This window comes from Microchirus variegatus, assembly GCF_963457635.1.
Source record: "Microchirus variegatus genome assembly, chromosome: 8".
NCBI classification, from domain to species: Eukaryota; Metazoa; Chordata; class Actinopteri; order Pleuronectiformes; family Soleidae; genus Microchirus; species Microchirus variegatus.
Window position 1 is genome coordinate 7,786,239 of NC_139809.1, and position 72,089 is coordinate 7,858,327.

A 72,089-nucleotide genomic window follows, 5' to 3' on the forward strand; every position below is an offset into this window, starting at 1 on the left:
GTGTGTGTGTGTGTGTGTGTGTGTGTGTGTGTGTGTGTGTGTGTGTGTGTCAGAGGTACTGGTTAAATTAAGGGCGAGGAGGTGAATTGTGGTTAGGTTAAGGTTTGTTTAGGCTGCCCAAATTAATGGAGGTCCTGAGAAGAACAGCTGAACAAACCTGTGTGTGTGTATGTTTATTTACATAATAATGATGATAATAATGTTGACTTTATTTACATAGCACCTTTTAAAAACATGGTAATATGAAGCCAAACAAGATAACAGACAAGGAACAATGAGCAGTAACAACAACGTATAAAAGTACAATACTGCTAAGGGTTTAAAACAACCAGAACAATGAATAAATAAAGGTTTAAAAGTATACAATAATAAAAACTATCAAACATAAAGGGCCAAGATTAAGATTGACAAATTCTATAAAAAATAGGGCCTCGACTTTGGAGCAGCCATTTTCGGGGAGGAAAAGCTCTTGGCACACTGCAATGAGAAACAAGTTATGTTAATCCCTGACGTCACCACAAATATTCATTATTATATTAGTTACAGTACTGTGCAAATGCCTCTCTTTATATACACTCTCATGTCTTTGTAAATGCTCAATCATGTCTTGAATAAACGTGGCATAATAGATATTTTGTCGACATGAAACAGTAAAACAAACACGAATGACATTAATTATGGCTCCACTCCAGGTGTAAGAGAGTCAGGGTTGTTTGTGAAAGTCACACTAAATACTTGACACTATTTCCCTGAAAGAGTTATTTGAATACACGTTTCCTGTATTTTCTGGATGTGTTCCAATGAAATGATTGAGAAATAATGATACTGTACGGTCATTATCGCGCCACTAAAACAGCAAATCTAAAGGTGGCCTCAGGCTTTTGCACAGTTCTGTACGATTAGTTTTCTTTCGCCGTGCAACGCGTGTCGGTTTGACACACAATAAGATAAAAAACTATCAAGTTTATTGTTTGCAAAAGACATTTGCTGTGGTGTTTTGGTGCATAACTAGAAATAAATGGAGAAAGGCAGCTGCAAAAATAAAGGACAAGAATGTGAATATATGTTTAGCATATTAAACTTACTGTACATATTAACAACTGCATGAAAAAAAGTTTAAGTATAATTCAGAGTATGATCAGTGCAATATCTGTATCCAACGTTATTGATGAGCTGCAGTTGTAAAGAAATGGTTCTTATGGATTTCTCTTTATGCTTCTGTTGACTCATGACTCAGCAGACTGATGATAAAATAAAATGGCATGTTACTCTGTATACACTGTAGTGAATGTTGACTGGCGTAAAGATCAATTCTCCACTGATCAGGAATTTGAGTTGTTGGAGTCAAACAGGAGTGACCAGGGCCTCTAACAGGCTAACATCGCCCCCTGCTGGTGACTGTGGTCAATGCATGAAGATGTCGACATTGTTAGAATAAACTTGTTTTCTACAGTCTGAGGAAACATTAGAGAGAATAAAAGAAAACATGTGCTCAAATACATTAACATTTAAAAGATTCAAAGGACAAAATCAATTAGAAAGTCATTTTCTTACAACCTTCGATATTAATGATCACTTACATATCAATTCATTGACATTATTGCAAGAAATATCTCAATATTTTTTTAGAGCCATACTATAAAGAAACCTCAAAAAAGGAAGTCTATTTTCAGAAATCAAACCAAAAGGATTTGGACCTGATAATCTGAGACTCAACAAAGCTGCTTTATTCGAAAATAATCTCACTAAAACAACAACAATGCGACATTATTACATACATATATAAATATTGGGGCACACAAATAATCCTGACAGAATAAATCTATAATCAAACATAAGAAATGTGCTGATAATAATCTGTCCGCTCTGTTCCAAAGACGCTGCAACTTAAATAGTGTTTCTATTTTCACATGGCTGAGAGAGAACACACACAGACTTCTAATCTAATACGCACAGTCAAACACTCAGTGTGGAAGTTTCCCGCGGGGCTGGGGGTTCTGATAAAAAAGAAGTCTGTATTTGATAACAAACACAAAGTGACAGAGATGTCGCCAAACACTGAGATTAAGCAGGAATTGACAGGGAAGAGCTGACACCTGACACACAGAAGTAGAGGTGGTAGGTGCAGGTGGTGGTGGTGGGAGGTGTTAGCAGTGTGGCAATGAGAATAAAGGGGTGAGATGTGAGTTGTTTGCGTTTGGTTCAATCTACATTCATTTTGGGGATTAAAAAAAACTAACAATAAAAAAGATGTGTAAAATTATGCAGCATTTACTGGTGAAATTACACGGCTAAATATTCCTCACCTCAGCCTTCCCTTTCAAATGTGTGCAGCCTTCAAGTTTGCATTAAAACACAAGATGTTTAGTTTGTTCTTTGTGGGATTATTTCACTTAAATTATAAAGTGGTATTAGACCCTTAGCTTTGAGATTATCAGACGGATTACAAACAAACAACCATGCCAAGAAAAGTGAAATGAACCATGGTCATGACAAGTTTAGTGCTGTGTTAACAGTCACACATGTATGATCATATTTTATGTATGTTTCATGCTGTTTTTCCTTGTGTTTTGACTTTGCAGTAAAACCTAAACTGAACTGACAAAATAACCACATTCCTTCCATCATCAAACTTATCATATGTACAGTTGCATTATTGCAGGGCAGGCCATTGCATTTAGTGTATAATGTTGCCTATAATTGGTCAGATAAAGTCTTAACTTAACACTCACACAGACCTCATGGAGAGTTTGCATTTGCATAAACAGTTTCATTGTCACATGTTTTGTGTGATATGAATGTTAAACCTCTTTGACAAGTTTGACCCCCCACAAAAACAACATGAAATTGTACAATATGCTCCAGTGGCAGTCTGGAATAAATGACATCAATATGGTGAGTTCATCATCACAGACCGACAATACAATACGCTCATTAAGATCTACAATACAAACATCAGCAAAGCTTTCCAAAGCCACTCTGCCGCTCTGTCACTCATCTGTCATCTATTGTTGCGCTCTTAATCCCACCATTGACAATGAGGTCAATTTTTTCCCGTCAGGGACCCAGAATTAATCAGAGGATTAAATTAGCCCAGGGCAATTAAAACACCCGGCAAACGGTTAATTAATTGACCTTGGTGGTCATTAAACAATTGATGGAATCAATAAGGGATCAATGGTCACCAGCGACCTTTAATGCTCGGAGCAGATGGCCTGTGACCACTTAGGTGAAACTGTAGCTGGATGACAGTGGAGATGAACTGATCTCACTTTATTTCCCCAGACAGATGGATATGTATTGCCCCCATCCTCCACCTCTGCCTCCCCATCCTCTTTTCAAGTTGAGCCCCCAGAGAAAAGATTTGATTTGATTATTTCTTTAAATTAAACCTGAGTATTTCCTCCTCCATCATCATAAATTAAGAATTATCATAATTCCGTGTGCTCATGAGAAACAGCTATTGTTCAGCATTGATAGACTCAGTCACTTTTATTCCTGAGAGTGGGACGACAAAGGAACATTTGTGATGATTTGTTTTGATAATGAATCGTCTTATTCTTTAATCCCATTTTTATAAAGAGATTAATAGTTTCATTATGATTTACCATCACGTCTAATTGTAAAAAACATATTTCTCTCATTTCTTGCCAAAACGTATGTCCTAACACTATGAATAAATACTTTTTAATCTTCAGACATTCAAATCTTTCTTTTCTAATGTTGATGTTTTTTTTTTTTGTTTTCTTTTAACAATACCCACGAGGTAACTGCACTCAGTGTGACACCGAGCCCTCGTCCTTTCTTTACCTCTCTCTTGAAACGAGCTTCGCTCCTGACCTCTGTGTGGCTGGACTTTCTGAGGACAAAGGAACTCTGCTTTCTAGTACAATCACCTCCTCCCTCCCTCCTCCCCCTCCCCCCCACCCTCACCCATCAACTTCTGCTCATTTAACTCCCCAGACTCCCCCCCCCCCCAAACACACACACACTCACACAACAACACAGCCTCTGCCCCTCCCCCCCCCCCCACCATCCACTACACTGTCTGCTGGTTATAGTACAGAGTCAGCGAGTGCTGATTCATGTCCTGCACACAGGACACAGGACGTTGACACAGGACACTGCTGTTTGTTCACCTTCTTTAAAAACAACACACACACACACACACACACACACACCCAGCAGTCATTACTGTTTCTTTTATTTATGACCATTCCAAAACATTTACCGTGTGCCCTCATTATAGGCTCCCGTAACCGTGACGACCAAGTGGGCTTTTACAGCTCATTCTGGAAACAAATTGGTTTTGTGCCATTCCATTCAATGTTCATTATTTTACCATGACGACAAAAAGGATCTGCCACACCTGCCGCCTCAAGGACACCATTTCAGGAGACACTTAGAGCTGCGTGCTGTGTGTACTGTATACACGTAAAGTGTGGTTGTGGAGGTTAGAGGCCGTGTTCTGGCAAAACAAACGCTAATGTTTGGATTTGCCCAAAGCATCGATCCACATTTACACACATAACAAAGTATAGCATGATACTGTACATGGCAGCGGCTACAAGCAAAGAGTTTGGGTAACTTTATTCAGGGTATATGCAGGAATCCTGTTAATTTCAATACCTTTTGAAGACTTTTTCAAGACCTTCTCAACATTCACACCAAGCTGTAACACAAAACAGCTTAAGTTTGCAATTAGATATACAGAAAACCTAAATGTTCCAATGTCGGACGATTTTGGAGTTAATTTTGTGCGATTTCGGATATTATTTCGCACCAGGCGAAGTGCGTTCCACTGTCGCAAGATGCGTAACGTCGCGTTTACGCGTGCGGCCCTGACCCGATCTTGCAGGGCAAGCATGCCTGCGCTATCGCTGTCTTTATCAAACGGGGGAGACTTTTTAATACTTTTTTAAGGGCCTTCATTTCCCCAAAATTGATTTATGAACTTTGAATACTTTTGAATGACCTAATGACCCCTGCGTATCGCATCATTTGACTCACAGTAGGACAGATTTCTTTTTACAGCTCAGTGAAAAACTGATGAAGTATCCCGTTAAAGATCAAACCATTGGTCCGTTTGTTAATCCTACTTAATTTAAAATACCCTCATGACCCTCATGAGAAGGACAAAGTGGTAGAAGATGGATGGATGAGTGAATATGAACCTTGTTAGGGGCCTATTCATCACTGGCTACACATTGGACGATGTTAATAATGACGACAAGAAGAAAACTCCCAGCTTTGCCATGTGTGATAAAATAGAGTCGTTTTAGAGGCTGATATCACGGCACAGCAGCCAATGAGCAGGATCAAAACAGTGTGTATATGCGAGCATGTGTTTAAATGCATCTCCTTTGCTGTGATGTCATTTCTGCTCGGTCAGTTCTCACTCAATGCAATACACACAGAGACTCTCTCACACACACACACACACACACACACACACACACACACCCTCCTCCCTCTTCTCTCAGTGGCAGCACCGGCCAGCTGTCTCCTCTGCTGCTCTCAGCTGATGGAGTATGGGGGGCATGGGGAGATACGGAGGAAGAGAGGTGGGGGGTGGGCGGGTCGACAGCTGAGCAGATGCAGAAGCCCCTCTTGGGTTCACCAGGGACGGGCTTTTTCCCAGCCACCCCGCAGCCGCGCAGCTGCCGAGGCACCAGCTGTCCTGATGATCGCACACCAAACAGACCGGGGACTTCCTCGCCGCGGTGGTTGGCTGAGGACGGAGTAGGAGGTGGCGCTGCAATGTAGTGTCAGTGTATGAACCAGCTGACCCTCTCCAAACACCCCATCACCACATACCCAGACAAAACAAGCCTGGAAATGCATAGTGTGCCCCCCCTTTGACCTCTGACCACTGGGCTGCTACTAATAAACCAGCAAAGGTTTGAATTTACACGGAACTAATCGCCACAAAGATCTAGATTAAAGGTCTCCATGTATTTGAAAAGGACAGGGCTGTACTACGTGTGGCCTGACCAAGGGTTTCCAGTTGATCCGGAGGAACCATTAAAGCCAGTGCTCCTCCTGAAATCTACTGGGGAAAGTGTGTCTGTGTGTGTGTGAGAGAGAGAAAATGTATTTAATGGGCTTAATCCATTATCTGTAATAAATGAATATACAAGGAAACCACCCTCTCTTAGCACAGAGAGATGATCAGCATGTTCACTATGCAGCATGAGAAGAAGAGCAACACAATAACTGTAATGTAAAGTAATGTATGAAGGCTATATTTAAGGACACTTAACATGATTTGGATTGTGTAAAAAAATGATTTTGTTATTTAATGTGTAGTTGAAAGTCTACTTCCAATTGCCATCAAATTAGAGGCCATAAATATAGGAGCCAATATTTAAATACTGTCATTTTAACTCTACTGTAAATGTCCAGTAGAGTGTCTTGTTTGCTCTAGGTCATATCTGAAAAAATGACCCACACAACAGACTTAACTTTGGATTAAACCATCAACATATCACGGATTGTGTCTTTGAGTTATCAACGAAGTGGCTTTACAAACAAACAAAAAGAAAAGCAACAAACCACCAGAAAATTTCACATCACATTTTGCAGGGATTCATTTTTTAAGAAGCACCATATACTGTACGTGTATTATACAGATTCTCTGTGTTTCCTACATAGACGAGACACATCCGTGAGACCCAAGCCCGCACAAGCAGATGGATAATGGATGGGAAGTGCGACGATGGGCTTGGAGCTGCAGGAACACAGCAACATGCCACTGTAGTGGGAGACTGATGGTCCTCATTGTTGATATGACCATCTGTCCAGCTGATGCCAAATGAAGTTACGCTTTAATTTAACGTAACAAAATTACTTCATTAACATTAGGGCGTAATTTCATTTTCTCTCTGACGTCAGTGGCGCCATGTCCATGTCCATTTTTTTTTTAACCTGGAAAATTCCAGTGTAATAAAATTATATAACATAGTGAGTTCTCTTCAGGGAAACGCTTGAAATTCTCATTTAAATATAAAAATACCAAAATATCAGTAATTATAAGGTACAAGTTTGGGTTTTTGAGTAAACAATCTGACCTCAAAATGTCATTGTGCAGTTTCGGTTGTATAACGACAATAAAGACGATTTTCCTTTCCTTTCCAGCCATCTCTGCTTATCCTCTAGACACCTAACTGTAATCTCATTTATTATTTGTTATCCTTTCAGATAAAACATAGCAAACATTCAGCCAGGGGTGTCAAACGTACGGCCCGTGGGCCAGAACCGGCCCACCAGAGGGTCCAATCTGGCCCACAGGATGAATTTGTCATGAATTGGGATCTAATCATAATGTGAAATACTAAATTTTTCACTTCCAGATACCTGTGACTAAACGTTTGTGACATTATAGATCAACTGCGATGTGTACATGGAATAATGTTGTTGAAATTGCACTTGTTTTCCTCAGTAAATTTCAGTTTTATAAAAAAAAGATACTTCATTAAATGTAAAACAACAGGAAACATGTTGTTCATAGGTGTCATAGGCCCACTTGAGATCAAATTGTGCTGTATGTGGCCCCAAACCACAATGATCCATGCACTCTTAGAAATAAAAGTGCTAAGTAGAAGGTAGAGTAAAGTAGAAGGTTCTTCGGCTTGTCCTCATAGGAGAACCCTTTTTGGCTCCAACCCTTTTGGAGGGTTCCACCAAGAACCCTTTTAAAACCCTTTATTCAGGAAAGGGGTTTTAAAGGGTTGTCTGGATCAAAATGGTTATTACTGGAACTAGAACCATAAGGGTTCCAAAAGGGTCCTTTTACAAGGGCTGAGGTTCTACCTGGAACCATTTGCTCCTGAAAAACCCTTTCCCAAAGAAAGAGTTTTTCCAAGGGTTCTTGGTAACACTAATGGTTCCAGTAAGAACCATTTTGATCCAGAGAACCCTTTAAAACCCCTTTCCTGAATAAAGGGTTTTAAAAGGGTTCTTTAGTGGAACCTGCCAAAAGAGTTCCAGGTGGAACTCTTGGAAAAAGGTTCTACTTGAGGGTTCTACTAAAAGGGTTCTCCTATGAGGACAAGCCATAGAACCATATATGGTTCTACTTAGCACTTTTATTTCTAAGAGCATAGGTTTCACTGTATGAGTACAATCAACTCAGACTGCAGAGGCTCGGGGTGTCCTCAGGATCACCCAACACCCAACCATTAGATCTGTTCCCCCCCAAACGGGGCTGCCTCAGCTGCACCCATCCGTCACAGAGGCCCCCGGGCTCTGGCCCAGGAGCCCCTAAACCTAAACTAACCCCTGTGTGAGTTACCACAGAGAAAGGTGAGCTACTCCCTCCATCACCTGTCACCTGTCGCTGTTGTCACACATCAGCAACTCTCTGACTTCTTACTGCAGACTGTAAACTGAGCAGCAGCTGCTCTCACTAATGGAGAGCAGAGCTTCCTGTGTGTTGGGGGTTGCTTGTGTGCGTGTGATTAGGGGTTGGTTTTTATGCCGGGGCCCCCCACACACACACACACACACACACACACACACACACACACACACACACACACTCTAATCCTCCCTACTGTAGATGAAGGCTCCTTTTGCCCGGAGGGGAGAAATGAACCAGATCACAATGGCACGTGTAACACCTTTATTCCAAGGGTAAAAGAGGCTTTTAAGCCCCTGAGCAAAAAAGGAAAATGGCTGTCGTTTGAAAGGAAAGGGCGGAAATATGACTCTTTGTTTGGTCCAGTGTCAGTGATCAAAAGCTTCCCAGGCTTTGAAGTCAACGTACTGAGTCTTTACCGTGTGTTTGATGTGAACAATATTATATTTGACTCAATCATGACTTTCCTGTCTTGAACTGTTTAATTTTATTTTAAGTTTTATTAACAACTGTAAATCAAAAACACACCTCTTCTCCCCGGCTTTTTAAACAAGTTTGAGTGGACATCAGGCAAAATTATAAACCTCATTTTTAACTCCCTTTTTTTGCACTGTGTTTATGTATTTTAGCATTTTAGCATCATTTTATTCATTCTATATATTGTAACTGTACTGAGTCACTTTTTACTTTTTTATTGTCTGTATTGCTTTTAATCTGTACAGCACTTTGGTCAACCCCGGTTGTTTTAAATGTGCTCTAGAAATAAATCTTGAGTTGAGCTGAGTTGAGTATACGTCACAATCAAAAGTCTAAAACTATTATATATAGAAATATAACATTTTTTAGTAACAGTGGTGATTTTATAGGAAAAAAATATACCAAATTGATACGTACACAGAGGGATTATGTATAGGATTAAATTTTGTCTATTTTAGGGAGAAATTGATGATGTTAAACATTGAACCACAACAAAGAGAAAAGCCATATTGAGGTTTTAAAGCAGTAGCATATATAGAGAGAGTATATATGTTTTACTTTACTTTATATTGTTTACATTACTTTAGTTTAAAATACATATATACATATATGTACACACTGGATCCTATATTACCTATAATACTGTGCCTCCAGTTTACAAAGTATATTTTTCAGTTTTTTCTGTTGTTTTCAGACAATTATACAACTATTTTCTGTGTAGCTGACTGCTCATGATATAAACAGATTTTTGTAACTAATTTAGTGTTTTTGTTTTCAAGTGTAACTGTCGTTGGCGCAGTACACAGAAAGCTCATTCTTGTTATTTGTGATTAAAAGATAACCTCAGATAAGCTTCTCAATGAAAGATTATTGTGTTTTTCAGGTAAGTACTGATGCAACTGATGCCATTTGTCGCAGCTCTTCTCCTCTCTAACAAGGCTGCTGCTGCTGACAGATGATTGAAAAATAATTACGGCCAAATGCATCAGATCATGACCGTTTGTTGCCCGGCGTCGTACCTGTCACCTCATAACAGACACAGCAGGATCCTGTCAAATGTCATCAAGGAGATCAGGAAAGTCACGGCACCATGGTGCTCTGTGATGCAGCTGTGTGCTTTGCCACTTCCTGTCGCTGTAGCTGTTAGGTTGAAGTGACAAAATCTACACTGCCGTCACGAGCGGCTGGCTGCTCACAGGAAGTGAGGCGGTTAACTCTGCCAGTGTAATACCACGACCTGTTAGGGAATCTGATGTTTTCACCATAGCATTGTCGTTTATTCTTTTTCTTTTTTTAGATATGTGTGGTTGTCTGTTTCCATGCAAACTGCATTTCTAGACACTTTGTACGTCAGAATATTGTGGCTATCATCGTCTGCCACAGCAGGATGTGACATTACGCCTTCAGTGTGCGCCAAAAAACAAAAAATTGGAAACAAAAATGATAACTAACTGAAACTGAATTGTGTGATTCTAACTAAAATTGCAGTGAAAATGTGCTTAGTTTTAATCGTTGTAAATTCATGACATACATAACCCCTTTGGTTCCATATGAAGTGTATTTATTTTCAAAGGCTGCGTTTGAGACACAATACCTTTTTGAATCTTGCACCTGGCAAATACTCCATATTACAAAAAACTAAACTAAACTAAAACTAAGCATTTACAACAAATAAAAACTAGCAAATCCTCTCTAAAAACTAATCAAAACAAATTCTAAACGAAATAAAAACTAAAACCAATGAGAAACCCAAAACTATTATAACCTTCACATATACTGTAATCATCATTATGAGCTATATGCTTCTGGACTCTCCAACGCAGCTGTGTTAAAAAGTGTCTTGTTCAGTGAAGGATTAGGCTTTTTTTAATCCATTTATCTTTGGTTGAGGTATACTTTGACTGCTTGTTCTGGCTGCAGCAGCAGGTCTTTCTTGTTACTTTGTCATTTGTGAACAGTTAAAGTAGTAAATTCTTGGCCTATTATGTTATTGTTACGTTATTGTTAAATCAATAGATCATCATTCACAACCCAGAACATCAAGGGAATATATCTATGTGGCGTTAATCTGAGAGAGGCTTGGATATGTGGATGGAAATGTAACCTGGATGTACGGCAAGTGGAAATAAATGCGCAAAATAAGCTAAAAACTGTAACCTACGAGTCAAGCCTATAGGAACCTGCCTACAGCTAACGTCTTTGGGTGGCTCTGGAATTAAGTTTTTACAGAACAAAAGTCACTTTTTTTTTATCACTACGACATAGACACACACAATCAACAGAAACACACACACACACACACACACACACACACACACACACACACACACACACACACACACACACACACACACACACACACACACACACACACACACACACACACACACACACACACACACACACACACACACACACACACACACACACACACACACACACACACACACACATTCAAGCTAAAGCATGATCAGTAACGAGCACCAGCTGTGTCACTTTAATGATGCGTCCACACACCTTCACTTCCTCCTGCAGCTGACTGCAAGCCACGCACCCACCTTCACATTGGCATCACTCTAAACCCTTGTGGCCTTCAAACAAAGGTTTTGCATTTCATGCAAAATTGTGCCAATATCTCAATAAACTATTCAGGGACTCTGCAGGATTCAACAAGTCAAATTTAAGACTTTTTAAGACTTTTTTTTAAGACCATAATGAATACAATTTAAGACCCATTTCAAATCCATACTAGCAAAAATGTACAAAAGACATGAAGGAAATTTGGAGTCACAAATCGTTGAATTTACAATTCGGCTTAGCTGTGGGCTTTCATGAAGTTTTCTCCGCTGCTATGCTACGCTGTAACACACCGCGGCGCGCGCACATGCACACTAGCTAGTGGTCCTCGATAAATTGTCACCGGGCAGCACAGGTGACCTACTTTAGTTCCGTGTTGTAGTTATGTTATCGCATCCTCAAAAATAGAAAGAAGTTTATGCATGTGTTGAATAAAAGTAACGTTAATAGATGTTTAAGACATTTAAAAATTGTATTTAAGAGCTTTTATGAGATTTTAGGAGAATTCAAGACATTTTAAGGCCTTAAATTCAAATTATTGGATTTAAGACCCCGCGAATACCATGACTATTGTTAATATATATATTTTTTATTTAGACTTGAATTCATAGTTGAAATTGAAGTTTAAATATCATGAGAAAATCATGACAGGACTGATGGGAAGAGGAGAAAGTGACAGAAGTGAGTGGATCCAGGATTATCGCGGTGAATACAAATGTTGAAGTGTCATTAAGACCTCCCAAAGACAGAAAAAAAAAAACCATGCAACACCTCCACTGCCTGTTGCCATGTGGGTGTAAGAGTCTGAGGCTGACGGCCACAATATCCAGAGGTGTGCAAAGCACACAAGAGAAACTTAAAAATCCACTCATCACCTCCTCAAAGTGATCCCTGTAAAGACGTGGCGTTAGATGTCATCTTCCTGTCTGATCTGTGCTTCTTCTTATTTGTTCTCCTCCTTACCATATGTAGGACCACAAGAGCGTGAGATTAACCTCACACTCCGGACTACACGTCGACTTACTCACGGCTGTGTGACAGGTGCGTAGAGGAAGCCTGATGTTTGTCTGCAAAACAGAACATGTTGTTTCAGTGGATGGATGGAAAATGAACAAAAAAAATACCCTATAATGTAGATGACAGTAATCAGCAAGACCTTTCTTTCCTTCATTCTGCTGCTAATTCACTATATGATGAATTATGGTGTCTTTTAAGTAAGATTTACTTCTGATTTATTGCTATTTTCCCAAGACTACAAGTACTTGTATTTTCTTTTTATAAGTAAGCTGTATTACTGTACTTCACATGCACTTTCTGCTCAGTTTCAGCTTCTAAGTCCAGGAGGAGCTATTTTACTGTGTCCCCTTTGGTCAAAGGTGGGTTTCTTTTTTTTTTTTTTAAATCCTTTGTCCCAGGCGCCATCAATATCCTTAATTTAACACAGTGACCAAACCACAGACATTCACTTAAACTGCTTTTACTTTTCCATTTTTAGTCATTTTAATGGGGTTTTATTGTGGTTTTAGATTCTAGGTCTTGTTCTGAGAGCAATCAGTGTTGCAATCTATCTATCTATCTATCTATCTATCTATCTATCTATCTATCTATCTATCTATCTATCTATCTATCTATCTATATGTATTGATAACGTGAGAATAACACCATAGTGCTTGGTGCAGCATTGAAAGCATTCTATGACAAGAATCTGTGTATCTACACTGTTTGTATTTGTGTGACTGAATAAAGAATAACTACAAATACTACTACAAATGCTGCTACTACTACAATAAAATTGTTACAAACTGAAAAAAATAGATAATTCCTAATAACTTGAACACAAATGTATTCTGCTTTTCAAAGACAGCTGTTGGGGCTCATTGAAGAAACATTTCATGTACATGTTAAAATAGTGTTTTGTTACAATAAGTCAATAAATTCACTGAATAACAAAGGCGACCGAAACCAGAGGGCGAAAAAAAAAAAACACAGACAGGAGAGGCAAAGATAATAGACAATATTGACTACATTTCCATTGTCATCATCTGAATATTACCCCAAACCAATAACGAGGGAGGGAGAACAGATGGAGGGACATTTGCATTCCCGAGCAGTTGGAGAGAACAAGGCACCAGATGCTTTGCTTTCATCTTCACGTGTTCACTCAGACATTTGGAGGTATGGTTTTTTGCCCGAGCTCATGGGAGCCAAGAGCAAATATTTTGGCTTTGTGGGGACAACAGCTGGAAGGAACAAACCAGGAAGTTACTCCACCTCATTAAAGACCCAGCAGGAGCAGCAGCAGAGCTTTAGGGAGTCTCCTCCCACTCTCTCCATCACTCCACTCCTCCTCCTGTCTGTCATCACACACACAGTTACACACAGCACCATTAACCAAATGACTTTATCGGACAGTAAATTAGAGTTCGCTGCTTCTTCTTCTGTTTGTTAATTAATGAGATTTTTTTTAATCGCTACAGTTATAAGACACTGAAGTCTGGGGGGGGATATTTTTGTCTTATGGGAAACAAGATAATTGTCCTGCTTACACGCTGTTATGAACCGCTGTGTTCATGCTTATTTCAGGACAACCTTGGTCACACGAGGCAGTAAACTGTGTGCACAAGATCAAAAGTCAGGAGTTTAGGGGCCTCTGCATTATATACTGTATTAGTCTTAAGGAACTACATGTCATGTGATCTACCTGTTTACAGACCTGCACGCTGTGTGTGTGTATGTGTGTGTGTGTGTGTGTGTGTGTATTTCTAATTCTTACCTAAAGCGGTTAATGACGAGCTCTGTGACTCCTAAGCTTGTCTGATCTGATCAGCCTACAGTAGGAAAGTGCTTCTATCCACTAATCTCTTGTTCCCTACACAGTTGCTGCTTCACAATCACATATTATGTATATATACATATACGTATATATATACGTTTATTATATATAAATATACATATGTGTATATATACGTATATATATATATACATATACATACACATACATGTATATATATGTATATATATATACATACACATACATATAAATGTATATATACACATATACATACATATACATATAGATATACATACATATATATATACACATACACATACATACATATATATATACACATACATACATATATATATACACATACACATACATACATATATATATACACATACACATACATACATATATATATACACATACACATACATATATACACATACACATACACATACATACATATATATATATACATACATATATATATATACATATACATCTTCTTTTTTTTGGAGGACCTGCTTACATTGCCTTGACCCATATCTGATATCTACATTTCCACATGGTTAACAACTCAAGGACCTAAAAATGCATAGAAGGTCAGAATGAAAGTGGAAATTGTGTTATTATGAAATGTAGACACTTCAGCATGAGCCCTAAATTGCACCAGTTGAAAGAAAGTGAATCATGTGATTCTCGACAGTGAACACGTGTGTAATTACATCACCCTCTTATTTTGAAGGAACGCACAAATAGCATTGAGAGGGGAAATATCTGATGTGTCCGCTTTGATTCATATCTGATTTAGTTCCACACACTGGAAACCAATCGGACAATATCTGAATTCATAAAGATGTCACCTTCTCAAAAAAACAAACCAAAAAAACTACTTCTCAACTTCACCGACTGCACACACACACACACACACACACTCTGAATCAAGCCTCATGATTTGCTCTTTGAGTGGATGATGGACAGATCTTCCCCAGCGCCACAAAAGAAAACACCTGTTTGAACCTGCTTAATCCTAGCCAGCGGCCGTACACTCAAGGTTCTTTGGGGCCCCCGTTTAATCCACACGAGGGCACTGGGCCAAAGATTAGACCCCCACCACCCATGCACACACACACACACACACACACACACACACACACACACACACACACACACCTCAGAGTCTGTCCCCCCCAATAACAAGTTTTGAATCGTCCTCTTAATCCTTGGACTTGATGGAGCCCTCCACCCAAGCACACACCTACCTACCTCCCCCCCCCCAAGCAAAAGACATAATCCCCATGCATCTCCTTTATAGACCTGACCCAGCCCAGCCCAGCCCAGCTCAGCCCAACCCAGCACTCACTTAGCCCCCCTCCTACTCCACCTTTTCCCTTCCCCAGTGGGACTGAAAGCCCATTGATTTGTTGATTTCTCTTCCATTGTCTGCGGCCCATCGAGTGTTAACGAGACATCCAGGGTCCGGGGACTGGTGCCAGGACTTTTGGCATGGAAGATTAAGGTCCTGATCTGGGCATCTGTCACTGCCCAGTCCCCCTTTGTGTCTGGGAGAAGCTTTTTTTTTCTCCTCCAGTCATTTACAGAATGAGCTATTAAATCTATAAATTGATCGGAACAGTGGAGGAGAACTGTTGTCGTGCAGACAATCACAAAAAGAACAGGCCGATACAAACAGCAGTGGAGTCGAGTGACTCATCAGCATGGAGATTAATGTGAGACGCACACATTCAGCATGGAGTCATGAGACAGACGTACACACAACGGATAGAAATCAGAATCAGCAGTAATTTTCTAATTAATTCTAAGAAATAATGAAGATAATGGGAAGAGCTGAGGAAAAAAGCTATGCGTAGAGCTGAAACGATTAATCGATTACTTAATTAATCTTCAACTATTTTGTTAATCGATAATCGGTTTGAAGCTTTTTTTCATTATCACAAGATCTTTGATTGTTTCAGCTTCTTAAATGTGAATATTTTATTTGTTTCTTTGCTCCACAAAACAAAGAAATCATTAAAACTGAATCATTTTGGTTTGTGGACAAAAAAAAAAAAATTCGAGAACATCGTCATTTCCAGGTTTGACAAACACTGATCAATTTTTTTTTTTTTTACATTTTCTAACATTTTATGAACCAAACGATTAAGCTATTATTTGAGAAAATAATCGTGAGGGTGAATTTACACAATTATCTTAGAATCTTTCTAGTTGCACTAGATTAAAATTGAGACTCTTTTCTTTATTTGTCCATAGCTACAGCGTGTAGAGGTGGAGGCGTACAAAAGCAATATTCAACCTATATACATGAATACATATACATATATATATATATATATATATATATATATATATATACATAAATACATATGTATATATATATATATATGTATATATATATTATATATATATATATTATATAGCGAGCAAATGAACTCTTCTTAAAAATACAAGCTCTAAAATTCACTTTAAAACAGCAGAAAATAATAATCAACACAAGAAATAAGTTGCTTATTTAAAATAAAATAAAGACAGGGGGATATTCAGAGAGACAAGGGGGATATAATTTAAAAATGCAGCGTTGCCAGGACTACTTCAAAAAGTAGGCGTTTTTCAATCTGGGGGGTTAAATTATGGAACAGTCTAAAAGATGAATCAGTTTAAAAGAATTATACAAAATACACATTTTAAATAAGTATAAGGATGAAGAACAGCAGTTTAATCCAGGACGGTGATATGAATGGTTGTGTTTAAAGCCAGATGTGTTCTTGTGTTGTACTGAGAATAATAAGAAATATGTATAAAATACTGTAAATATGTAAATATTTGGAGATGGGATAAAGTGATCTATAGTAGTAGTCGATCTATCTATGATTGATGGCTTCAGTTGAAAAATCAGTCAGCACTGAGTTCATGGTTTGGCTCAGTCTGTTAAACCTGCTTAAAGAAACTATTTTTCTGCCGCCAACTCTGCAATTCACTGAGTTTGTCTCCATCTAGTGGACAACAACAAAACACCAGTCAGATTACAGTTGCTTTGCATTGCTAAAATAAACTGAATAAGACATTTTAACGTGCGTTTAAGTTACTACGAATTAACCAACTGATAAAACTGAATTAAAAGGTATAAATACAATATTTAACCTTTAATAAACTACCGTCAAAGTCATTTTTACATAATTATTCTCATTTTCATTCCAAAAATGTGTATAGATTAAGACAATCATTCATCTAAAAGTACATTTTGACACACATTTTGGCTTTGGAATTGCACTAGGACTAGAACTTAATATCAGTCCAAAGAATAGAAAGATGCTAAAAAGTTCAGGTTTCGGTTTTTAAGATAATACAATGGACGAGTGTATTGATTATTCATGGACAAAGATGGAAACATCGGTGATACATGACGGCAAAAAAAACAGATTTGGTTGAAATGTTGTTTTTAATGAGGCACAAGTCATGCTTTAAGATGGCAAGAAAAAGTGAATATTATGTAAATAGCAAAACATGGTCCCTATAGACAATTTAAGTGCTTTCATGCATTAAATGGCTTTTCATTTTTGATCGCTCACACTGTAAATTAACCAAATTGCACTGTGTAAAAAGAGAAAAAAATAACTGTTCTGATCTAACTGTTGAGTTCATTTTTTGGTATCACTGCTCAGATAAAGCTGCTTCAGAAGCACTTAGATATAGAGATTGTGCTGTCTCTCCCTACCAAAGTCAGAGTATCTTTAAAACCCGCTTAAATGCAGATGTCTGTCGATGAAGCATCTCCTGATCTCTTCAAATAAACCCTGACATTTGATATTTTAATAAAAAAATGTCAGGCAAAATGTGCAAATGCCTGTTATGCATAGTTAAAACATGAATAAAATGCGTCGTAATAAGAAAGCTGCACCTCTCCAAGCTGCTCAGGCTGAACCCTCGAGATGAACCGTCCTGTCACGTCAAGGAAACGTGACAGGACTGATTAGGGGACGAGCTTATCACATGGCAGCAGGGGGCTGACCCCAAGTTTCTCAGCACATTTGTTCTGCAGACATAAAAATGCATGAAATTAAACCATGATAACACAATCTGAAAGGCTTTTCCTTTGTAAGTATTAGTGAAATAAACTAATTTCACTTTGTTACTGGGAGTCAAATGAGTGGGTTGACATGTCACTGAAGTCTTACCATGTAGTTGACTACATTAATGTGGTAGGGAATCCCACCCAGTTCTTCACACTTCTTCATGTTCGCCCTCTCCGGGTCTCCAGCAGCCAAGACTGGACTGTCAGAGTCAACCTGTGACAGACAGAAGATAGACTTTGCTTTTACGCTTCCATTGCGTTTTTTTAATCGTAAATCACACTTTTCTTCTTTCTTTTCGTCAAATCAAATGTATATTAACTCTGCAGCACACGGATCTACTCACAGGTGTCATTCCTCTTTGGATTGACATCAAGTCGGACATCCTGTCATTGAAACCGTCAGCAAAGTTCCCCGGGTTGATGGCCACAAAGCACTGTCCCTGAAAACGACATGAAAGACACGCTGTACATTATGCTATCACCAGGATTCTGTTTTGTTAAACAGCTCATCCAATCAAAGTAAAGCAACTCCATTGTACCTTGTATCTACTCAAAAATACTGTCACATGTTTAGTTATAATGGGAAGATTTCCAGGGTCCAATGGTCATTTCAGGCTTTTTTTTTTTAACACTAACATTAACATACAAATGCACTGTTTTATAAAAAATATATTTGCATTGTCACAATGGAAATGTAACTAAATCTAAGCCATGCAGGAGTGAAAAACGGGGGGAAAAATGCCCTTCTTTCACATCTGGAGTCAAATAACATAATATGATATGAGTGCATATAGCTGTCTGGGTTCAAAGTGCAACTCCTTACCAGCTGAGCTAATGGAGGGTAACATGTGTCCAAGTCCCTCCCTGGCCATAAATAATACATTTTAAAAGCAGAGCTGCAGGCAGTATAAAATCTCACAGACGGCCAGACTTTGTACACGTGGCCTGGTCTAGGGAAAACTCAGCCTCAAAATAAATCTACTTTGTGAAAAAATGTATGATTCTATGTTAGACTGAAATACAATTGAGAATAATTTTATAAATCACATACAAACAAACTGAACACTATAAATTGACCATAGGTGTGCGAGTGTGAGAGTGGATGGTGGTTTGTCTCCCAAGTGGCCCTGTGATGGACTGGATTGGTTAGCAACAGCGCCCCCCTGTGACCCTCATGTGGAGGATAAAGCAGTAGAAGATGGATGGATATAAACAAACTGGGTTTTTGCAGCTATTATAAGTCATTTTCAACCAATAAAAAAAAAAATAGGATAGGAGGATAAGGAGGAGTGCGTGTTAGCGTGTCTCGAAACAAAATAACATAAACAGTATGAAAATAAGCCACCGCATAGTCAAAAATGGTATGTCCTCAACACCATCAAAAAGATAAAATACAAAACAAACATACCAGGTTAGCAACACGGTCTGTTACTTTCCACGTGCGGACATGTTTGCTGTAGTGGGCACCAGCCAAGATCCCACAGAACATCTCCACCATCATTCCCAAACCGTAGCCTTTGTATCCTCCTATAAGAGGATATGAGAGGAATGTACTTCAGTGGCAATCATATATAAACATATATATATATATATATATATATATAAATAAGGTAAAATATGTATATAAAACATTTACTTCAACAGACTAAACTAGAACAAAATGGCCTCTCTAATGTTGCGCCACCTCACCCACACATACTATGCAAAGATTGCAGATCGACCAGTGTCATAATTACTAATTATGCATTGGCTCCTTTCACTGTTCCGCAAAACATGTGTGAGGAAAGAGTAGAGCAGGCCACGGAGTCTGAAATGGGCAAGGAAACATGAGCATCTGATTCTCAGAGTAAAAAGCCAGATCAGTTGAATGGACTTGGTTGGTTTCTGACCTGTGGCTTCACTGCCGCCGATGGGCAACAGTCCTCCTCCTTGGAGGACTCTCTTAGGATCTGTCGTCAGCTTCCCCTCAGAATCACAGCCCCAGCCCTCAGGAATGGTGTCTTCGCGACGGTCGTGCAGCTCCACCTGCGCAAATGACGTCGAGTAAAAGAGTAAACGACACCAACCTAACAACAAGCGAGATGCAAATCATATAAATGTTAATAAAAAATAACCCACATTCGACCCCGTTGTCTCACCTTTCCAAGAGCCACAGCTGATGTGGCCATGTCCAGAACAAAGCTGTCTCCATCCTTAGCAGGAGCTGCCACACTGATGGGGTTGGTGCCCAAAGTGCACTACAGACAGCAGGTCAATGATATGCTGTATATTAAAATCAAACACTTTCCACAGTACAAGAGGGATAAACTCATATGAGACGTGAAGTACATGACTTTTTATTGAATAAGTAACACGTTTACCTCTTTACCACGTGTGGGAACCACCAGTGGGGATGTGTTGGTAAAGGACATGCCCTGTGGGGAGGAAAATATCATTTATAAACAGCTTATTAATTCATTCGTTTTGTTAATATAAATAATAATAGTAAAATATGGCACGCCAAAAAGCTCAACTGAAAATAAGAGGCTAAAACGACGTCTGCAATTTGCACCTTTGACACATTTGCTATAGCACACGTGTGCATTAATGATGGAAAGAGATTTCGTTGGAAGCCCCAGGCCTCCGGGCGGTTTGTGGCCCGTGAGATAATTCCCTAAATACAGCAACTCCGAAATGGAAGCAAGCAAGCAATCATTTTCATTTCTATCAGCAAAAATGTAGCCAGGCATCAAACCAGCCGTTATGAGGGAGCATCAGTGGTCCGACAAGATGCAGCCAGTTACCATCCTACGCTGAAGAGGTTGCTAAACCTTCTTGTATCACGACCCTCTTGAACCTCAAACGCAGCAAAAAACAAGACAACCATTCCAGAAACATACCTTTATATACCTCATACCTTACTGCAGGGGTTCCAAAACCTTTTCTGCCCCCTTTTGGGAGATTAAAAAAAAGGAATTGTGAATTGAAAAAACGATGACAGCACCAGTGTGTGCAGCACTCTGGCTGCTGTTTCATTAAATAAATCAAGAGGAAAGTAAAACGAAACTTGAGGAACAGGAAATGACATCAGCCACAGAGGCTACTGGGAGCTAACAGCAGTTAACATTTGGAAAAGTGATCATTTGCAGGCTCTAGCAGACACATTGCCGTCATATATAACATGTATCCACAGGACAGATAAATCCTCTGAGGCTGGAAGTTTGTGTAGAACTCTGTGCTGCACAGTGGAGCCAAGAATAGAACTTTTTGCGGACTTCCAGTTTTCAGATGTCTTTGCCCTCGCCAGCACTCGCGTGTTTTACGGACAAAGCGGAGCTCCACGAGACAACAATTCCAGGAATTTAGCGTCTTGTGATGTCCCAATGAGAGTGGAAGTCAACATCGCGTGTTTTATCTCCTGTACTTAGACGGAGGAGGAGCACAAAAACATGAGTGAGTCATCTTTTTTCCCACTTTGGCGACTGATAGGGCCTCCAGAGTCTGTATTAAAATAATCAAAAAGTTGATTTTGCATTATATGGGACCTTTAAGAAATAAAAGCTGAACTGCTTTTCCTTTCACAAGTGTTCATGTTCATGTTTTTCCAGGCAGTGTAACCTGCCTTTATTTGTATCTGGCCTCACCAACAAGGCAAACCACTGCCGTAGTCAATAAGCATTTCCTCAACTTTTCACTTTTGCTGTTATTTTAAATGATTTTAATGTGTTTTTTTAGTGTAATCTGTGTTGTTTTGTCATCTGTAGTGTAACTGGTGAGTCAAATACAATGTCCCACCTCTGTGGTCAATAAGGACTTATTCCATTCTATTCTGTTGTAAGTTCAACTCACTATAATAATGGCCTGCTTTAAATTACTAGAAGAAGAAAAAGACAAGATCATTTCTTGCACATCCAGGAAGCAAAGAGAACAATCAATACTCAACCACTCACACCCATTAGCTACAACAGTCAGTTAAATTGCCAACTGGTTCAGATGTTATGGTCGAGCAGCGTTGTGTCTGTGGCTTGCTTTAAAAGTCCATTCTCATCATCTGTAACGTCGTTTAAAAACGTACATTTTGATCGTTCAAATATACACCATGACTTCATGGCGTGACAAAGTAAAAAAACACACACTGATTTAAACATTAAAACCAGTCGACTATTTTACTGTTGCCGATCAGTGGCTTGTAAAATCTTTCTAGGTCATAATAGCTGATAAAAGCCTGATTCCTACCTTTATCATTCACACCATCATCCGGTGGCTCTTACAGCATCCATTCATCCCTCCTACATCACCTCATACTAACCCTAGTTTGATCCACATCTTTATTATCTTAGTATCTTAAGATGATTTGTAGCTTTTTTGTCCTCCAACAGCTGTCGTGTCAACATTTTAAATGGATAAAGAGACAGATAAATGTATTACTCACAATCATGTTTTCCTTCAGAGCTTGCATAGAGTAGTATCCAGCAATACCATAATGATTGGAACCTAAAAACAGAAAGGTGCCAATATTATATCAATGTTGTGTGTCAAGTGACAAAATGAAAATGGAACTATGTCAGTTTTAAACATTAATCTTTAAACAATAAATAATTCCTATACGATAACTGAGGGCTCAGTCTGATTAAACCCAGGCATGTGCAATATAAGTGTTAAACATTAGCTCATAATAAACAGGATAAACTGCAAATGCATCATACAAAATAAGCAGTACTGCAATAATGTAATGTAACTTTTCCACTACTTGGTCCCAGCACGACTCGCCTCAGCTCGCCTCTCCACAGTTTGGTTGGTTTTCCATTACAATATAGTTCCTCCTCAATGTGGGCGTGGTCATCACAAGTATCAAGAAGATACCAGGTCCCAAGAAGATACCAGGTATCATGAAGACACCAGGTATCATGAAGACACCAAGTATCAAGAAGATACCAGGTATCAAGAAGACACCAGGTCCCAAGAAGACACCAGGTATCATGAAGACACCAGGTATCAAGAAGACACCAGGTCCCAAGAAGATACCAAGTATCAAGAAGATACCAGGTCCCAAGAAGATACCAGGTCCCAAGAAGACACCAGGTATCACGAAGACACCAGGTATCACGAAGACACCAGGTATCAAGAAGACACCAGGTCCCAAGAAGATACCAAGTATCAAGAAGATACCAGGTCCCAAGAAGATACCAGGTCCCAAGAAGACACCAGGTATCACGAAGACACCAGGTATCACGAAGACACCAGGTATCATGAAGACACCAGGTATCAAGAAGACACCAGGTCCCAAGAAGATACCAAGTATCAAGAAGATACCAGGTCCCAAGAAGATACCAGGTCCCAAGAAGACACCAGGTATCACGAAGACACCAGGTATCACGAAGACACCAGGTATCAAGAAGACACCAGGTCCCAAGAAGATACCAAGTATCAAAAATATACCAGGTCCCAAGAAGATACCAGGCATCATGAAGACACCATGTATCATGAAGACACCAGGTCTCATGAAGACACCAGGTATCAAGAAGACACCAGGTCCCAAGAAGATACCAAGTATCAAGAAGATACCAGGTCCCAAGAAGATACCAAGTATCAAGAAGATACCAGGTCCCAAGAAGATACCAAGTATCAAGAAGATAGCAGGTCCCAAGAAGATACCAAGTATCAAGAAGACACCAGGTCCCAAGAAGACACCAGGTATCACGAAGACACCAGGTATCACGAAGACACCAGGTATCAAGAAGACACCAGGTCCCAAGAAGATACCAAGTATCAAAAATATACCAGGTCCCAAGAAGATACCAGGCATCATGAAGACACCATGTATCATGAAGACACCAGGTCTCATGAAGACACCAGGTATCAAGAAGACACCAGGTCCCAAGAAGATACCAAGTATCAAGAAGATACCAGGTCCCAAGAAGATACCAAGTATCAAGAAGATACCAGGTCCCAAGAAGATACCAAGTATCAAGAAGATAGCAGGTCCCAAGAAGATACCAAGTATCAAGAAGACACCACATACTGTCTCTAATAAGAAAGCAATGCCGGGACCATGTAGTGGAAAAGCGTCATTCTTTATACGTACAACGTCTACTGTTTTATCCTCCACATGAGGGTCACAGGGGTCTGGAGCCAATACCAACTGACATAGGAGAGACAGGGTTAACCCTGGACAGATCGCCAGGACCATCACAGCCCCAACACAAAGAGATAAACAATCATTCACTCCTCTACTCTTTTAGAATGTCCAGTTAAACTTAATCTTCATGTTTTTGAACTGCTGGAGGGAGAACGTGCAAAATCCTACATCCAACCACATTAAGTGACTCACCGTGTGCCACCACCCAACCGATGCCAACTTCTTTGGCCTTTTTTATAGCCAGATTCATACAGAAGTTTCCCACCACTGGACCCAGGAGGTTCTTCCCATCGACCAGTGCCGTGGCCACGCTCTCCTTCTGCACCTCCGGCTCACCGTCCTTGGCACAGATTCCCGTCTGAATGTCCTTCACGTACATGTCTGTCAAAAAGAGCACAGAAAAAAAAAGGCGTGAGATGCTTTCTATCGTCCGATCCCACACAGCCGTGTCAGCACTTTTCACCTCACTAACCCATTCTGTTAAGTCCATGGCTGTAGTGGCCTCTGTGGTCTCCTTCCACCAGCACCTCTGCCAGGCTGTGAGCATGGTGATACTTGGTGCCCACGGCCGTCATGCATCGCTCAATGAAGCCTTGCACCTCCAACTGGCTGATCAGACATCTGCAGAGAGGACGTGTTGAATGAGCATCACTTTATAACATTCATGTACGGCCACATACTGGAAATCCACTTTTAAGAACTATACAAGCTTGAGTCGGAAAGATACGGAGAGGCATTTACAGATTGCGTCGGACTGCCATGCATTTGCTGGATAACACGTGAATCTTCCCTCAAGGTACGATCACTGCAGGTCCTTTTACAGAATCTGGAAACCATCAATTCTGCAACGGTTTTCAAGCTGGACATAGTTATTTACATCCCTCTTGAGGAACGTAACTAGAACAGATCAGCAGATGGTCGAGTAATAACAAAACGACTGAAGATTATATTTTAATATACAAACTCACAGTATTATTTAGAATATTTTCCGAAGCTAAAACTAAAATGAACTAGACCATATGCATTTTGTCTGTGTTTTTGCCAATGAGTAATCGTGCTGTTGCCTTTGGATCCGGATGATCCACTTAAAAAAAGGATTAAAAAATAAGTAAAAAAATAAATAGCAGCTAGAATATCGTGAACGAGCTGAATTTTTTCGACGTATGAATTGGTGAAATTGTCGGAGGATACGGCACTTTGAGCTGTGATTAAGCACTTTGAACTGTGGAGGGCAGCGTTACACCTCTCGGAGGACAGCCAGTCACAAATTATTATTATTATCATTATCAATAGACGAAGAAGATCAAGAAGGAATGCTGAAGATTATTATTATATATAGAATATTATTATATTATAATCAAAGCCAATTAAGTTCCAATGCCTTTGATTCCCTGTGAAGGAAAAACACCACAACAATAGAAGAAGAAGGAGCCAATGCCAAAGCGGATGAACTGGAGGAAGGAAGAAGACCTGCGGAGGGCAGCGTTACACCGCTCAGTGTTCAGCCTGTTAGAAATTATTAGAAGACGACGGCGATGAAGAACAAGAAGAGGGAGATTTCTTTGTGGATGAACTGCGGTGACGGATTTATTTGTTATTTATAGAAATTGTACTTTCCCTTTAGGCCTAACCACCAAAGCAGGTCACCAGCAGAAACGTGGTACGGCCCGTATCATTGCAACACTTCCACTGCCACTTGTAAACATTCGGATGTGAAGGTCACTGAGAAAATCTCATGCTGGTCACTGCAAAACTGAAGTCTGATGGTCAACTGCAGCAGGACGTCATGCACGTACATGTCCATGAGTCGTGCTTTTCTTTTTTAACAAGCACTTACGTCCTGTTTGTTTCTGTTAAGTTGCATTTCTTTCTTTTTTTGCAATTCCCTTCACAGTCAGTGAGATTCAACAAAAACAACAGACTGGTATAAGATCTCCAAAGTGTTGTAACCAGATCGATTGGCATGTCATGCTTTCTTTTTTAACACTGAGTTTGTGTCGTTGAGGGTTTGACGTTCTCTCTTGCGCTCGCTCCTCATATCTGCGTCACTCCTCCATGTTTGTCTCTTAGTGCTCTCTGGTATTTGGTGGTGACTGGAGGACTTTGTGTTATAACTTTTGGAATGTACCACAATCGGATCCAGCGTTGGGTCTGCAGGCACACTGGCCTGTTTACTTCCTTTTCAAAGTAACTGCTCTTCACTCACAAGTCACAATCGACGAGTACATCAGAGGTGAGAAAGTTGTCTCTGGGACTGACAACTACATACAGTATCAAACTTATTGTGGTTCTATTTGTTTGTTAGTTAGAAAAGAAAACCCCCCCACTGTCACACAATGATGATAAATCTTGAGAGTCATAAACCAGACGTTTCTGTTGGAAACATTAAACTTTAAGCCCCACCCGCTCCACACAGAAAAAAAAAGGACAATGAGGGAAAGTCCATCAAACCATTTGAACATTTTACATGAAGAAAATGATTAGGAGGAGAGAGAGAGCTCAAGAACATTGTGTACAAGCAAAAACCACACCTCCCCTGTACTGGAAGCAAAACTATTTCAGTTTACAGTTAAACACTTTATTATTATCCAAGGCCAGGAAGGGGGTTTTTCATATTTGAGAGGATGTTTATAGACCATGTGCAGCAAAGAGCCAAGGATAACAGCTTCCACCTCAAGAATGTTATTTAAAAAATAAGATTTTTTTGGGGGGATTGCATGCTTGTCATCCTTACCACAGGTTGTCTGAGTGAGTGACATGAAGAAATCTAACCCACACATAGGCACATAACGTGAAACAGTCAGCAGGTATGATGGTGTTTGCAGAAGTTGGTAAACACTCAAAAGTAAATATGTGCATGTCCTGCAGCGTTTGTCCTCTCCAATAACGTGTGTGATGTGTCAGATATTAAGACACAACTACTGTGGATATTAATTCACATTATATGATAGATGCATGATCTAGTGAAGCATTTACATAACAATAACAAAAAACGTGTCTCGGATTGTGTGAAAACTAAACGCATCACACTAAAGTGGCGCACAAAGTGATGCACATTATACTCAAGGAAGCAGGAAATTCTGCACAACCTGTGTTGACTGAACACGACTCAATCGTAACGTTTATCAAGGAAAAGTCCTGAGGGGCAGAGTTTCAAAGTGTAACTGGAAGACAAAGGGAGTCGAAAAGTCCCAATTGTCCTCCATCAGAGACACCAGGAGACCCCTCCTCCATCGGAATGCGCATTTGAAGTCAAAATAGCGTCTGTGCGCTTTATCCACAACCATGCACTCACAGGTTTCTGTTTCACTTTGTCACCATGCAGCTCAATAACAAGTGACTTTAACTGCGTGTAATGAGTTGTTTGAAGGTGAAAGGTTGTTTTTTTTTGTTACCTGCTCATGATGATTGTCTTTTTTTTTCTCTCCGCCCCTGAGATCGTGGTGGATTCTGCAGTGAGTGAGTGAGTGAGTGAGTGGTCTCTGTTCTGTGTGGAAGTCACTGATCTGCAGCTGATGTCAATGATCTTTTCATGACTCCACCCACTTGCTTTTCGGGTTGTGTTGCAGCGTTTGGAAACGCCCCAGTGTTTCCAAGTCTACCCAGGTACATTACAGTATCCACAGCCTCTGAGGGCGTTTCTCCCGCTGCTCCTTCACATAGGTCGGTTCTTCCCTAAGGAAGTCTGTTCCCAAGTTATGTAAACTGTTCCTGCTGCTGCACAGTCTGACATTGTAGACATGTTTTGGACTGAGGCCCCTCTGAAAAAGACCACTCTCTTATAAGGATATGCTTTTCTGTCATCATCAAAAGTTATTTCTAAAGTTTCATAATCATACCAATAATGCGAAACACATTCGACTGTTGACGTATGTTGCATAACACATGAACAGGAAGAGGTCACGTTGCTCCCTCTAGTGAAACCCATCTGTGACACACACTTGAGAAACACAGAAGAACATCTGTGTTAGATCACGTGAACCTTTGCAATAAAACGACATGTGAATGCAGTTCTTTAAAGAAATAAAAAAAAAAGAAATAAAGCACAAAACCATGTGCTTGTGTTCTTCTTGTTTTCTTACAATAGAAAGATCAGAGTCAGGAAATCACATTTGATCCGGTGCAGTTCCAGAGAAGGCCACTAGGGGCCAGGCTTTCCTCCACGTACATGCTCCCAGTAGAGTTTTAAAAAAACAGCAACTATTCAATGACAAACTCAGTTGGGCCATTTTCTGCAGCTTATCAAAAAGTGCAATAAAAAAAACATCACAAGTTTCTCGTAGTCACACACCTCAAAAGTGCATAAAAAAGTGCATTAGCTGTAGCTATTTTACACATACAAAAGCATGTTTGTCATCTCCGGTGCAACTGAAAGTGCATAAAATCAAAGAAAGTTGCACACGACAAGCATTTGTTTCTCTTTCAAATAGGAGATAATGTCATATGTGACCCACACACACCTCAAAGTGCCTTACCCTAAGCCAAGGACTCATATTAAACCCTATTTCTGCAAGTTAAACTAGTTCCCTGGTGTCCTAATGAACATGTCTGTGACATGCTTTGATCAAAATACCATAAGGATGAAGCACCACAGCAGTTCAATCACCCTGCCAAAACAGCCCTGTTCAGAACACTCTGTTTAGTAGTATCTCTTTAGGTCCACCTAAAAAAAAAGTAAAACGAAACTTAAGGGACAGGAAATGACATCAGCCACAGAGGCTACTGGGAGCTAACAGCAGTTAGCATTTAGAAAAGTGATCATTTACAGGCGCTAGCAGGCACATTGCTGTCATATATAACATGTATCCACTGGACAGATAAATCCTCTGAGGCTGGAAGTTTGTGTAGAACTCTGTGCTGCACTGTGGAGCCAATAATAGAACTTTTGCATGTTTTATCTCCTGTACTTAGACTGAGGAGGACCACAAAAACATGAGCGAGTCATCTTTTTTCACACTTTGCCGACTGATAGGGCCTCCAGAGTCCCAAATATAAGGATTTAAATGAGTAAAAAGTTGATTTTGCATAATATGTCCCCTTTTACAGGATATAAAAGAACTAACACTGCTATCAAGCCTATCAGACGACTGTATGAATGTATGAAAGAATCTTTGAGGGACATTGAAAAGTGTTCTTCAGAACCACAGGCTGGTCTATGGGGCCGCCATTTGAATAGACCGGGTTACTTCAAACCATATAAAAAGTTCTCTGCACACTCTGTTCAGGTGGGAGGAATTCAGTAATGGATCCCAGATGTTGGCCGTCTTATGTAAGGTTGTGTAACACGTAGAGCTCACATGTTTGAGAGCTTCTCATTTAGAGATGGAAAAACATATTCATTTAAGCTTCTGAACAAACTTCACAGCAAGAGCACATTTCGAGCTGTGTGTGTGTGTGTGTGTGTGCGTCAGTGGAGCTTCAAGTGTGCTGTGTTGTTATAAATAATATCCACTGCAGTGTAATACAATGAGACCAAAGGGCACAGGAACCAGTTCAGCTGGCTGGTGTTCACCAGAGTCAGATTACAAAAAGAGCGGCTTCTTTTATGTTATCGTTGCTCTACTGTAACGGCATGAAGCACTAGAGTGCAGCACTTAGTCCGACCACGACCACGGTGATATTTGAGCGACAGAATATCCACAGTTGTGACTTCCCCTTGTTCCCTTCCCATGATCAGATGCTGTTTTTCCCCTCCTGCCATTTCTTCACTGTTAATAATGACTTGAATGAAAAGAGGCTTTGTTGTGCTCCTCTGTGGGACACAGTGAGTGATTCAGTTTGCAGATAGTCATCCAGCTGATGATGACGGTGCAAAATGCCAGAAGGGAACAGTGAAGCTTATTTTTCAGCTCGGAAACATGTTGGAACTGAACAGTCCAGAGCAGAAGATAGCGGAGACATGAATATGCCGCTATAGTCATTAATAGTTTCTGCTCCAGTCTTAGACGTTTGTGCCGAACACGGTGAAAAAACAACTAAATCAAACAAAACGTTGACCAGAATTGTTTGAGTTCTGTATCATATAGATACAAACGACTGAACAAGTGCAAAACTATGATTTCCAATAGTTTTTTTTTCTGTACGTGTCCTTTAAGCAGCATCTCCCTGTTGCCTCTCAGCGAGGAGCTAGCACCCCCCTCCCTCTGCAGCGGTAGCCTGTAATTCTCCACGGTTCAGACATCTGTGAGTATTTCTCTCTGACCACGGGAGGAAAATAGAAAGTTGGAAGCGCGAGGCTGTGATTTGGGGGCGAGTATAAATAAAGTTGCGAGCAAAGGAGAGGCTGCTAATATGATGGCAGAGCAGAGGGTGGGATGACAGGAAGAGCGAGACTCCCCAAAGTCATCAAAGACACCAGAGCAGGAGCAGGAGAGAGAGTTAAGCCTTTGAAGGCATTTAAAATGTTCAGGCATGTACCTGCTTGAACTTGTCTCTTCTATTACACCCTCCTTGATTTCCATGTTGCAACTTGCACGATACTTTATGCAAATGTTTGGCTATGAATTAGGCTTGCAGTTGAAATAATGGCATGTTTTTGGTGAGAACATGATGACAAAATGTACTTTAAGACACTTGAAAACAGTGAGAATGAACACTTTGGACGCCATGTGGTGAGTAAACATATTAAAGGGATTTTTTTTTCTAGAACCTGGACAATTTCTACTTTGTTGGTCTACACTCGCACTTTATTGCGCCTTACCCTCTGACCTCCAGCACCAACGAGGCATTTCAGCCCAAAGAACTGCTGCTCAGTCCATGTTTTCTCCCTTTTTTTTTTAGGACCCCTCTCTGTAAACCCTAGAGGTGGTTGTTTCTGTTCAAAACCATACGGATCAGCAACTTGAACAACTCTAACAAACAGGTTCTAAGTCACTTTAATCCTCATTGCAACGCTCATCGTGAACGTGACTAAATGCAGTCGAGTCACTGCCGTGCGATTCGCAGGTTAAACGTTTGCATTAACAACCGGTCGAACCAGGTTCACCTGATGAAGTAGATGAGTGAGTGCACCTGTGCTCCCTAAAACCCGTGCCACCCAATTTGTGATGATACCTTATAGACTGAGAGCAGATGCAGTGGTAGTGAAGCCACCCAGTCCCTGCTGCAGTGCAGACCTTCATGTTGCTGGTACCTCCTCTGTCGTGGTCTGCCTGGGCGGCCCCTGCTTTATAACAGACGGGCACATGCTATTTCCTAAAATGGCATGTTCTGTGTATAGTTAGGCACAGCGGCAGGCTCACACAGCTGCGATGAAAGCAGTCAGACACCACCCAAAAAATCAAACCTATGAAACCCCAAATGATCACTTTGAAGCTGGGTGTAGGTGCTGCAGCAGAACCGCACGAGCCGTTCGAACGTCTTTTACGCCCCTGTGTGTTCACCAAGAGACAGTTTGTTAGTTTAAACATGAACATACAGGGGGGGGGAAATAAAAAGTATTGTTGTTTTTCAATACTGCGTTCACAGTATCTGGTTTATTTAGCTCACTCACAATGTAGGCGTGAAGATGATGTAGAATCTACACTAAGACAACAACAATACTGATTAAAAAAATACACAAATAATGACATAAAATAGATGTTAACTAATGCTGTAACAGTAATACAATGTTAAAAGTTGATGAAAGAAAAAAAAAAGGTTAAGGACTATCAATGAGAGGTGAATGTTGATTGTCCTTTTTAAAGTGGCTTCTGATCATTGCGGTTTTCAGACTTTTGCAGCACGGTCCTCCGTCATCCAAATTCCCGGTGATCATAAATACAATAAATAATAACAAGGCATTTGACCAAAGTGACTGCATCCTCCGTGTCTTAGCCTCAGCTCCCAGTCTTCTTTCTTTCCTCCCCTTATTTTATCTCCGTTCTTTCACCAACTTTCACTTCGCACCTCGACTGTCCAGACTGACAGACTTTAATACTGACACGACCATGTGGGATGCAGCGATACTGATGTTTTCTACCCCATCACTGTACAAATGATGATGAATAATAATAAAACAGTATAAAGCTGTTCATTATTTGAAGTTACATTATTTGTTATAGGGCCATTTTTAAATTTTTGGGTAAACTTAAATACAGGTTAAATCCCCTGAGATGTGGTGGTGGTGGTGGTGGTGGTGGTGGTGAGGGGGGGGGGGTTTCATTTTTCTACCAGCTGAAAAGTTTCATGAAGTTTTGGAAGCCGTCCTCTCCGAGGAAGTCGAAAGAGCCCTGGGATGAGCCCAAGTGGATGAGCAGGAGGACAAGGACAATGACGACCAGCAGTGGAATCAGCATGTTCCACCCGGCTGCCAGGATGTTGTACCACTTGGCCTTGTCGGAACACTCCTGGGCCATCTGCAGGTTACCCTGGGTCTTCTGATCCCTGGCCTACAAAGACACATGCACAGAGGGGATTCAATTGTTTAGAATAATTTCAAAGTCAAAATGTACAAAAACATAGCATGTTTGTGTTTATTGACATGTAAAGTGTGTGGTACAGTGTGAAGAAGCTGCTGCCTCCGCTGTTATCACTGGAGGACTGAGGTCAGTGAACAAAACAAGGAGCCAAAGTTGACTCAAAGTCAGGAAAACATACTGGAGTTAAAGTATTCTTAGGGAAATGATCAGAACTTATTGGAAGACTCAATGTTTTGAGTCATTTGCCAAAAGCTCAGATGTAAACACATAGTTTGTGTTTGTCACTTGCCCTTTAGTCCTCAGTTTCTCCACACAGACTCCCGGCTGTGCACAGTGGGAGAGATATAAAATCCTTGAGCGGCTTCTAAGTCTGTTTATTTTGGAACAGAGCAGGCTGAATCTTCCAGTAGCACTCTCTAATTTCCCATGTGTACTTGCCCATTAGGAAGATGCCAATTACACCATATTTAACTCCCCAGACGAGCAGCCAGTCCATGTCTTTAATTTGAGTGTTGAGCCAGAACATGGCCCGTGTTTCACAGTTGACTGTGCAGACAGGAATAAAAGGACTGTTTGGGATTTTTTCTTTAAAAAAAAAAAGAAGAAAATCTTATAATCCTGCCGTTTGTCCACATAGCACTTTCATGGATTTTTTTTTGGTCTGTTTTTCCAGGGAGAAAGGTTATTGTTTTGCAGTTCTTTCTTTCTTTCAGCACAACCCCATTCCTGTGGTGAAGGGCACACCAACCTTCGGCTGTGTGTGTGTGTGTGTGCGTGTGCCATCTAAACATTTTACAACAAAGACTTTCCTGACTAAGCGTTTACCCGATAAAGCAAACACCATATGACCCCGTTTATATGGCATCACTCTACCTGTTGCTCAACTGTAATCGCAAACCAGGCCAATTATCTGTTGACATTGGCCAATAACTAATATGTGACCCATTTATTTTTGTTTTAAAATTCTCTGTCCTTCACCAAAACCTTTACTTAAAATAGCTTTGACCCTTGTCGATAGTTTTTCGACTTTCCTTGTCAATGCGACCAATTTCTTTCTTCGTCTACTGCCGCTTGGCTCACATTACAGCAGACTTTAATATCAATAGAGATGTCCCTGCATGATGTCGCTGAATTAGATTGCATCATAGTGGCCATTTTAAAACACAAATAATTGATTTTAAAACAGCAACTGCTGCTGAAATAAAAAATAATACTTGTTATTGAGGGCTGAACCAATTTGTGTTGATTGGATTATTTACTGAATCACATACATGAAGAGCTTCTTCTTCATCATCATTGCTTGGACATCGCTTCATGTTCACCTCAAACTTTTTAATACAAAAGTAAAAACAAACAAGAACTCACCTTGATGGAGTAGATGAGAGCCATGAATCCCAGGCAGCAGAAGTTAACATACAGCGTGTTGCACAGCGACCACACCAGATAGTCCCGCGGAGGATTCTTGCCAGCGTTGCCCATGTTCACCACGGTGGATCCACCAGGTTTACGGGCAGATTTGCAGTTAGTGAGCGGGGTGCAGTCGGAGGGGAAGTTGTACGAATGGTTGTCCATGGCTATTCTGATCAGGCGTCTTCCAGCTGACGACTTCGCAAAACCAACAGGTCCTGTAGACACAAGTGTACGGTCCCTCGATAGAAATTAGTGGCCCCCGCCAATGTACGAGAGGCTTATAAAGGCCCACGGAGAGGGAGGTGGCCCGGGAGAGGACGCATGGGCAGGGTCCCTTTAATATACAGAAGGTCTGTCATTATGTGGTGAGGCCTGTGAGAGAGACAGGGAGACTGAAATAGAGATACAGAGACACAAAAATCTGCATGAGAGTCAAGCCTGAAAAAGAGACAGCAAATATATGTATGGGAGCAGAGCAGTGAGTGTGGTGTCGACGCAGGTCCAGTGTTGTTATAAAACATGTTCACGATGTTTTATAGTAGGTCACAAATCCACTATGTGAATAAATAAAACTTTGTTCCATTACGAGACTTAAATAACAGCTCTGGCCTGAACATGGTTTTTATTTATGTAAAGTTAAATAATTTTGTTGAAATGTGCGTAAGAACTAGCAACATCCAATGGCGAGACTGCAGATTATAACAGATGGAAGTACTTTACTTACCCCCTCCATCCTTCCCTCAACTACGGTCATTCTTCAGTTGGTGATTTGTCCTTTTGCGCTGTTGTAGGAACCTGGAGGCACAAAATGGCTGCCTAAACTACACGCACAGATGAAAGGCATATTCTAAAGCAATTCTAAGGCTACGGAAATCAACGTGATTATACACTTCTTTAAACGTACTCACAGGGAGACACATTCGCTTTCTGTCCCTACCAATTGTTATACACTGGAACCTTTAATTAACAGAAAATGAACCAACGACGTCTTTGATAATATAATTGGAATATATCTTAAGGGCTGACTGTTTGGATCTGATGTTCTCCATTTGTTCAACTCTCTTAAGGCCAGTATTATGTTTTAAACAACAGTAAAAAAGTAAAACACACTTGTTTATGTGCCTGCATTACTCTTTCTCTTCCTGCCAGGCAGACTTTGGAGAGTTGTAGTGTTTCCACTCCAGAGAGGACTTTCAGGCCAGATGTTTGGCTAGGTTTTGTGTAGTAGTTTGTTGGGATCTCATGGATGTACCAGGAAAACAACAACAACAACAACAACAACAACAACACACCTACCTGTTAAAATGGTGCCATCTTGGCTGGCAAGACCCGGCCTTCAGCATTCATGACGGTTAAGGTTTGTATCTTCTGAAACAAACATAATATGCTGTGTTGTACTTCCAACGGAACTCAGAACCGGAAGTGCCCCCACCATCGAGTTCGACGTCCCATGGTTCCTGTTGAGAAGACGGAAACACACACACACACACGCACGGCTAAAAAATAATGCAGTTAAACGACAGCAATCTAACGTAAAAACCAAATCGAGGCTGTGAAAACTGTGCTATGTATTATCATTCAATATTGACAATTAAATATGTAAAAGTATAGGTACTTACTACGGACGCAAGGAAATACGCATAATATGATATATCGTCAGGGTTAGTTTTTCTAGCTTGTACTCTCAATTTTATAGGGGAAAAAAAAATTCACGTTAGCAGAGGATGGTTTCGATCCATCGACCTCTGGGTTATGGGCCCAGCACGCTTCCGCTGCGCCACTCTGCTACATTTTGCTATCGGACTCCTAGCAATATATATAGCAATACCCGTACAAACGAGGGAACGTTTAAAAAGAAAAACGGCATAATAACGTTTCAAAACTGTATGTTTTGTGTTTAACGCGAGGGGAAAATGTCCCCAGAACAACACTGAACGTGTGTAAGAGTAGACTGAGCTCCATGTTACGGTAAAGACTGTCACTGTATGAATACATGGATCAAATACCACGGAGAATAACCGCCTAATATATTAGAAACTTACCCGAGATGTGTTTATAAAAGGTGTAGAAGTCTTGAGTCAAAAGTTGCTCTCTCCACCACTTATCTAACGACATGGAAACGAAGGTGTGTACTTAAAATATTTGTAAGGCAGCCAAACATTAAAACAGATAACAGTTTTAATGCCATGAATGGTCGAGATAGATTGAGAGGTTTGAACTGATAATGTAGACCGGGGGCCTGTTTCACAAAGCAGGTTTAGTGAAAACTCTGAGTCTGTTAACCCTGAAATGAGGGAAACCTCTCGGTCATAGATTAATTAATTAATAAATGTAATACAATTTTAAATTTTTTTCTTTTATACAACGTCATAGATGCAGGGCACTTGAACGCGAGATAAAGAATGAGAAGTCATTTATGTGTGTGAAAACAGCATTATGTTGGGGATAAAACAACTGTACAGTCAAACAGGCAATATTTACTTTATGTAAAACATGATCAAAATGAGGTAATCCCATGAGATTATGCCGAGGATTTACCTGTTTGAACAATGTTTATGTTTCATCTTAAACTGCTGCCAATTGCGCTTCTCGGGATTACACCTAAATGAAATAAATGAATAGTGTACAACTCAAGTAGTTTCCCCCTGGTGAAACTACTCCGAGTTGAACAAACTAACTCAAATCAGCTGTTCTGAAACCGAAAACTCAAGAGTTTCTTATCTCAGAGTAGATCAACTCAGAGTTCAGGTTTAGACTCAGAGTTTGTTGAACCTGCTTTGTGAAACGGACCCCAGGGTACATCAGTGACAGAGATAAGCCAAAGCTGCTCATGTTTACAGTCGTGTACTAAGAACTGCATGAGGGTAAATTCAGGAACCCACAGGCCACTGTGTTCACCACAGAGCTGCTTAGGTTGTGTCGTTTCTATCCACGTCAAACAGGGACAGTGCAAACCGGTTCTGTAGGGACGACTGGAGCAGATAAATGAGACAAATGACAGCTGATCATAATATGTAAATAATATATATTTTGTATTAATTAATGCAGACAGAAAATAAACATCCTTTGGAACTTCAAAATACATTTTGAACAAAAAAGAAAGCAGATTATCAGCAGAAGAAGATGGAAAAGTGCTATTTTATAATAAAACATAATTTGACTGTAATATGTTTGCATGATTCTGGGAAGATTTCTGTTTACCTCAAGATAAAAGTGATCAATGGTATCAATGTCATTCTCCTCTCATGCATAATACGGTTTCTTTAGTGTTGCACAGCATAACAGGACGGCATTTTAAGCAGTAAATATCAACTCACATCTGAAACTAATTGCATTGGGAGATTAACTGCCAATATAATCTACAAACTTTATGTTACTAATCTGTGTCTGCAACAGAACATCACAACAGATTATTTGAGATGAGTCATCTGAATTTTGAAGCTTATAAACAAAAGAAAGGCACAGAGGTTTTAGCTGTGAGAAAACACCTCATGACATTCTCAACAAATAACTGTAAAGGTTAATCACTGCCAAGTTACTAATCTGAATTTATGAATCGAGTCCAGATTCAAATTTAAACAGCATATCATCAGTTTTTTAGTAGCTGATTTAAATTGGAATGATGTATTTGTATTCATTAAACATGTCAAATAAAGGAGTGAATCATAAACTGTCGTTTAGACGCATCCTGAGGAAATGGAAAGAATTAACTCTCATAATACTCCACAGTGGTTAGAATCCATTAATGTTCTGTCATCCAATTAAAATGTTTTTTTCAATACATTGAAAGATTTAAGTGGCAAATGTTAAGCAGTACGAACAAACAGGAATTGGTCAAAATAAGAAACTATTGTGGCTTGTGTCGAAAAACGAATACACACACACATTCAGTAGAAGCCTGTTGAATAATAAAAAAAATCAACTGGATTGAATTCAAAATTAACCCAACCTTGACAATACAAGGTTAATGTTTAAATCTTGTCACTGATGGAGGCAGTTGGTCATCACACTTGCACATTATGCAGTATAGAGAAATTATCCTTATAGAAATTTAAGGCATCACATCTTGGAGGCTTCTGGACGGCTGTACACATGCACAGAGTTCTGAGGAAGACAAAGTGGGACAAGAGAGATGAATTAATAAGGTTGTCAATGAATTATTACATGATTGAAAGACACCTGGTCAATGGACTAACTGTCTATGAAATAGCATCAGTGTTTGAGGTCCAATAATAATCTCGATTGACGTCTGAAGACATTTTCTGACATGACGTGGAGGAGATGAATGCTACACTTGACACCGGTTGGAAACTTTATGTTCAGCCGGACTGGATCTGTGCTTACCTTCTGACTCTCTGCAGTGAACTTGTTGAGAAGGGTCTGAACCCTGCTTCCATAGTCAGGATGGACATCCTTCAGGTTCTCAACCTGCAGAACAATGAAGTATGAAAGCATGTAAAGAGCTATTTCATGCTAAAGTGTGAGCACTATTTTTCACAGAAGGTTTTGCTTGATGTGTGCAGGATAGATGATACTGAACTTCAGAGATCACTTGGTTTGGACTCACCATACGTTTCTGGATGAAGAGCTGGGCTCCCTTCAGTGCCCCAGCCATATTCTGGCAAAGTCTCTGACGCTCCTGTTCGTTCAACACCTGGGTGTAGAAGGTACGAACCTGCAATCAAACACAGAGACAAATATTATTCGATTATACCAATAAAAGCCAATGAGGCCACCAGCAAACTGGAGTAACACTAGTATGAATAGAGTCATGCTTCTTCTTCCTTTTTTCGCTATTTTCAGTTACAGACAGGAAACATACAGTGTGTCTGACAAAAACAGCTGCCTGCTGAACCTTAAAACAAGTTGCAAGAACAGTGAAGTGAATCAAAACAGTATATTTCGGAAACTCAATTCAATTGTGAAGAATTGAATGACTGGGAGATAATTTAATTCTGGCTTGGTATTATAACCCTCCCATTAGAGTAATGGATGAAGAGTTATGGATGAGACTTGATCAGTGTCGGGTGTCGGGTTTTAGTCGGGTTGGATCAATATGCTGGCATCTGAGAATTCAAAAGTCATTAGAATAGTGTGGAGACATATTTACCTGTGTAACATTATCTTCATCTCCACTGTTGTAACGAGCAACATCTGAAGACACGTTGAACTTGGACTCCACACAATGAGGCTGACACTCTGGGGCACTGAAGCTGTTGGGGAAGTAGTTTGGAGCACCACCTAGAGGCCACACAGACCAAGAACAAGATTAAAATCTGTAATGTCCATCCATCTATTATGGCTAGTCGCCAGTTCATTGCAGGGCCACATACAGAGACGATCGACCATTCACTCTCACATTCACACCATGGTCGATTTAGAGTATGTGTTGTATTTATATTTGTATAAAATTAAGAATTAAGCATTTGTACCCCTCTCATAATATCTGCACAAAGAAACACACAGTGTGGACGACAGCTTACCTTGGTTGTCAAACATACACATGGGGCCATCACGCTGGTAGTTGGCCACACGGGTTCTGAAGGGGCAGTTGACTGGGATCTGAAGGTAGTTGGCTCCCAGTCGGTGTCGATGTGTGTCCGGGTAGGAAAAGAGTCGACCCTAGTCATAGATATGAGAGAGAAAGGAGCAGTGGTGAACTGTGGGTCTCTGTGCTGCCAAACAAACACTGCACATTAAAGGGCAGTTTTGCAGACTCTTCTGTAATTCCAGTGGAAGGCAGAGTGAAAAGCAGGCCGAGAAAATGCAATAAAAAGTTGCAAAAAATCAAAACAGCTGAGCAGAGATTCTGTCTCTAAATTCTCACTTCCATACAGCTGACCAAGTATAGCAAGAAGTGGCTGTTAATGTCCAATATGTTAGGTTAATTAACAGGTTAAGTTAAAAAAAACAAAAACAACTTGGCTTGTTTTGAATTTTAACCCTGAAGGAAAATATCTAACCTTGGGTGATATGGAAATATCTCACTGAGATGGCTGAACGTTCATTACATAAATAAAATAGTTAACAGGTAACAGGTAAAATGAGGGCAGTAAATCACAGATTTAGAAGTATCTGGTCACTTAGCATCATGTGTTGTGATGTTACCTGAAGCATTTTGTCGGGGCTCGGCTCAATGCCTGGTGGCATGTTACTTGGGTCAAAGGCCAGCTGCTCCACCTCTGCAAAATAGTTGACTGGGTTCCTGTTGAGGACAAGTTTTCCCACGGGGATCAAAGGGTATTCTTTATGGGACCAAACCTGAAAGAGAAAACTCCATTAGCTGAAATAAAAACCTAAAACAAACACCCAGGAAAGCATTATTTGATATACAAAACCCTTTCTAATGTCACATTTATATTACGATTCACAATTTAACATTCAAACTGATTGATCACGTATGATGCAAGTCTCAGTCATAATTGCTATACTTTGAACCTACAAACACACTTTTAAACATTAACATTTTAATGCAAGAAACACGAGGGACATATGGTCTGATTGTGTAATGTGTGTTTTTATAACCACTGTTTTTTTTTTATAGCTTTATAACTCTGGGAGTTGTTGTACCTTGGTAAGATCGAAGGGGTTGAACTGGAACTTCTCCGCTTGCTCAAAGGTCATGACCTGGATGAAAAAGGACCAGGACGGGAAGTTGCCATTGGCAATGGCATTAAACAGGTCTCCAATAGCATAATCCGGGTTGCTGGATGCCAGCCTGTCTGCCTCCTCCACTGACATATTCTTTATTCCTTGATCGGTCTAAAATAAAATACACACAAAACAAAACATTATTAGGAAACTGCAAAATCCTAAGAGGCACAAAGTTAACTTGAGGCTCAACTGACCTTGTAGTGGAACTTGCAGTAGACATGTTCTCCAGCAGCATTGACCAGTTTGAAGGTGTGTGAGCCATAGCCGTTCATGTGACGGAAGCCATCGGGCAAACCTCGATCACTGAACAGGAAAGACACCTGCACAGGGGACAGAAGACAGAAGATAAATGTCATGTTTTTCTTAATATTCCATGGTCTCCAAGAACAGCCACAGGCTCAGCAGCAGCAGCAGCAGCTACCTGATGTAGACTCTCAGGCCTCAGGCTCCAGAAGTCCCACACCATGTCAGGATCTTTCATGTGGGTTTGTGGATTTCGCTTCTGGGAGTGGATGAAGGATGGGAACTGCAAGGAATCAAAGGAATATGTCAGCATAATATGTATCAAACTTGATTTACAGTTGCAAAATGCTGCGAAGCATAGAAAAGTGTTTCGAATCAGGTATAATTTACATCATTTAAAAGAAAAATGATCCTATATTAATTTGCATGTTATAGAGAAAAATACAGACACTGTGTGTTCATAATCTACTGAAAGAAAAATAATTCCTGGCTTCCAGATGTCTTTTGCTCACTCACCAGCATGGCATCACGGATGAAGAAAATGGGGGTGTTGTTGCCCGTCAGGTCCCAGTTTCCATCATCAGTGTAAAACTTGACGGCAAAGCCTCTGGGATCCCGCACAGTGTCTGCTGATCCCGATTCCCCAGCTAAATGTAAATGAAAACAAGGTTGTAGTGACGAAAATTGCAATCTCAGTAATTAATAAACGCAGAGAAGAATAACAGAACCAGACAAACCAGAGGTACTATAGTAATGGAAAATGAACGATACAGTGGAAAAGTGGTGTTATGATGTATTCAGAGCTGCAAATTGTGATCAAATAACTCAGGAGGTGAATGTAAACAGCCGTAACCAACACAAATATTTAAATCTTTAACAGTTTACTGCTGTCCAACTTTCAACAACACAGTTTCACGACTGCAGCAAACATTAGCAAAACAAACAATAAGGTTATTCTTACCCACAGTGGAGAAGCGGACAGCGATAGGTGTGATCTTGCCGGGATGCTCAAACACCTTGGCCTTGCAGTAGCGGCTGATGTCATGAGTGACCTCAAAGTAGCCAAACGCCCCTGCATCATGGAGGAAATATAATACAGGCTTCTTTGTTTATATCACTTTAGACAGGCCTGGTTTAAATATTTCTAGCCTATTTCTCTGCTTGAATGGGTAATACTTTGTGTCCCCAGCCCTCTACGGAGTAGGCCAATGAAAACAAACTGTTGCAGCACATAAAAAATACTGAGCTAGCAACAACTTCTTTTTCTTGCAAACTATTAAATAAGTTAAAAATTTAACCTACAAATACTGCATCAGGATACAAAGCAGTTAGTTTCAGCTTACAAGGAATCGGGCTGGATACTGAACCATAGTCAGACACTGAATATTTATTCTTCCAGTACGGCTACTCAGGGTATTACTACAGAGTACACTGTAATAATACACTGTATTATTCTTTTGTAAGTTGGCCTGAAAGCTAGGTTGACTTATCCAGTATCATCAGTGTTTACTAAAGGTGGTGATGAAAGAAACAACACTATTCTTCTTGCAAACAAAAAGTTACAGTTGTGTAACTCACATAGTCGATCTCTGCCTATTTAAACTGGTAACTGCACACTCACCTGCTCCCTTGGCATGCACCACTCTCTCTGGGATCCGTTCCCTGTCAAAGTGGGCCATCTCATCTGTGAAGACCACATCTTGGACCAGCAGAGGTCCCCTGGGCCCTGCTGTCTGCAGGTTCAGCTTGTCCCCAACAGGATGACCAGCCCCTGTCGTCAGTGTGTCTGGCCGCTGATGTTATCGAAACAAACAAACTCACTTGCCTTACTTGCTTTTTAAATAATTTTAATAGTCAATGTACATTCATAGATGTGAAAATGCATGTTTATTACCTGTAACCTTTACCACAGTGTATTATTCCGCACTACTACAACTGTGGCTTAACAAGTGCACTGATCTGTAGTGCAGATTAGAGAACATTCTGGAGCACAAGTGTGTTTCAGTAAGTGTCAGGTTAAGTAATTTTGGGCATTGTTTATTCCTAAGAGTGTAATATTTGATCACAAGGAGAAACATATGTAGGCAAGAAAAAATTAAATCACTGATTTCTAAAGATATAATAAGGTGCACTTGTTGTTATTACGGCGCAGTCTGTTTTGCATGAGTGTTGTTGGCAGCAGCATGCAGAACACAGCAGGTGTTGTGTACAGCTGTACAAACAATATACTTGGTAAAATAATAATTAGAAGCAGAACTTTCACATGAACATTAAGTGGTTGAACTGGACGTGACTTAATGACCCCGGTTGTTTTCTCTGGTGATTACACAACGAACAAGGTCGAAGTTCAGCTGCAGACCAAATACCCTCCTTCTTATCGCTGAAATCTTTCCTTACTTACATAAAGAACAAGCACGTTGTTGTTTTTTTTAACCCACAAATTAACAGAATATATAAGTATTAATTTGGCTTGTAACGTTAGTGAGCGACTGTTGTTTTGCTAGTGCTCGACTGTCAGTCAAGCTAGCTTCAACTTTAGCTCGTTTACCTCAAACGACCCACTGAATCTCACCCATTTCTCCCACGAAAGACAGAGCTGCGCAGCAAAGACTCTGCACCAGCGGGAGGATAAATACACACCTGGGAGGCTCTGGTCGCCTTCCACGTCTTCATTTGGTCGGTGGTTTTATCTCTTTCGTCGGCCATCTCGACAGCTCGATGGCCAGTGCACGTCTAGAACAGGTTCTTGGATCGGGGTAAAATTCTTAGCCGTTTGCCCCAGTGACTGAGCTCGGCGAGGCTCCGCCCCTCTGCTGGCACCCATCTCCTCTGATTGGCTGAAAAGAGGAACTGACCTATTTTTGTGAGGAGGAAGCACCAAGATCGTCTATTGTTTTTACGTGATGCAGTGCTGTAGTATTATTTTGGTGCCGTTTTGTGATTCTCAAACGACCCAGTATTGAGAATCACGTGTACTGTAGAATCATGTGTCGTTAAGTCTCGACTCAAAGTTATGAACCACTCAAGTTTTACAAAAAAAAAAAGTAGTTATAATAATGCACAACCTTAATACGAATTAATAATAAAACAACACGTGGTTGCAGCCGTTCTACTGCACTGGAATAATATGACCATGACTGTTATTATACAGTAAATATTGTTATGTAATATTTACTGTATTATATTTACAGAAAAGGCCTAGAAACTATCATTTATCTGATACTAGTGCTGTCAGTTAAACGTGTTATTAACGGCGTTAACGCTAACCCATTTTAACGGCGTCAAAAAACATTTTTTATCATGCGATTAACACTCTTTTTGGCCGAGCAAACTTTGTAGTTTTTTTGTTGCAGCAACTTGTAACTTTAGAACAACTACAACACCACACCGGATATAGGTAGACTGGAAACAAAACAACAGCCACACTGCGCTCACTTGTTTGGGCTTGTGAGCCGGCCAAAGAGTATTACGCTAAAGTTACGTTTTGAGTGGATGGCGAGCGATGTGTGTTTCTCCGTGTGCAAGCGGGCTCTCCGTATCCAACGCAGCCTGGATCATTTATTCACAGCACTGCACGGACGCAAGGAAGCATGCATAATATTATAAATTGTCATGGTTAGTTTTTTTTGTCGCGTTTGTACTCTCAAACAAAGAGGAAAAGAAACTATCCATTAGCAGAGGATGGTTTCGATTCATCGACCTCTGGGTAATGGGCCCAACACACTTCCACTGCGCCACTCTGCTACATTTACAGCTAATACATCTCTAGTACACCAACTTATACATGGTCGTAATAGATTGAGATGTTTGATTTGATAATGGAGACCAGGAAACATCCATCAGTGACAGAGATAAGCAAAAGCTGTTCATGTTTACAGTCGTGTGCCAAGAAACTGCATGAGGGTAAATTCAAGAACCCACGGGCCACTGTGTTCACCACAGAGTATCTTAGGTTGTGTCTATATCATGAGAAACCTGAAGCTCAACTACGTTTTTCACTTTTTTATCCACGTCAAATAGTCAGTGACAGTACAAACCTGTTGTGAAGGGGCAACTGGAACAGAAAAAATTAGACCTATGAAAGCTGATCATAATATTCATTTGTATTAATTAATGCAGACAGAAAATAAACAACCTTTTGAACTTCAAAATAAATTCTGAACCAAAAGAAAAGCAGATTATCAGCAGAAGAAGATGGAAAAGTGCTATTTTACAATGAAACAGAATTTAACAGTAATACCTTTGCTTGATTCTGGGCAGATTTCCGTTTACCTCACAGCTTAACAGGACAGCATTTTAAGCAGTAAATATCATCTCACATCATAAACTAATTGCATTGGGAGATTAACTGCCAATATAATCTACAAACTTTATGTTACTAATATGTGTCTGCAACAGAACATCACAACAGATTATTTGAGATGAGTCATCTGAATTTTGAAGCTTATAAACAAAAGAAAGGCACAGAGGTTTTAGCTGTGAGAAAACACCTCATGACATTCTCAACAAATAACTGTAAAGGTTAATCACTGCCAAGTTACTAATCTGAATTTATGAATCGAGTCCAGATTCAAATTTAAACAGCATATCATCAGTTTTTTTAGTAGCTGATTTAAATTGGAATGATGGTGTATTTGTATTCATTAAACATGTCAAATAAAGGAGTGAATCATAAACAGAGATGTTTAGACGCATCCTGAGGAAATGGAAACAATGAACTCTCATAATACTCCACAGTAGTAGTGATTATGGTGGTTATGTCATCAAATCAAAATGTTTTTTTCAATACTTTGAAAGATTTAAGTGGCAAATGTTAAGCAGTACAAACAAACATTAATTGATCAAAATAAGAAACTATTGCAGCTTGTTTCAAAAAACAAAAACACATTCAGTAGAGGCCTGTTGAATAATAAAAAAAAATCAACTGGATTGAATTCAAAATGAGCCCAACCTTGACAATACAAGGTTAATGTTTAAATCGTGTTACTGATGGAGGCAGTTGGTCATCACACTTGCACATTATGCAGTATAGAGAAATGATCTTTATAGAAATTTAAGGCATCACATCTTGGAGGCTTCTGGGTGGCTGTACACATGCACAGAGTTCTGAGGAAGACCAAGTGGGACAAGAGAGATGAATGAATAAAGTTCTCAATTAAGCTGAATTATTACACGATTTTAAAACCCCTGTCAATGGACTAACTGTCTTTGAAATAGCGTGGAGGAGATGAATGCTACACTTGACACTGGTTGGAAACTTTATGTTCAGCCGGACTGGATCTGTGCTTACCTTCTGACTCTCTGCAGTGAACTTGTTGAGAAGGGTCTGAACCCTGCTTCCATAGTCAGGATGGACATCCTTCAGGTTCTCAACCTGCAAAACAACGAAGCATGAAAGCATGTAAAGAACTCCTACATGCTAAAATGTGAGCACTATTTTTCACAGAAGGTTTTGTTTGATGTGTGCAGGACTGATGATACTGAACTTCAGAGATCACTTGGTTTGGACTCACCATACGTTTCTGGATGAAGAGCTGGGCTCCCTTCAGTGCCTTGGCCAGGTTCTGGCAAAGTCTCTGACGCTCCTGTTCGTTCAACACCTGGGTGTAGAAGGTACGAACCTGCAATCAAACACAGAGACAAATATTATTTGATTACACCAATAAAAGCCAATGAGGCCATCAGCAAACTGGAGTAACACTAGTATGAATTTAGAGTCATGCTTCTTCTTCCTTTACACTAATTTCAATTACAGACAGGAAACATACAGTGTGTCTGACAAAAACAAGTGCCTGCTGAAGCTTAAAAACAAGTTTCAAGAACAGTGAATTAAAACAGTATATTTCTGGAAAGAAGAGAGAAGAATTGAATAATGCTGGCTTGGTATTATACCCCTCCCATTCATATAGTCATCTGATCCACAATTGATAAAAAAAACATATTAATATGTGCTGCTTTAAAACTATATTAAAACTTCTGTAAAACTTAACAGAAACAGAATAACAGATCCATGATGACAACAATGACAAATAACGCAGACTGATTATGAAAAGTTTGGACAGTTATGGATGAGACTTGATCAGTGAGTCAGGTTGGATCATTTATGCTGGCATCTGAGAATTCAAAAGACATTAGACTAGTGTGGAGACATATTTTACCTGTGTAACATTATCTTCATCTCCACTGTTGTAACGAGCAACATCTGAAGATATGTTGAACTTGGACTCCACACAATGAGGCTGACACTCTGGGGCACTGAAGCTGTTGGGGAAGTAGTTTGGAGCACCACCTGGAGGCCACACAGACCAAGAACCAGATTAAAATCTGTAATGTCCATCCATTATGGCTAGTCGCCAGTTCATTGCAGGGCCACACACAGAGACGATCAACAGATCATTTTCACATTCACACCATGGTCAATTTAGAGTATTTAGAGAGCAAAATCATCTTATTGGTGTTTAATGTTGATGAGCAGTAACGTAATTATTTTTGTATAAAATGAAGAATGAAGCATTTGTACCCCTCTCATAATATCTGCACAAAGAAACACACAGTGTGGACGACAGCTTACCTTGGTTGTCAGACATACACATGGGGCCATCACGCTGGTAGTTGGCCACACGGGTTCTGTAGGGGCAGTTGACTGGGATCTGAAGGTAGTTGGCTCCCAGTCGGTGTCGATGTGTGTCCGGGTAGGCGAAGAGTCGACCCTAGTCATAGATATGAGAGAGAACAGAGCAGTGGTGAACTGTGGGTCTCTGTGCTGCCAAACAAACACTGCACATTAAAGTGCAGTTTTCCCGATTGTGGAAGGCAGAGTGAAAAGCAAGTCTTCATAGAGAGACTGAAGATGCAGTTTTTTCAAATATGAGAATAACAATTCACATTGTCAAATGGAACGTGCAAGAAATATTTATGCAAAAAATGGAAAAAGGAAAATTCTGTCTCTAAATTCTCACTTCCATACAGCTTAGTTTGTTTTGAATTTTATCCCTGAAGGAAAATATCTAACCTGGGGTGATATGGCAATATCTTACTGAGATGGCTCAACATTAATTTAATAAAGTACACGGTTAACAGGTAACAGGTGTTTTGCTGTCCAGTTGTCACTACAGGTAAAATGAGGGCTGTAAACCACAGATTTAGACGTATCTGGTCACTTAGCATCATGTGTTGTGATGTTACCTGAAGCATTTTGTCGGGGCTCGGCTCAATGCCTGGTGGCATGTTACTTGGGTCAAAGGCCATCTGCTCCACCTCTGCAAAATAGTTGACTGGGTTCCTGTTGAGGACAAGTTTTCCCACGGGGATCAAAGGGTATTCTTTATGGGACCAAACCTGAAAGAGAAAACTCCATTAGCTGACAAAAACAAAACACCCAGGAAAGTATTTTTGATGTACGAAAACATTTCTAATTTCACTTTTATATCAATATTTATAACTTAAAATTTTAACTGATTGATCACATCTGATGCAAGTCTCAGTCATAATTGCTATAACTACTTTGAAACTAGGGTGACCAAACGTCCTCTTTTGCCCGGACATGTCCACTTTTTACGTCCTGTCCGGGGCATCCGGGGGGGTTTTATAAATTCATGAAAATGTCCAGGGTTCGCTGTTTTTCATCGAACCATCAAGCGTGTACTTAAATTGACCGGCGCTTTGCATACAAATACTACGGTACCTCTTTTGTTGTGTGACGTAATTCCAGAGAGGCTGCTTTGTGGGCGGCTCCGCGACGTGCACAGGAAACAGAACAGACAGCGGCAACAGAGCAGACAGCGGAGCAGCATTGCACACAAAATGCCGAAGCGTAAGTGCAGCTTCACAGATGAACTACAAAAAAACTTTCCCACGTACCGTCCCGGTCGGGACCGGTGGGAGGCGGAGTGCACTGTGTGCAAAGCTGGCACATATGTTTCAGTTTCTAATAAAGGTTCTGAAGATCTCAAAGCTCACATGGATACTGAAAAACATAAAAAAGCTGTGCGAGGTGAGAGTTCTTCTGCAAAGTTGACTGAGTTCTTTGTCAGACCCGGGAAAACAGAGGATGCTGTAAATGCAGCAGAAGGTGCAATGGCATTTCATACTGTTAAACACCACAACAGCTACAGGTCCATGGACTGCACCAGTACCTTGCTAAAAAAGGCATTTCATTACAGAAGTTCATTTTGCACCATTGAGGCATAATAAAGCATGTTCATAAACCTCTGAGAAGCCTGTCTGAATTTGTGTCTCAAGGTGGGGCCGAGTGTCCTCTTTTTGGAAATCAAAATATGGTCACCCTATTGAAACACACTTTTTACCATTAACATTTTAATGCAATAAACACAGATCTGATTGCGTAACGTGTGTTTTTATAACCACAGGTATTTTTTATAGCTTTATAACTCTGGGAGTTGTTGTACCTTGGTAAGATCGAAGGGGTTGAACTGGAACTTCTCCGCTTGCTCAAAGGTCATGACCTGGATGAAAAAGGACCAGGACGGGAAGTTGCCATTGGCAATGGCATTAAATAGGTCTCCAATAGCATAATCCGGGTTGCTGGATGCCAGCCTGTCTGCCTCCTCCACTGACATATTCTTTATTCCTTGATCAGTCTAAAAAAAACAAAAAAAAAACACGAAACATAATTAAGGCAACTGCAAAATCCCAGGAGGCACAAAGTTAACTGAGGCTCAACTGACCTTGTAGTGGAACTTGCAGTAGACACGTTCTCCAGCAGCATTGACCAGTTTGAAGGTGTGTGAGCCATAGCCGTTCATGTGACGGAAGCCATCGGGCAAACCTCGATCACTGAAATGGAAAGACAACTGCACAGGGGACAGAAGACAGAAGACAAACTTGTGTCATGTCTTTCTGAATATTCCATGATCTGCAAGAACAGCCACAGGTTAAGCAGTAGTAGCTACCTGATGCAGAGTCTCAGGCCTCAGGCTCCAGAAGTCCCACATCATGTCGGGATCTTTCATGTGGGTTTGTGGATTTCGCTTCTGGGAGTGGATAAAGGATGGGAACTGCAAGGGATCAAAGGAATATGTCAGCATAACATGTCTCACACTTGCTATACAGTCACAAAATGCTGTGAAACTTAGAAATGTGTTTCTGATCAGGTATAGATTATGTCTTTTTTTTTTGTTTAAAGATACATTTCTCCTATAATAATTTGCATGTTATCAAGGAAAAATAATTCCTGGCTTCCAGATGTCTTTTGCTCACTCACCAGCATGGCATCACGGATAAAGAAAATGGGGGTGTTGTTGCCCGTCAGGTCCCAGTTCCCATCATCAGTGTAAAACCTGACGGCAAAGCCTCTGGGATCCCGCACAGTGTCTGCTGATCCCGATTCCCCAGCTGAAAGTAAATGATGACAACGTTGTAGTAATGTTAATTACAAATCTCAGTAATTAGTAAACCCAGAGAAGAATAACAGAACCGACACACAGTAACTGCTCTCTTCCACTGTGTATTTCACGCAACACAAAGACACCCAACAACTGGAAAATGCCATTTTGGCAAACTAATGGAAATATATAACCGGCAGCATAATTTATATACCAGGTAACCCTGAGGTATTACAGTAATGTAAAACAAACTATACAGTGGAAAAGTGCCATTGGTGATGTTATATGTATTCAGAGCTGCAAATTGTGATCAAATAACTCAGGAGGTGAATGTAAACGCCCGTAACCAACACAAATATTTAAATCTTTAACAGTTTACTGATCGCTGACTTTCTACATTACAGGGTGTTCACGACTGCAGCAAACATTAGCAAAACAAACAATAAGGATATTCTTACCCACAGTGGAGAAACGGACGGCGATAGGTGTGATCTTGCCGGGATGCTCAAACACCTTGGCCTTGCAGTAGCGGCTGATGTCATGAGTGACCTCAAAGTAGCCAAACGCCCCTGCATCATGGAGGAAATATAATACAGGCTTCTTTGTTTATATCACTTAAGACAGGCCTGGTTTAGATATTTCTAGCCTATTTCTCTGCCTGAATGGGTAATACTTTGTGTCCCCAGCCCTCTACGGAGTAGGCCAATGAAAACAAACTGTTGCAGCACATAAAAAATTCTGAGCTAGCAACAACTTCTTGGTCTTACAAAATATTAAATAAGTTAAAAATGTACCCTGCAAATACTGCATCAGGATACAAAGCAGTTTCAGCTTACAAGAAATCTGGCTGTATTTTGAACCATAGTCATAGACACTGAATATTTATTTGTATACAGACAAGCTAATGCAGTATGGCTACTCAGGGTATTACTACAGTGTACACTGTAATAATTATTATTTTGTAAATTGACCTGTAGGCTAGATTCATTAATCCAGTATCATCAGTGTTTACTAAAGTGGTGATGAAAGAAACAACACTATTCTTCTTACAAACACATGTTTGGACTCTGCCTATATAAATTGATTACTGCACACTCACCTGCTCCCTTGGCATGCACCACTCTCTCTGGGATCCGTTCCCTGTCAAAGTGGCCCATCTCATCAGTGAAGACCACATCTTGGACCAGCAGAGGTCCCCTGGGCCCTGCTGTCTGCAGGTTCAGCTTGTCCCCAACAGGATGACCAGCCCCTGTCGTCAGTGTGTCTGGTCGCTGATGTTATCGAAAACAAACAAACTCACTTGCCTTACCTCCTTTTTTAATAATTTTTATAGTCAATAATGTACATTCATAGATGTGAAAATGCATGTTTATTACTTATAACCTTTACCACAGTGTATTATTCTGCACTACTGCAACAGTGGCTTAACAAGTGCACTGTAGTGGGCAACGTTAGTGGACCAACACCCTGGTGTGACAATAGTGGTTTAACGGACGGGATTTTTTTTCTAAAAAAACATTATTTACACACCAAAACGACGGAAGTGACTTTTATCTTTAAAAAAAAACAAAGAAAAACAACAACAACAACAAAACAATATAAAAGTAAGTTCATGTGCTAATAAATACCACACGCATCTCCCCACGGAGCTCCAGTGTTTCACTTTCCTATTCTCACAAATTTCCGTGCCCACACCCTGGAGCTCCACAGCAGGGGCAACGACCACCACCTACCCGCCTCCCTGGAGCCCCAGAGCGGATACAACAAGCACCCCCCCCCCTCCACACGGAGCTCCGCTGTTATACTTTTTTTCCACCTTTTTTACAAATTTTTTACACACTTAATTAATCAAACCTTGACAGATATCAATGTTTCTTCTCTCTACTACTACTCGCTTACTGTTATAAGTTTATTTGTGAAACTAACTAAACTAAATCTAAAATTAAAAAAATCATGTCATAATTTTACAATTTTTTCTATTTTCTAGTTTGAACTGTGATTTTTGGTGTTTTTTATTTGTAAAACTAACTAAACAAAATAAAGTTTAAAAAAAAAAAAAAAAAAAATATCTGTCATGCCAGGGTGTTGGTCTCCGGGGCTGCAGCTGGGTACTAGTGCAACTTTAGCTCGTTTACCTCAAACGACCCACTGAATCTCACCTATTTCTCCCACGAAAGGCAGAGCTGCGCAGCAAAGACTCTGCACCAGCGGGAGGATAAATACACACCTGGGAGGCTCTGGTCGCCTTCCACATCTTCATTTGGTCGGTGGCTTTATCTCTATCGTCGGCCATCTCGACAGCTCGGTGCCAGTGCACGTCTGGAACAGGTTCTTGGATCGGGGAAAATTCTTATAGCCCCAGTGACTGAGATCGGCGAGGCCCCGCCCCTCTTCTGGCATCCCTCTCCTGCGATTGGCTGAAAAGAGGAATTAATGTGGAAAGTGTCCGCAACAAGTACATTATTTTGTCAGATAAAGTAACAGATTCACATAGTGTTGCCATGCAAGGATGAAGACACGGCATTCCTTGATAAGATTGTGTCTGTATGTTGTGCTCTGACAAACATGAGCCCTATTGTTCTGCTGAAAGATAAGGTGTTGTTTGCGTAAATAGTCTGTTTATTGTCGGCAGTAACGAAAACAAATGAACACAACTGTTTCTCCCTACGTCTGCGCTCTGCTTCTCTCGCTGTCTCTCTCGCCACACATCCATACCCACAATCTTATACATTCTTTCAATACTATAAATAAATAGGTATCTATACAATATATATTATATGTATTATGTATATATATGAAGTACTTGTGGGATTGTTACAGTGTTAGGAGATTTAACAGCCATAAAGGACAGCTGCGGTGCGGAGGCATCTTGTGTTAGCAAATAACCTCAGTGAGTGACAATTTTGTCCACATACCGGTCTCTGGCTTCCCTGTTTCACGTATCCCGGTAAATTCCACATCCTTTTCGGGATTTTAACATCTATTTTCGGGATTTTAACATCTATTTTCTTTCTTTTCTTCCTCCCAACTATGCTTCTTCTCCTCCTCGTTCACTTGCTGTTTGTTTACATTCGCGAAGCCATCAACATGGCCGCCACGTCCCAGAATGCAACGCGGTGTCCGAGCCCTATTATAGTAAAAAGTATTATTTTGGTGCTGTTTTGAGTTGATTCTCAAACGACCCAGTATTGAGAATCACGTGTACTACAGAATCATGTGTCGTTAAATCTCGACTCAAAGTTTTGAACCACTCAAGTTTCACAAAAAAACACCACGTAGTTATAATAATGCACAACCTTAATACGAATTAATAATCAAACAACACCTGGCTGCCGCTGTTCTACTGCACTGGAATAATATGACCATGACTGTTATTATACAGTAAATATTGTTATGTTATATTTACTGTATTATATTTACAGAAAAGGCCTAGAAACTAACATTTATATAGATACAGGTAGCTCAGATTTCATGTCATTCCACCTCCCAAGTTGTGATCCATGATAATATTAATAGCTCCAAAATCTAATAATTTCTTCCTTGAGTCATAACCTACTTCCCCAGACAATTCCATCATAACACATACTTCCCTGTTTGAGTTATACCACTCGCTTCAAGATGACTTTCATGTATGTAGAGAAATATAACGTCAGGATGAATCATCTTTATATTTCTCTCCCCCCGCAGATAAAACAAGAATCACGACCGTTACTGTTGAATTGCTTTTATTTCAAACAGCATTCACACAATACAATGTATTCTTGAGGCACATTCACATCGAGTGCTAAATAAGTTCATGCATGGCTGAATGTAGGCTACGGCTTTGTTGACTTTGAATGAAAATGCTGATTGTAAATGAAAATATTGCTTCATTATTTGGCACAGTAGGAAAAAAAAATTGTCTGTTATATGACTACAGGTGTGTTATTTTTTGGGACCGATTTTCAAAGTGAGGTGAACGACGTGGTCTGAACGTGACCGAGTATGTGGAGCAGGCTCTGCTGAAAAGAACGACGATGACGACGACAACGATGCATGAGGCTGATGACGCAGTTAGAGATAGAGCGATATTTCACGTGATAATCCACATTCAAAAGTCACAACAAAACAGCACTATTGCACAATGTTTTAAGGAATATCTGAGAAAAATCCACCATGACATTCTGAATTCTGCAGGACTCTTGTCACATTATCTTAATTTCACCCTCACTGCTAACAGGAAGTGTGAGTGACAAGGGCCTGTTGAAAAAGAATATTAAGGCGTTTTCTCTGACATAAAAGCAAAGTTTAAACCCATCCAAAGGAGGTTAGTAATACTTTACATCACAAGTTAAATTCCCAGAGGTGTTTTCATAATAATTCATTGATCGGCAATGTTATTGGCATTTAATAGAGTGTCAAGTCAATGGACTTGGAGTTTATTAAAGTGTCATACTGTGAAAAACATGATTTGCACCAAGAATTCAGAGGAAAAAAATGTCAATGAGAAGACTGTCGTGTGAATTACACTATTTACACTGTTAAATATGCTTATGCAAATAGTATTGCATCAGTTATGGTAAAAGTAGAACAAAGACATGACATTAATATGCGGATTAATTCTGATTTGGCCACCCTGTATCAACTGCTACACATTACAATTATTTCACCTGGATAAGAGTACCTGGATTTATTTAATTTTTTTTCCCAAAAGCACAATAAATACTGAACGAAAACCACTGTTATTTGTCAGTCTCACCGTTAACAAACGACGCAGCCAAATCCAATAGAGCTTACTTAACTTCACGCAATCAAGTGAAGTGGTTTGAAAAGACAAATGTCATCCCTCCATCCAGTCTTTCATTCTCTACACAACTATAAACGACCAGAGTAGGCACCATGCAGAAAGGAGGGGTGCTTATCTTTTATTTTCTTATTAAACTTCAAAGTCCAAACTATAATTTCTGATCAAGCCTTTTAAGAGTCCAAATCTCAATAATAAAGTATGACAATATACTATTATATAACTTCTTTCTGTCTTTCAGGTAGTTTCTCCTACAGTACCGGCATCAGCCTTAGTGAATCTGAGCCAGAATGAAGCCAAATAACAGACAGGATTTAAATAAATGAATAACAGATCCAGATTCATGCCAGATCAGGGTCAATGTCTCTTTTTTTGTTACTCAAAAGAGAAAAACACCACTAGATTATAGACCACACACACTGTGTCCTCCTGTGAAGAGCAGTGTAAACCTCCTGTCAAAGGAAAACAACATGATAGATTTGATCATGGCGAAGAAAAAGAGACAGTTTTACTGGAGGCCTGACTGGACTAGATCCTGCGCAGAGGGTGCCACATGGACACGGGCTTCCTCAGAGTGGCCAACATCTGGTTCCAGTGGGTGATGCCCATGCCACTGGCCTCTGGGCCGATGATCACGTGACCCAGGTTCTCGCCCCTGCCATCATCTGTGGCCTCTGCCACCGTCACCCTCAGGGACAGTTCCTGCAAACATGGTTATATAACACGCTGAGTAACCAAGACTTAGCATCTTTTAAAAAATATATATATTTTCTCTTCCAGATGTAATCACTTTAATGGACATGTACAATAAGAACTTTTTTTTTTTTTTTTTTTTTTTCTGCTTTGGTATTTTAGCCTCATTACCTTTCACTCACATTAAACTTTATTACTGGTTGGCCCACTTTCTAAACACCTAGGAGTGTAATAGCAATGACATTTTTCTACTTTAAACATTCTCATAGACTGATTTATGACTTTAAAAGGCACTTGAACACTGCAGAGGGGTTTTGATGACTTAGTTATTTTGTATTTTTTTAATCCACACTGGCAGTGTGAGTGTGTATATGGCACTGTCTGCCTGTCATCAGTCCAAAAACCTTGGTCCAGAGTAATATCTCAACAAACACAGGATTTGTTACACTCCTTCATTAATATTAAGAATAATATGCGATAACTGCATTTTCCCCACATCACTATCACCATGTCTATGTGGCCAAACTTTAGTTAATGAACTGAAATAGAATTCCAGTAATCTTAACGCAGACTTAAGATGATTTATACCTTATTATTTTGTATTGATATGTGACATTTATGTACTCCATTTACTTACTTCTCTTAAGATACTTATCTCTTTTACAAGAGACTAGTACCAAAGTCCTGATAGGACAATAAAAACGTTTACAACCCTTTGTGGAAAACACAATGTAAGAATCTTTTTTTAAAAAAAGCTTTGCAAAATTCACACAACTGACTTAATATCTGTGCATCTGTTCTGCTTTAATAATAATAAACTGTGAGTGCTGCTGCTGCTGCTTACTAGAAGAAATATCGCTTTTCAGTATCACATTCCTGTTTCTTTTAGAATTGATTTTAAGATTATTTTATGACATTTTAAAGCTCTTAATGGTCATAGCCACACTTATTTATCAGATTTTCTCTTATGGTATGAACCTTCACCAACCCTCCGGTCGTTAGTTAACAGCCTTTTTTAATTATTACCAAAGTTAGTAAAGTAAAGTATAGTAAAACATTTGGTGATACCAGCCCTCATTCTACCCTTTAGTCTCCTTTTAGTGAATGTTTAATTTCTATTTTATTGCACCTATTGTTTCACCATGTTCAAGTTTATCACACCCTCTGTTGCTTATAGTACTTATTTTATATATATATATTTGTTTACTTAGTACTACTCTATTTCTTTAAATTAATTTTTTTTCTCTCCTGTTTAGTCTCCAGCGTTTCCCCTCGCAGCTGTTTGTGAGCTCCATGAGAGCGTTTCCTCACTTCTTCACTTCCCCAGATGGCTGTTTCTCTTTCTCCTTGACCTAAATTTGCCCGAGTGATCGTACAAGTTCCCATCTCATCATTCCCTCATTGCGGACCAATCCTGAAGGACTTTAAATATTCCCAAAATGTCACCTGCAGGACATTGGACGGCACAGAGAAGATCATGGCTTCGTTGAAAATAGGGTTGGTGTCGTCCCTCTTGGTGGACGTCTTCTTCTTGCTGATCTTCCTGCCGTCTTGCAGGAGATACACTTTGACAAATGGATCTGTGGACGAGAAACAGTGAATTTAAGGATGACATAAAAGCAAACGTACGCATGTGCGATTATAAACACACACACTGCTGCAGACGCACACACACTTGGGGGAATGATAATGACATTGTTTGAGTATGTGACCTTCTTCAGTACAAGAGTAACACTTTAGCCTCTGTGGCTGATGTAATTTCCTGTCACTTAAAGGGACACTATGTAGTATTTATGGGTTTATATAACCCAAAATCCACTTTTTTATACATATTATGTGCTCCTGCATTGTCTAGTCGATGTATAATAGTTTTTGTTTCATTTTCGTAGTGTTTCAAAAAGTCATGTTAAATAACATGGTTGCGGGCCGTGGTTGCACAGCCACTGTTAGCAGCGAGACGCCATGTTTCTACCGGAGCCTGTAAGGACAAACGCGAGATAACAAATCAAGCGTCTCTTTACTTGTAGCGGAAGTCCCGCCTCCTCTCTCTCTGCTTCGTCTGCTACGGCCGCGGTAGCTCGCCCTCTCCCTCGCCTCACGAACCTCATCTGTTGACACGGAGAAAGACGACGAGGACGACATTTGACCGGCTGCGGATACCGTAGCGCTCAGGGAAGGGAGGGGGTGAGCAGAGCAGCAGTTCTTTGTTGTAAATTTCCGCCTCTCCTCTAGATGGCACTATAAACTACTTACTTCACCTTTAAGTATCTTCTCTGAATATGTACTAAGACTTGCTATCCTAGAACATACCTGTTTAAATGGAAGTCTATGGAGAAATTAACCTACGTCCCACTTGATTTATATCGCAATTTTCCTGAGAAACTAATGGTCTCAATTGTGTGGTAAACAGTTGATAAGGTAAGGTCAATATGAGAAAACAAGGTGATTAACAGCTGGTATCATCCAATAGGAGCCTGTGCTGCAGGCTACGCCTCTGAACTTCGATTCAGAATAGGAGTTAAGGTGATGGTCACAACCATTTGCCACTTGGCAGCTACTGAGTCAATAAGTGTTTTGCTGAATGGCAAATGTGTTACTTTGGCAGAGAGTGACAGACAAACAAACAGATCGGCACAGTGCATGGTTCAACTCGGACAAGCAGACAAACACACACACACACTGAAGGAGATAAGATAAAAAAAACAAACACACAAACAGCAAACAGTGTTGTCCCAGACCTGCAGTGGTCTTGCCATTGGTCCACACGAGATTCTTGCACTTGGCCACGACCACAGTGAGGCGCTCTGCTGTTGGCAAATAACTGAGCGACAAGAGGATCTCACCGACTGCATCGACAGCCTGTGGAGAAACAAAAGAATGTGTGTGTGTGTGTGTGTGAGACAGGTTAATGCTACACTAAAGCTAATTAAGCTAATTTACATGAACGTTTAATGTTAAAAGAGGATATTGGACGTATATTACATGAGAGCCATATTAGCAATATGTTTTATTTCACACCCTGTACATTATGTTGATGAAGAAAATGATCACATAAAGTGATCATAACTGCAAATTGTAACTGTCGATCACACACACACAAGCCATTTTCTGTACTCAACAATATTGTGAAGCTGTTGAGATGTTCCCAGATCAGTTTGATGAGGGACTTTAGTAAATGTTTCTCTACTTCTACTCTCTCATACCTGTTTTGTGATCAGTTACGTTTGTCTATGTATTTATTTGGAAGTTTCTGTGTTTTACTTTTTTCCTATTAATAGTAGAGAAAAGGTAGGAAGTAGGAAGTAAGGCAGTTACAGAGAGATCTGCAAAAAGTGTAAAAAATGCATGAATGAATTCAATGAATTTGCACACTTCTGATGTATATATACATATATATTTATATATATATATGAACATTATACAATATGTGTGTGTATATGTTTATAGACGTACAGATGCATCACTCGGTACTGTTGCCATGGTGACCTGCGATCTGATATAGTACCAAGTGCTCTGAAGTTGACTGAAAATCAATAGGACCTCTTTAAACCTGCGAGTCTGACACTTCTTTATGTTGTTTTTTCCACTTTCCTCTTCTTATCATAGCTTTTATAAATGGCTGCCTTGCTAATAACATGCAAGTCTCTCAATTCTACAACAGTTTTTGTTTTTTTGTATCTAACTTGTAGTTCGGCTAAATGTCCAGCAGGGGATGCCAGACACTATAAAGCTTTGCAACAGGAGAACATTTTGATATTATGGTGCATGTTAGTAGGTAGTACATATCATTTCAGACCTGTGCTTAAAAACAAATCTATAATATCTGCACGTGTATGTGAATCCACCTTATTGACATCTTGAAGGTAGAGCCAAGCGTTGAACGGTCTGATGGTCAGGTCCAGGTCTGACAGCTTGAGCTCTGCTACTCCTGCGCTGATGTTTCGCTCGTCGGTGTCGATGCCGAAAGCAGCGAAACGCAGGCTGTACTCGTCCAGTAAGGAACTGTCCATGGGAACGGAAAAGCGCTCGTCGAAGATCACGGTGAACGCATTTGTCTGGACCTGTGGGAGACAGAGGACGGACGAAAAGAGAATGATTATATGATTATAAGTTATAACAATAACGATTGGGTCATTTGCTACATAGCTGATCTGTGAAGTAAAACTCTGAGATTCACAGGAACAGAAGGCCCCTTGTTTGCAGTGCCTTGGAAGATGAATCACAACAGCGAGAATCTAAGAAAAGACGTGGTGTAGTAGGCTGTAACATATGTTACTCACTCCACTTCAGAGTCAGGCTGTGAATAAAAAAACAGAAAACAAACCCCATCATATGCAGATTCTATTCATGAAGCAACTCACTCAACGGTGAGAAACCTCTGGTTCAATCAAGCTCATTGTTATTATCTTTCATTATTTTGTTTTTAAAAGGCATTAGTATCACACAGAAACTCAAGAGATAGAATGTGTGCAGGTTTGCGTGATGATTAAAAACTGATTTTAAGATGTTTCCTTTCAGTTTTCAAAAGCAGAGGAGCTTACAAAATCAGGAGGAAGAGGAGAGACCTTGAAATCTGAATCTATCTAATATATAAATAATGTTTGTTAAAGGATCAATTCACCCAAAGTGACACGTTTTCAGTATTCAATAACTTACTTCAATGTAAAATACATCGGTTTTATTTGTGTGTGATAAAATAATCTGTCTCTGAGATTGACTGATGCCTATGACTGTATATTCCAGCCTTTTCATTAGGACCATGTGTCTGTGTTTTAAAGGTATCAGCACCAACAAGTTCATTCTATCCAGTTCTGTTGTTTGAGGCGAGCAATCTCAGTGGATATTGAATTGATAAACAGTTATTAAAGTTACATCTATTCACACTACACTTATTTCATAATGGCTTGTACTGTTCATTCTGTGCACATCTTTAACTTTAATGTGCTTTGCTACTGTTTGCATGTTTAGATTGTGCAGCAACAGAGCAGAATAGCTCTATCCAATGTTCAATAATCTCTGAAAATGACCTAAAATAATAAAAAACAGATGTATTAGGAGGAAATGTTGCAAACAGAGAAAGAGAGAACATGAAATACAAGATTCTTATTCCTTCGCTGTGCTCGATGTTGTTTTGGTGCCACATGAAAATGACATATTTTGTGTTGTTTTCAACAACACAATTATCAACAAACCTGAAAAACCGAGTGAATTCCATTTTGTGTGGCAGCTTTAACAACGACAAACAGTTTTGGATTGGCCCTGCAAAGCACACACCACGACTACTTTAGATCAAAGTCAGAGACTAAAGCCACAGTGAGCAGTACTAACATTGTGCTTCTTTCAAAACCATCAAACACTGGAGTGCAGGCAAACTTGGATGATTTTTTTTTTTGTACAAAGTGGTTGGAAGTTACCAGGCAACTACTGTATATGCGATCAGGAGAGTGGTATTAATAATAGACTTTTCACACGTCGCCGTTCTCAAAAGTGTGAAATACAACAAAGAATATCTCTGCTCACTGTAGACGAACAACGCCGCAGCGTTGATACAGACGCAGAGACAGAACAAAGCAATCGGATCAGGTGCTGCTGTGCAAGGTTACAGGGAGATTATTGATTTATAGGAAGATAACGTGTCACAGAATTGGGAAAGAATTGTGATTTCACAGCAGAGGCTTCATAAATCAGCCAGACAAGGCCGACTTCTCGTATAAAAAAAGGTTGAACAGATTGAATAGCATCATAATCACAAACAGCAAACTCATACATGTTCCTGTCTCAGACCCCAGTAAAGCTGCTGCTGCATCCAAAGCAGAGAAAGTGCTCTCCATCCACGACAGGAGACTGTGTGTCTGCACTGTTGGCCTTATTGCCTCAGGGAGACAGAGACAGAGAGAGAGAGTGAGATACCCTGTATGTGTGTGAGGATATGTGAGTGAGCTGCAATAGACGGAGTGAAATGGAGAATCAAGAGTGACATGCACTTAATTACAAACAAAACCTAATCAAGAAGCAGTGATGTCAAATGAACGGCATCCGGCGGAGAAGCTGGAAATGAAAATGAAAAGAATGAGCTGAATAGAGGGAGAGAGGAGGGGGGGGGGGAGCTGGCTTGACCATCAGTGTGAGTGGCGCTGATGTCAGCATTTCCTTTGGTCCTCAACATTAAAGAGGGAGCCACTAAATCCACAGCGCCGTCGGCTGCCTCCCGGTTTTATTACGTCCACACTAAACACACTCATTCAGCGACATACTCGGGTAATAGGAAGAGCCGGTGAGCGAGTCTGTATGAGGCCCTGTCGTTCTGCACAAACAGCCACGTGACGCGCTGGTGATTCAGAGCGGATTTTCCTGGCAAATGCGGAGCTAAGAGCAGAAGGCGAATGACAGGTGCAGCAGATGGAGGAAAGTCAGGACAGACGCTTCACATTAGAGACGTGCTTTTTAAGATATAGTTTCAGTAAGGAAAAGTAACAATCACCATTATCATACGTTCAAAAGGAAACAAATACCTAAAAATGACCATGTATAAATGTATATAAAATATGAATGAGGAAAATAATCCACGTCGGCTTAAATCAGATGTATAGTTAAGGCAAAGATGTTACTATCATATATGTTAGTTATCTAGAACACTTAAAGGTACAATGTGTAGTATTTATGGGTTTATATAATTGCATATCATTTAAATATTTTATATTGTAACCGAAATAAAACTATTCATTCATTCATTCATTCATTCATTATTCATTCATTTATATAACCCAAAATCCACCTTTTTATACATATTATGTGCTCCTGCATTGTCTAGTCGCTGTATAATAGTTTTTGTTTCATTTTCGTAGTGTTTCAAAAAGTCATGTAAAATAACATGGTCGCGGACCGCGGTTGCATAGCCACTGTTAGCAGCGAGACGCCATGTTTCTACGGGAGCCTGTAAGGACAAACGCGAGAGAACAAATCAAGCGTCTCTTTACTTGTAGTGGAAGTCCCGCCTCCTCTCTCTCGCTTCGTCTGCTACGGCCGCGGTAGCTCGCCCTCTCCCTCGCCTCACGAACCTCATCTGCTGACACGGAGAAAGACGACGAGGACGACATTTGACCAGCTGAGGATACCGTAGCGCTCAGGGAAGGGAGGGGGTGAGCAGAGCAGCAGGTCTTTGTTGTAAATTTCAGCCTCTCCTCTAGATGGCACTATAAACTACTTAGTTCACCTTTAAGGCAAAGATGTTACTATCATATATGCACTAACACTTAAATAATAAAAACGTACTACTACTATCAATAAATACAGAATTTCTGGTAAAATAAAAACATATTTCTCTCAGGGACGAATATTAACTGAGAGAAATGGAAGCAGACGGAAACATCTGCTTTAGAAAAAAACACAATGTTCTTCATCACATTGTCTGGTTCAGCGACTTGAAGGACTGTCCCCCGAAGGCCAATTACTAAATCATCCACACAGTATGAATTAACAAGATATTAACAAGAAAAATGGAACAGTCTGTTTTGTGTGTTAAATGAGCAAATCCAGTCTGATGTAAGCTTTGTTCAATATTAAGCAGCCGTATCAATCTACGCATTAAACTGAGGAGAGGAACATAATGAAATATATCACAATTATAATCTTAAACTTAAACTGCAGGTGAACACAGGGTTACATTTCAAAGTGAGCGACTGCGACTTAATCACATCCACTCCCCGAGGACGCTAAAGGTTGTGAAATCAACCTCGGATACAACATGCAGCCCCCGAGGAGCTCTTCACTCAACCAAATGAAATGGCCTCTTTTGTTAGACGGAGAACGATTGGCTTCTTAAGTGACAGGGATCAAACCTCTGAGCTCGCAGCACGTTCTGCTAAAATTCCACAATCTCTTCAATCCATCAGGACTTTTTTTTCAGAAATACACTCTATACATTGTTAATGTGGTAAAAGACTATTCTAGCCGCAAACTGGTTTTTAATGGAATATGTACATAGGTGTATAGAGGCCCATTTCCAGCAACCATCTCTCCAGTGTTCTAATGGTACATTGTGTTTGCTAATCGCGTTAGAAGGCTATTGGATGATGAGAAAACCCTTGAAAACCCTTGTGCAATGATGTTCTTTGACCAAAGCAAAATTATTATTTGGAATAAAAATAATTATTTCTAATCTTGACAGTGTCTTGACTATATTTTCTGTTCATCTTGCAACTCTTTTGATTAATAAAAGTGTGACTTTTAATGGAAAACACAAACAATTGTGTAGGTGAACCCAAACTTTTGAACTGGAGTGTTCACCTTGAAACTCATTCATATGATGATGATGATGATGATGATAATAATGATGATGATAATGATGATGATGACACCTGAGAAAGAATTAAATAGAAATTTGGAGCCTCCATGCGGCTACACAGACACACTCACACCTAAAGAAAAACTGCACATTACTGAAATAATTAGCCCGGTGATTGATTCGTCCTGTGACTGAGGCAATGGAATAAATAGTTGGAGCCATTTGTCAACGAAAAAGGATCAAACAATTTCCTTTCAATCTGGAAAAGGTAATTTGTGTCCTCTGTCAGTGCTCAGGGACAGCGAAGTCTGGCTATTTGATTAAAGTCCAGTGATACTGTATCACTCCTATGATGAAGAATAAGAACATCTTTGATCAGATCACTAATTTTCTTATGTTGCTTGATGTTTTGATTTTATTTTTGTTTGCTTGAACTTTTCATTATGAAGACAATGTTTATTGTACAAAGTAATAATCGTCACACCACTGGCATTCAGATGGGCTCTAAATGAGCCAGGCTTTCATTCTGTAATTCCTTCTGCCGAGGCTGTGACATTATCTGCCATTGCACAGCCACAGTGTAACAGACGGAGTGGAAAATGGTGCAGAGTGGAACAAAACTGGCACAAACGGAAACATCAACAATTTACGGGAGGTGGCAAAGAAGGCAAAGACGTAGAGTGATGGAAGTGAAAACGATGAGCTCTGACAGGTTTTTTTCCGCTGGACCCTGAACAGCAGTCGCAAACAAACACTGAATGACAGCAGAGGCCAAACCTGGAGGAAACTCTGACAGGGATGATTTTGAACTTTTACAGACCACCACCCACCAATGCTGCAGATCTGTCACTGTGGTCCTGAGAGAGTTAGCTGATTGTCAGCCAGGGTTGACAGTGGCACATTGTGACATGATTTAGATCAGTGAGTTACAAAAGAGATGCCAACCTATACTGTATCAATGCAACCAGCGTCTTATATCTACTATACCTGTGTCATAAGGTGTCTAACTATAAATCTCCCTTTAAAATACTGTATAATACTTTCTTTGAAACAATGTGACGACATCATCAGAACACCAAAATGCGAGGCGCTGCAGCAGATTTGAATGCATGCTGCTTGGTGCCTACTTTAACCTGCCTGGACTTGTTGAGATCAGACAGGAAGTTGATTCAGTGCAAGATGAGTAGCTATAGTTTATTTTAATAACACTTCTGTTCAGTGTAAGTGTTTTTGGTAACACTTTAGATTAGGACACACATATTCACCATTAACTATGTGCTTACTAATATATATAAGTAGCATACTAGCCCTTTATTATTAAAAAACGAAACCTAAAAGACCTTGGTATTTTGAATTTGAATGTAGTAACCGTTTTTGGCCACATTCTTACATATGGCACCTTTAAGCACGTATTAACACCTTATTCTACCTCTATTACGATATAAATTACGATTTTTCCTTCATAAGGTGTTAATACGTGCTTAAAGGTGCCATATGTAAGAATGTGGCCAAAAACGGTTACTACACTCAAATTCAAAACACAGAGGTCTTTTAGGTTTCGTTTTCTGACGTAATTGGCAACCTGTGGTTTCTCGGTAGCTGAGACTCTACTGACTATGCTGCAATGATTGATAGATGGCGGTAGGTGGCGCCACATGCCAAAACATGATTTCAAAACATAAACATGATTTGCAGTCTGCAAAATATTTTTTTTAATGGAAATATTTTGTCTGTACTGTTGTTGTTGGTGGGTTCAGTTTGTTATATGAACATTATTCCTTAGTCTTTGTGACATATTAGGAGGATTTTATGGCCAACGTATTTTTGTCTTTGTGCGACCAAAGAAACAAAGGTCTTAACGCTATGCCACTTTTATTTTTTTAGCTTTCGGCTTCTCCCTCTCTTGGTGTCACCACAGCAGATTATCTGCATATTTCTATATGGCAGACATTTTACTGCATTATTTTATCTGATCTGTGCTTTAACTTATGACCAATCCAGTTCACTAAATGCTATTTTGCACTTGCCAAAAAGTGACTGCAGCTTCTACTTTGTAAACTAAATATATTGCAACATAAAACTGAGCCAATACAACCTACAAAATGGACATTGCCACTTGCCAGAAAGTGATTGTGGCCCCGACCTCGTGAACTAGAGGTGTTCTTTTCTTCATTTGGCTGCTGTATATTGTATCTTTGCCCATGCGTGATTCTGTATTTATTTTTTGGGATCTAACAAATGAGCTCAATGGATTTTCCTTCTAGACACAAAACATTTTATTTAAACGCAATGGCAAAGTTTGCTTACGGGCTAAGCCTTGCTGGTGTTTCTTTGTGCATCACCACGAACTACAGATCGATGAAAAGTTTTTAAAAGTATTGACGGAAACCGGCTTCGCATCACAAACGTGAGATATGTGCTGAAGAAAAGTTTAATTGACTCAACTTGTGAAAAAAAGGAAAGAAAGAAAAAAGCGATCTATATTTCTATAACACTCCATAAGTTATTTATAATTATCATATATCATATCCAACTTCATGATAAGGGCTGTGAGTGTAACAAGCTGCCTTACCCGTGTGACTCCAACGTTCAACTCCTCTGGCCCAAGGGAGATTCTGATAAAGCAGCCTGGAAAGTCTCCTTCCTCCCTCTCCAGCAGGTCTTTGCCCTGGTGCAGGACGATGTGGAGCAGTCCCACTCCGTGACCCGGCTGCCGGGGCGGTTCAAAGTCGAGCGTCACCTCCAGCTGCCCCACGGTGTAGTCGTGGCCGAAATTGTGGGCGATGGAGGAGATGGAGCTGAGTGAATCGGTGGAGATGGAGCGGTTGAGCTGGGCCATGCCGGTCGGGTCCAGCTCCCTGCTCATCAGCTCCAGGTGGCCCAGGTCCCTGAAGCCATCTGGGGTGTCACCGAGGGCCAGGCTGGGTTTGCGGCTGGAGGTGGTCGAGGTCCGTCTGTGGTTGTTGGCAGCCACTCTCTTCAGAGAGGGAATAAAATGAGGGGAATGAAAAAAGGGATTGTAAGTCAGTGTACTGACATGGTCTGTTTTATCCCTTAGAACACATTTTTTTTTTTTTTTTTTTTTTTTACATTACTATGTTTAAACTTACAGAAGAATGTGCAATATATAGAGTGTCTTATATCACAACCTAGGCAATGTGATAACTAGGTAACACACCTGAGCAAAAAGTACTCAAAATGTTTAAAATCGGATTGAATTTGTGAATTATTGATACTTTGTATCACATTTCAAAACCTGAATATATGATATATAAACACACACCACAAAGAGAGTCCATATAAGGCATTGTGTATTATTCCCACCATGGCAATTAACCATGGGTACACCTGCGGCACAGATCTATGTCGTGTGAGCACTAAAGCCCAATTTATACTCCTGCGTAAAGTGCTCTGCGTAGGCTATGCAGAGTACTCTGCGTCGACGCAGAACCTGTTGTAGAGTCTCTGCGTCGTCTCCGGCTGCACGGAATATTTTTTAAGTGTCCGTCACTCCGTCAAGGGACAACGGAGACGGCAAGAGCTGCGATCGGTCCTCAGGACAGGCCGAGCTCTGTGCCGGCTCACAGTGAGCACCGAGTGTCCACAGAGGGCGGAGCTGAATACTGCCGACTTCGTCGCTGCCGAACTATAAATACGTCATATCTTAACACACACAGCACATGTTTAGACTCTAAATGGCCAATTTCTCGCCTCAAATTATCTTAAAACTGTGTTCCGGGACACAGAAAAGTGACAAACGGCCGCTGTTTCAACAACAACAGTCTTTCTCCCTCGGACGCCATTGCTCACTGTAGCCAAAAGCACAACAACCTTGCGCAGCGACCCCTACTGATCGGGCGGGAAATTGCAGCGCCTATCCTTCACCACGACGCAGAAGTATAAAGGCTCGAGTCGTCTCCGTGGTAACGCAGACGGATAACGTATTACGCAGTCGGAGATGTATAATGTGGCCTGCACTAAGGGTTAATTAAACTGACATTTTCTCGTTGTACTTGGTGAGTAATCACCGGTACTGGTATGGAATATGACATTGAGTATGTGTGTGTGTGGAGCTTTAAACTGACATAGTTAGTATTAATGGAACTGTGGGCATTTACATATGGTACGACAAGACTCAGATCTGAACAACCCGACTCGTTTGGATTTTGGTGGTTTTCATTGTCTTTGGAGCCAGGAAGTCTGGCTGGAGCAAAACACCCAGGAGCATTGAGTACACATTTACATAATACCCACTCAGACATACATTTCCAAAGCCACCACTACCTCTTTACTGCCCTTTCACTGCTTTCACACCATCTGAAATACTGTTCAAATCTCACTCACACAATCTCATTGGCTAACTCACCTTCCCGAAAGAAACACATGCCCTCTACACAACCCCCTATTGCTCATTGGCCAAATACATTAGAGCGTTTACTCCAATTTTCCAATTTGTGCACCCTTTGTTCGATCAAATAAGCAGATCTTTTGCCAACCAGCTTCCTCTGAGTCTTTTGCCTGAATGTGGATGAAGTTTTCTTGAAGAAGTCCCCTCCACTACAGGCCATCAGCAAATCTATTTTCATATATAATCAAACAGGTCTTTGGCAAAGAAAACATCTGGCCAAGACGTCAAAGGTGCAACGTCTCCCTGCCGTGGGAGAAAGTGTTTAAAGACGTATCATAAGAGCGTGTACCTTCTGTCTGACTTCTGAAAAGGAGTTTCCATATTTCTCTTGAAGGTATCTATAGTCAAAGTTGGGGAAGGGAGACGGCGTGGGGAAGGTTCCCGATTTCCACAGCTTCCAGATGTTGAGCCCTGCCACACCGAGCAGCACCAAGAAGCCCACCAAGTAGATGCCCACCTCCCAGCCGGGCGGGTTACGCACCACTGAAACAGACCCAGAAGAAAAAAAAGAGCGGTGGCTTTAAAGCCTTCTTTACACACTTCCATTTCATCAGTGGCAGCATAAAGCTTGGCCTCATAACTGTATCTATATATCTGTATTTATAGGGGGGGGCGTTTGATTGATCACTACTGAAAGTGCACAGTTTGGAAGAAGCCCAGGAAAGATAGTTTAGTCAGGCTTTTTTTTTATTTTAAGACCCGTCATCGCTGAGCAAAGGCAACCACTTTTTTTTTTTTAAAACCACGTCATTCCGCCGCGAGACACTCGCGACTCAAACGTCTAACGTAAATGAAGAGGCAGTTTAGGACAAAGATGAACAGACAAATGACATTTTACTGACGTGGGAAGAGTCTGGGATAATCCAATTACGGGGTAAAGGTCACATGTTTTATTACACTGAGCCTTGAGCAACAGATGAGGTTTTGTAAGGTTCGTGTCAAATAAATCTGACCGCAGACAACTGAATAAAATAAAAAGCAGCAGGTCCATGTACATTTTTACAAGAGAGTATAGATCAAACCCTGACTGTCAAGCATTCATGCCCACAGGGATTCATGCAGAGAACGGGATTAGGCTGGAAACTGTCTGACACAGTTGTGTCCACTCACCACTCAGATGGTAGCCTGATATATCCCCACTCTGAGCCGAGGACATGGTGCTGCAGCCAGCCTGCAAAAAACAACAACAACAAAAAAACATCCAAAACAATAAGCCGTTCAAGTGGTTTTTATGTCAAATAATAAAAAACTCTGAAGTGTTTTCAGACTTGAGCTTAAAGCGAAGAAAAATGACAGCATTAACTCAAAGTGGCAACATGGCTCATCACTCAGAATAATGTCTGAGATGCACTTACTCAAAAATATGTACTGCATTCAGCTGAAGGAGCTATTTATTAGAAACGTCAACATGAATCCGAGTAAACATTAACCTGCTCTGGGCTCCAGAGACTAAAATGCACCACGGCACGCTAATAACTCCTGACTTACTCAGAGTGGCTCCCAATATAATCATGGTTTAATTCTTTGAAGAGGAATTTTTTTTTGCCATCAAACTATAGCTGAGGGTATCACAGTTTAATAGGATGAGGCTAAAGCACACTTTTGTGCATTAATACGTCCTAATACCTTAAAGCTGTAGTGCGTAACCTTTCAAATAGAAACAGTCTGTTACCTTCAGGATATCAAGTGGGCCAGGATAAGACAAATAGTAACATGATAACATATCAACAAGCCATCAAAATGTTTCCCTTTGTTTTACATTAAATTAAAAATGAACAGCAAATCCTCCTGCATCTTGCAATCCGGTTGTGTACATTGAACCGGGACTGACGAGGGACGAAGCTATTGTTAAAACAATGTTTTGGTAATGAGTAGCAGTGCATCCACCGTTCCAGAGGGGGGAGCTGCGCTTCTGAGAGCTGGTGTGCTAATTATGTCACTTCCAGGTATTGGCCAATCACAAGACAGTTGGGAAAGCTGTCGTTGGGCTGACGAATCACAACACAGTCTGTCTTCTGGGGGTGAGATTTCAGTCTGAAACGTGACTGATGAGAGCTTCAGTGAGGAGAGATTTATATCGGCTGATTTACAGCAACTAGGAGGTTTTTGACCATAAAAACATCTCCATAACTCACTTATGTGCGATAGGATGACTCTATGGGAGATTTAAGTGTTTTTACAAAACAAGCTTTGGAGGAAAAATAAGTGCAATTTCAACAATATTACGCCTAAGTTAACCATTTACAAAGGCACAAAACATTAAGCCACAGGAATCTGGAACTGGAAATGTAATATTTCACAATATGATTCATTTCTAGTCATACTGTGAAAACAAATTCATCCTGGGGGCCGGATTGGACCCACTGTTCTGTTCCAGCTGTTCTGGTGTGTTTGACACCCCTGCTTTAAAACTATGAAATGAGTTCTCTCTCTCAGTATAGCAGTGTTTTGTTGACATGTTTTTTTACTTCACAACTGAACAAACAAGGTGGAATAAACAACACAGCAGCACAGATATAGTCACACTGCTCTATACGGCTGAAAACACCAGGAAGCATCTTGCAATACTGAAGATGCCCAAAGCAATGAAGCCCCCCCCCCCCTCCTCTCTATAAACAGCTGCCTGACTACATGCCTGCATGTGACAATCACAGCTGCACAGTTTCCTGGATACAGCGTGATAAGTAACACAACATTAAAAGAACAGCTAACTTACTGAAGCGCCGTAGAAACAACATCAGAGGACGGAACTGTTTGTTTCTCTTCACTCTCTAGTGGGTGAGGCAGAGCTGAGGGGAGAAAACTGTTTTGGTAATTACTCAGACGTGTCTTTAAGGACCAGAGGGGATGGAGTCTTTCAGTGCACTGACTGACACGCTGCCTCTGTTCTTACGTTACTTAAATTGTGTGGATTCATTTAAAAAGCAGCTAAAGACTCTTTTATTCAAGCAGTTAGACGATGGTTTTTATGGCTTTGAATCTGTGTTTTTAGCCATTGTATCTTATGTCTCTTTTAATATTTATGGTAAAGCACTTTGTGATTTTCTGTTGCTGTATAAATCAACTTTACTTACTTATTAATATCTTTGCTGTGATTGTTTTGTGTGTTGTATTATGTGATTAACAGTATGTCTATAGCTCTTGTGTTTGGTGTGACACGACACAAAGAGCATTTTTTAGACATTTGTTGCATGACTAACATTCTGAGCATAGGATTGTGTTTTTAAATACATTAAAATGAAAACTTTGCGTCTAGGTCATTGCTAACTTTTTCTGTATTAAACCAGATCACAAATTTTCCCAAAAGAGAAATACATCACTAATGAACATTTTATTGGTATCAACTACAGTAGTTTGCCAATAACCCTTACAGTATATTAACAAATAATCTGGTTGTCGTGTTATTGACCTCTGCCAAGGAGGTATATGTTTTTACCAAAGTTTGTTTGTCTGTTAGTGACCAAC

General features: G+C 40.2%; 5 protein-coding genes across 5 annotated transcripts; all 5 read right to left on the reverse strand.

The window, feature by feature from the left end:
• Positions 1–17,615: 17,615 nt before the first annotated feature.
• On the reverse strand, positions 17,616–27,923 carry LOC310930882 (putative oxidoreductase YjmC). Its single transcript, XM_083893941.1, has 11 exons — positions 27,802–27,923; positions 24,879–25,027; positions 24,599–24,787; positions 22,700–22,761; positions 20,649–20,702; positions 20,427–20,525; positions 20,178–20,313; positions 19,697–19,815; positions 18,633–18,728; positions 18,392–18,502; positions 17,616–18,249 (listed from the first exon to the last, which is right to left on the reverse strand). Exons 1-11 carry the CDS (start codon positions 27,807–27,809, stop codon positions 18,187–18,189), a joined length of 1,086 nt encoding a protein of 361 aa, XP_083750067.1. The 5' UTR covers positions 27,810–27,923; the 3' UTR covers positions 17,616–18,186.
• Positions 27,924–32,553: 4,630 nt separating this feature from the next.
• ifitm5 (interferon induced transmembrane protein 5) lies at positions 32,554–34,377 on the reverse strand (the record flags this gene model as incomplete). Its single annotated transcript, XM_083893812.1, has 2 exons — positions 32,554–32,775; positions 34,171–34,377. 2 exons carry the CDS (start codon positions 34,375–34,377, stop codon positions 32,554–32,556), a joined length of 429 nt encoding a protein of 142 aa, XP_083749938.1.
• A 2,857-nt stretch (positions 34,378–37,234) lies between these two features.
• LOC310930186 (catalase-like) lies at positions 37,235–43,884 on the reverse strand. The gene is made up of 13 exons (XM_083893096.1): positions 43,753–43,884; positions 42,734–42,905; positions 42,074–42,184; positions 41,629–41,759; positions 41,291–41,395; positions 41,064–41,189; positions 40,786–40,977; positions 40,324–40,476; positions 39,699–39,837; positions 39,326–39,456; positions 38,783–38,890; positions 38,560–38,643; positions 37,235–38,319 (listed from the first exon to the last, which is right to left on the reverse strand). The coding sequence occupies exons 1-13, from the start codon at positions 43,816–43,818 to the stop codon at positions 38,275–38,277; spliced, it is 1,563 nt and encodes a 520-aa protein (XP_083749222.1). The 5' UTR covers positions 43,819–43,884; the 3' UTR covers positions 37,235–38,274.
• A 2,289-nt stretch (positions 43,885–46,173) lies between these two features.
• On the reverse strand, positions 46,174–52,749 carry LOC310930692 (catalase-like; the record flags this gene model as incomplete). The annotated part of the gene is made up of 13 exons (XM_083893734.1): positions 46,174–46,218; positions 46,403–46,486; positions 46,626–46,733; positions 47,271–47,401; positions 47,684–47,822; positions 48,298–48,450; positions 49,521–49,712; positions 49,800–49,925; positions 50,025–50,129; positions 50,336–50,466; positions 50,915–51,025; positions 51,556–51,727; positions 52,684–52,749. The coding sequence occupies 13 exons, from the start codon at positions 52,747–52,749 to the stop codon at positions 46,174–46,176; spliced, it is 1,563 nt and encodes a 520-aa protein (XP_083749860.1).
• Positions 52,750–55,767: 3,018 nt separating this feature from the next.
• On the reverse strand, positions 55,768–69,780 carry syt12 (synaptotagmin XII; the record flags this gene model as incomplete). Its single annotated transcript, XM_083893629.1, has 7 exons — positions 55,768–55,941; positions 57,379–57,512; positions 58,671–58,791; positions 59,778–59,993; positions 66,789–67,193; positions 68,914–69,107; positions 69,735–69,780. The coding sequence occupies 7 exons, from the start codon at positions 69,778–69,780 to the stop codon at positions 55,768–55,770; spliced, it is 1,290 nt and encodes a 429-aa protein (XP_083749755.1).
• Between the last annotated feature and the right edge of the window lie 2,309 nt (positions 69,781–72,089).

What these genes read in the sequence shown, in the direction of transcription:
- LOC310930882 (XM_083893941.1), bottom strand. An exon ending in CAGCTGTGGCTCTTGGAAAG is followed by an intron (nt 20,314 to 20,426) that starts GTGAGACAACGG and finishes TCATTTGCGCAG; the next exon opens with GTGGAGCTGCACGACCGTCG. An exon ending in TTAATGTAGTCAACTACATG is followed by an intron (nt 18,250 to 18,391) that starts GTAAGACTTCAG and finishes TTATGTCTGCAG; the next exon opens with AACAAATGTGCTGAGAAACT.
- LOC310930186 (XM_083893096.1), bottom strand. Translation starts at nt 43,818, where the DNA reads ATGGCCGACGAAAGAGATAAAACCACCGACCAAATGAAGACGTGGAAG. An exon ending in GGTGCATGCCAAGGGAGCAG is followed by an intron (nt 42,185 to 42,733) that starts GTGAGTGTGCAG and finishes TCCATGATGCAG; the next exon opens with GGGCGTTTGGCTACTTTGAG. An exon ending in TCATCCGTGATGCCATGCTG is followed by an intron (nt 41,396 to 41,628) that starts GTGAGTGAGCAA and finishes GATTCCTTGCAG; the next exon opens with TTCCCATCCTTCATCCACTC.